Below are 72,089 nucleotides of genomic sequence, written 5' to 3'. Positions count from 1 at the left end.
AATTTGCATCTCCTTGATGACTAGTGAGGCTAAACATTTTTCATCTATGTCTTCTTTATGTATGTTTTCTTTTTTTCCAAGTATGTCTTCTTCTATTCCTACCTTTTGTCTACTTTGTAATGGGGCTGTTTGTTTTTTTCTTTTCAGCACATTTGAGTTCCTTGTAGATCCTTGATGTTAGGCCTTTGTCAGACATGGAGTTGGCATATATTTTTTCCGAGTCTGTGGACTGTCTCTCTGCTCTCTTGATGGTTTCTTTGGCTTTGCAGAAACTTTTGAGTTTAATGAGGTCCCACTTGTCTATCTTATCTCTTATGGCCTGGGCATTTTGGGTTTTGATCAGGAATTGGTTGCCAGTTCCAACTTCCATAAGAGTGTCTCCTGCATTTTCTAAGGTTCTTATAGTTTGAGGTTTTACGTTTAGGTCTGTGATCCATTTAGAGTTAATTTTGTGTATGGGGATAGGTAGTGGTTCTGTTTCAATCTTCTGCATGTGGTCAGCCAGTTTTCCCAGCACCATTTACTGAATAGATTCTCCTCTCTCCAGTAGTGGGTGGTGAAGGCTTTGTCAAAGATGAGTTGGTTGAGAAATTGAGGTTTTGCTTCTGGAATCTCAATTTTATTCCTTTGGTCTATATGTCTGTTCTTCTACTAATACCAGGCTGTTTTAATTTTTGTAACCTTATAATACAGTTTAAAGTCTGGGAGTGTGATACCTCCTGCTTTGTTTTTTGTTTGTTTGTTTGTTGAGGATTGTTTTGGCTATTCTTAGTCATTTATGTTTCCATATGAATTCCTGGTAATTTGATGGGTATTGCATTAAATCTGTAGATTGCCTTAGGTAAAATGGACATCTTAAAAATGTTGATTCTTCTAATCCATGAGCATGGAATATTTTTCCACTTGTTTGTGTCATCTTTGATTTCTTTGAGCAATGTTTTGTAGTTTTCATTGTAAAGGTCTTTCACATCTCTGGTTAGGAAGATGCTAAGGTATTTCTTTTTTTGTGTGTGGCTATTGTGAATGGAATTGTGCTTTTTATTTGGTTTCTGTTTGTTTATTATTGGTGTATAGAAATATGATTGTCTCTTGCACATTTATTTTATACCCCGAGACTCTGCCAAAGTCCTTTATCAGTGCAAGGAGGTTTTTAACAGATTCTCTTGGGTTTTAAGGTATACAATCATGCCATCTACAAGGAGAGATAGATAACTTGACTTCCTCTTTTCTTATTTGGATACCCCTGATCGCTTTCTCTTCTCTGATTGCTCTAGATAGGACTTCCAAAACTATGTTGAACAGGAGGGGTGAGAGTGAACATCCTTGTCTTGTTTCAGTTTTCAGGGGAAATGGTTCCAATCTTTGTTTAGGAATATGCTGACTGTGGGTTTCTTGTATATAGCTCTTACTATTTTGAGGTATGTTCCACCTATGCCTAGATGTTTGAGGGTTTTTTATCAAGAAGGGTGCTGGATTATATCAAAAGCTTTTTCTGCATCTAATGATATAATCATGTGGTTTTTGTTTTTATGTCTGTTTATGTATTTAATTACTTTTATGGTCTTACGAATGTTGAACCAGCCTTGCATCCCGGGGATGAAGTCTACTTGGTCATGATGGATGATTTTTGAGATGTGTTGTTGAATTCTGTTTGCTAGGATCTTGTTGAGAATTTTAGCATCTATAATCATTAAAGATATTGGCCTGTAGTTCTCTTTCTTTGTTGGATCTTTACCTGGCTTGGGTATCAATGTGATGTTAGCTTCATAAAATGATTTGGGGCGGGTTCCATCTTTCTCAATCACCTGGAATACTTTCAATAGGATTGGTATCAGTTCCTCCTTGTAGGTTTTGTAGAATTCTGATGGAAACCCATCAGGTTCAGGGCTTTTTTTTAAAGGTAGTTTTCTTGTGACATAGTCAATTTCCTTGATTGCTATTGGTCTATTTAGGGTCTCAATTTCTTCTTGTTTCAACCTAGGGAGGTTGTATGATGTCAGAAAGTTCTCCATTTCCTTTAGGTTTTCAAGTTTGTTTCCATATCATTGTACATAGTAGTCTCTGATAATCTTTTGTATTTCTTCAGGGTCAGTTGTGAATTCATCTTTTGTGTTTCTGATTGAGTTTATTTGGGCCTTTTCTTTGTCTTGGTCAGTCTGGCCTGGTGGACCTTTGCCCTTGTTTACCCTTTCAAGGAACCAGCTTTTTGTTTTGTTGATTTTTTTGTATTATCTTTTTGTTGTCTATGTCCTGGATTTGGGCTTTTATTTTGGTGATCTGGATTCTTCTTCTGAAGTTAGGATTTTGGTGGTCTTGCTTTTCCAGATTTCTTAGGTGACTTGTTAGACTGTTAACTTGGGATCTTTCCATTTGCTTCATGTGTGTTTGTAAAGATATGAATTCCTCTCTTACTATTGCTTTCATGGCATCCCAGAGGTTTTGGTAAAATGTTTCTTTGTTCTCATTTGTTTCCAGGTACCTTTTAATTTCTGTTTTGAATTCCATATTGACCCAGGGGTTGCTTTGCATCATACTGTTTAGTGTCCATGTCTTTGTGGGTTTTGGGGGAATTTTGTTGGTGTTGACATTTATTTTTATTTCACTGTTTTCTGAGAAGTTACATGGCAAAATTTCAATCTTATGAAATTTGTTTATGTTTGATTTATGACCAATGATGTGGTCAATCTTGGGGTATGTTCCATGTGGTGATAAGTAGAATATATAGTCTGTGGTCATTGGGTGGAGTGTTCTGTAGGTGTCAATTAAGTACATTTGTACAAGAGTGTCATTGAGGTTCCGGATCTTCTTGCTAATTTTTTGTCTTGATGTTCTGTCCAGGGTTGTGTGTGGGGTATTAAATTCCCCAGCTATGACAGTGTTAAAAAAGAGTCAATCTCTTTTTTAAGTTTGCCTAGAAGTTGCTTTATGAACACTGGTGCTCCTATGTTGGGTGCATATCTGTTTAGGATGGATATTTTTTGATGATGGATTGAGCCTTTTATCATTATATAGTGACCTTCTTCATCTTTTTAAATTTTTGATAGCTTAAAGGGTATTTTGTCTGAGATAAGATTGCAACTCCAGTTTTCTTTGGTGTTCCATTTGCCTGAAATTTTGCTTCCCATCCTCTTACTTTGAGTCTGTGAGTGTCCTTTCTGGTGAGATGAGTCTCTTGGAGACAATATATTGTTGCCTCATGATATTTTATCCATTTTGCCATTCTTTGTCTTTTCAGTGGTGCATTTAGTCCATTCACATTCAGGCTAATTATTGAAATGTGAGAGTTTATCCCTGTCATGTTTGTTGTGTTTCTTTTGCTTTTGGGGTTTATTCATGTGTGTTTTCAATCTTTTTCCTGCACTCTTGTGAAGAATGCTGTTGTTCTTTTTTCCCTTTCTTCTGTGTTTAATACTTTCTTAAATGTTTCCTATAGAGATGGTCTAGATGCAATGTAGGTTCTTAGGGATTGAATATCTGGGAAAGATTCTAATTCTCCATCACTGATGAAGCTTAGTTTAGCTGGGTAGGTTATTCTTGGTTGAAACTGATTATCTTTGAGAACTTTGAAGATTGGGCTCCAAGCTCTCCTAGCCTGAAGTATTTTTGTAGATAAATCTGCAGCTATTCTAATTGGTCTTCCCAGGTAGGTAGCCTAACCTTTATCTCTTGCTGCCTTTAGGATTTTTTCTCTTATACCTACTTTGTTTAGGCAAATTATTATGTGTCTAGGAGTTGGTCTTCTCATTTGTTGTCTCATAGGGGTTCTCCAAATCTCTTGTGTTTGAATGGTCACATTACTAATGAGATGAGGGAAGTTTTCTTGAATAATTTCATGGAATGTTTGTTCCAAGGTGGCCTCTGTCTCTCTTTCTGACTCAGGAAGTCCAATTACTCTTAGGTTTGGCCTCTTGAAGTAATTGCTCATCTCTTGAAGGTTTTGTTCTGTCTTTTTAAGTTTTTGTTCTATGTTTTTGACAGTTTGGGTTATTTCTACATTTTGGTCCTCAAGCTCTGAGATTCTTTCTTCTGCTTTCCATTGCTTATCAGTTTGTTATTTATTTCATTCACAGTATTCTTTACTGATGTTATCTCAGTTATCAACTCCCTCCTATTTTCCTCTTGTCACTCCTCAATTCTTTTTAATCTCTCTGTTAATGTCTTGTTATCTGGGTTTGTAGTTTGAGACAAGCCATTCTGGTGGCTCTTCATTGTTTGTATTCCGAAATCTGTTTTCTCAGTGTCTGATCTTCCAGAGATCTGTGAGAGACCCATATTCTTCTTTTGGTTTTTCTACATTTGTGTAGATTCCCCCTCCCACACACACACTTTTCCCCCCTCGTCTTTAATTCTGTTTTTCAGGGATGATGGGTTGCTTTTACTTCTTTTTGCTCAGTCGCCTATTCTTCCTTATGTGGATCCTCTGGCTTTGTTCACTTCTGAAGTTGGACTGTGGGTTGGGGGCTGTACTTTTTGCAGTTTTGAGATTTGGTTGAAGGGTGAGCTGTGATTCAGAATCTATCTGCAGATCCCAGTATCCATCAACAGGTGTATGGGCACCCTGGAACCCACTTCCCACTGCCTTACAATCTGTCCATGCAGTGGGGGTTTAGGTTTGCTCCTTGGAACAAAATGAGGTAAGAAAAAGGAAAATAATGGAAGAAGGAGTGGGGGGTCAAGAGGAAGGTGGAGTGAGAGAAGAGTAAGGGAGAAAACAGAGAGACACACCAGCTAAGAAATGAAAAGAGTCACAAAGACAGAAAAGAGAAAGAAAAAAACCCTAGAGCATACAGGTAATCACACAAAACACAGTCCAACAAAATCCTGTCTATTGATATACTCTTCCCCTACACAAACAGGGAGTCTGAAGAATGAAAGAAGAAAGAAAAAATCAGTAAAATAACAAAAGCAAAGCAAGTATGAAAACATTATCAAAACCAGAATAAAAGAGAAAAAACACCCTAAAACAAAAAGCAAACAAAAGTAAGCAAAACAAACTGTCAAAAACTAAAAATAAAAAATAAAAACAAGGATTCAGGCTGCTTCTGAGGTCCTTCCTGTATGTCCAACATCCCTTCAGCTCTGATCTTTAACCTCCCCCCGCCATTGCAGGCAGATAGGGTTACTCATAGCTTGGGTCAGTTGCCACAGGCCTACTTTGGGAGGGGGGTGAGTCAGATCTGGGTTCACTCTGCTTGCTGCCTGTCAGGTCTGCCACACAGATCTGAGCTGTCTGTCTGATTCAGCCCAGGAGAGGGGCTTCTGTCTCTCTTGGTTTGATGAGATTACCTTAGGCAACAAGTTGGAGGTTGTGGAAAGCTGGGCGGGACAATGCAAATATCTGCCCAGTCCTAGGTCAAAGGAAATGGCTGTGGTGGGCGGCTCCTCCCCGGGCATGGACTCCTCTCCAGCTTTCCCAATCCTCTCTTTCCACTGATCAGATCTGGGGCTCCAACTGATCCCTTATGACAGGTGATGGTGTGGGCCCAGGGGCCAGGCAATGGGAATCAGCTGGATTTAGTAGACTTTTCTCAGGCATGTTCCCATGAGCAGCAGGTGATCCTGCCAGCGATCTTGCTAACTGCTCTCCAATTTCAGGGTGATGGGGGCTTGCAGTGCTCTCAGAGGATAAATTGATCCTATATTAAAACAATGCTGGTCATTTTTGTGAATTTGTGATGTCAGCAGGAGATGCCTTCCATTTTCTTCATCTTCCATGGACACTGCGATCAGAGTGGTGGCTACAGAGTCTCTAGAGTCAGCTGTAACCGCACCAGCACAGATGGTAGATGAGGACAAGCTAAATTTTTTAACTAAGAAGAGTGAATCTTCCAATTTGGTTCTTTTTCAAGATTCATTTGGTCATTATGGATCCCTCAAAGTACCATATAAATTTTAGGACTACTTTCTCAATTTCTGCAAAAAATGAAGTTGGAATTTTAACAGATTGCATTGAATCTGTAGATCAATTTGGAGAGTACTGCCATCTTAACAATATTAAACTACCTATCCAGGAACGTGGAGTTTTTTTTCCATTTATTTAATTTTTTTTCAGTGACAGTTTTCAGCGCACAGATCTTGCGCTTCTCTTATTAAATTTATTCTTAAGTATTGTATTCTTTTTGATGCTATTATATGAATTATTTTATAAATTCCATTTTCAAATTGTTCCTTGCTATTGACAGAAGTACAATGGATTTTTGTACATAGATCTTGCATTCTACACTTAGCTGAATTCATTTATTCATTATAAAATTTCTTATTGGATACCTTGGAGTTTTCTATATCATATCATCTGCAAATAGAAACAGTTTTACTTCTTTCATTTCTCTTGGGATGCTTTTTATTTCATTTTCTTATCTAATTGTTTTAGCTAAAACTTCTAGTACAGTGTTGAATAGAAGTGGGGAGATCAGAAATCCTAGTCTTGTTTTTGATCTCAGTGGGAAAATATTTACTTGTGAGGTTTTGTAGATGACCTTTATAAAGTTGAAGAGATATTATTTTATTACTAGTTTGTTGAGTGCTTTCTTTTTTTTGTCATGAAATGATGTTGGATTTTGCCAAGTGTTTTTTCTGCATCTGTTGATACAATTACATGGATTTGTCTTTTATCCTATGAATATGGTGTATTACATTGATTGATTTTTGTGTGTTAAATCAACCTTACATTCCTGGGATACATCTCAGTTGGTCATGACATACAATCCTTTTTATATGTTGCTGGCTTTGGTTTGCTAGTATTTTGTTGAGGATTTTTTGCATGTATAAGGTGCAAAATACCTTAGTATATTGGTCTGTAATTTTATTTTCTTATTCACTTGTATAGCAGCATTGTCTTTGTCTCATGCTCCGCTCCCAGTAAATCAGGGCTCACAGTTCTTTTCTCCTTGAAATTACCATTCTTTTGATCTCAGGATACTTCAACCTCAGTATCTGATGGGTTTTAAAAATCTGTCAGTTGTTGTGGCTCATGCCTGTAATCCCAGCACTTCGGGATTCCAAGACAGGATTGCTTCAGCCCAAGAGTTCAAGACCAGCCTGGGCAACATAGCATGACGTTGTTTCTAGAAAAACTCAAAAAATTAGTAGTGGTGCATGCCTGTAGTCCAAGTTACTAAGAATTCTGAGGCAGAAAGATCTCCTGAACCCAGAAGGTTGAGGCTGTGATGAATTGAGATCATGCCACTGTACTCCAGCCTGGATGACAGAGAGAGACCTAGACCCCTACTCCCCAAAAGAATGACAAGTTTGCATATTTCTCGACTTTTCTTGTTAGAGGAGCAACTCTTTTCAATTTTCTGTATCCTAAGCAGAAGCCAGAAGTCATAGCAGCAATAGTAATTTGCTTAGCCTTTAAAAATTTCTTACAGTATTTGGAATATTTTATATACAGAAAATTTTCCAATTCATCATGAGAGAAGAAGGGAGGAGGAATGAACTCAAAAAAGAATTGTCTTGTAATCTGACATAACAAGCACACTGTCATACTTTCCAATGAATGGTTCCATGATTTTCATTATGCTGACTCTTGCCAAGCTCTAATTCTTTCTGTTTCTGGCTGGTGTCTCTGAAGTCAGATATTGTTCTGAGAAGCTCTATTGTGGACCACTTGTTGAGTAACTAGGTCTGAAATAATTAACGAGGGACAAAAAAGGCATTAGACTTTATCTTCAGAAATATGAAAATTTTCCAGAGTCTGAGCTATAGATCTCAGCTTTGTAGAGAAGGAAAATAGGTCAGAGTGCTCCTAGTAATAACTAAGAAACCCATTCTTTGTTATTTATCATGCATTGCTCTTAGGTTAAAATAAAATTAATGGATATTGATAATATTGGAAAAGAGTGTGTCACTCTGAAGAAGCAACTTTTACAACCTGTGCAAATTGATAGCTTCCTTTTCATTGTGATCTGCTGTCTTCTCCCTTTTTATCTTTTGCTTCTTACTGTTCATTTCCTTTTTTCAGATATTTTTCTGAAATTCACATCTTTCCTTAATAATCCTGTTTGCAGGCATCTTTTTCTAAGCATAGTGCTTTCCTTCCCACCTCCCATCTCTTCTTTTCATTTGACCCTATGAGCAATAAAGTAAGATTTGTAGATAACAAGATAGTATCTGGCTAAGGGGCCCCATGGTGCCCTAATTCATCTCCAAACCAAGCTATCCCTTTCCCTGATGTTTCTGGGAGATATAAACTTCAGGGATAGGGGACGGGGGAAGAGTATCACTTTGTTGACTGTTCTGGGGCTTCCAGAGAAGACTCCAGTGCGTGGTACCATGGCAGAAGCCCAGGCTCTCCCCAAGTCTAAGCCTGATGGACTGTGCCAGTCCTAGAACCAGAGCTCTCGTGTGAAATGACAGGGGCGAGTAAGCAAGATGTCAGGAAATTCAAGAGAGACACAATTATGTAAAGGTCCTCCTCACTAAGAGGGCCCTTATACAGACAAAACTGGTTCAGGAAGTGTCCTGGCATCTGCCCATACTTAGTAATTAGAAATTAGCCTCCTCCAAATGAGCAAGGAACAGCCTGAGAAAGGTGCAGTTTCACCACGCCTGGCTCATTTAAAAATGTGTTTTGTTACTCAAAAAGCATTGACGTTCCTGTGAAAATGGGTCTAGGGTATGGAATGCAGAATGGTGAGGTCATTTCATTCATACTAATGAACACAGATGGAACATGGACATGTGTAAGTCTTGACTGTGGTATCTCTGGGACCTGAGAGAAACACACAACTCCTCAATGGTTCAGGCTTCCAAATAATTTATCTTGAGTCTTATCACTTACAACTGCCTAAAACATGAAGCTATGTTAAAGTTTCTTACAACAGGATTGCTTGGGTTTAGATAATTCTTAAGTGGCCAGTTTGGATCTGAGATTTAAATCTACTCACAGATAAAAAGTATGAGTTACTTTCAGTGACTTGTGAGACAAGAAAACAATTTGTGGATTGCCTGAGATAGTTGTGACTATAGAGACCATGGAAAAGGTCAAATATGTATTTTTACAGTGGCAACGTTCTCAACATTTGTAGAAATTTGCCTTTGAGTAAGTTTGTTAGGTTAGTAATTGACTTTGATGATAGTAAATAATGTTGAGACTGTGTCCACTTCGTTTTCCTAAATAACTTAGAGAGAGATTCTTTCTGGTTTCATGGGTGAAAGTAAGTGATGTTACATATTCTAGGTACAATGCAGTTTAATGCTTAAATTTGCTGCTTTGTTAACTGGAAAAATATGACTTGGTTCCTAAAAACTTTAATCAAATGAAAAACATCTGCCAGGCGGTGATCCAAAAATCTTTCATAAATCATCTCAATAGATGCAGAAAAAACAGTTGATAAAATTCAGCATTCTTCCATGATAAAAAAAAAAAACCCTCCACAAACCAGGCATAGAAGGAACAAAACTCAAAATAATAAAGGCCATGGATAACAAACCCACAGCCAACATCTGAATGGGGAAAAGTTGAAAGCATTCCCTTTAAGAACTAGAACAAGACAAGAATGCCCACTTTTACCATTCTTATTCAACATAGTACTGGAAGTCATAGCTGGAGAAAACAAAGAAGAGAAAGAAAGAAAAGGCACTCAAAATTTTAAAAAAGAGTGTCAAATTATCTCTGTTCACTAACAATGTTATTTTATATCTAGTAAACTCTAAGAGGCGCTTTGAAAAAACTCTTGGATTTGATTAATAAATTCAATAAAACTTCAGGGTACAAAATCAATGTACAAGATTCAGTAGCATTTTTTTTTTTTTTGAGTTGGAGTCTCACTCTGTCACCCAGACTGGAGTGCAGTGGCTGCTCCCGGCCACCACAGCCTCCACCTGCTGGGCTCCGGCAATCCTTCCACCTCAGCCTTCCAAGTAGCTGGAATTACAGGCATGCGCTACCACACCCAGCTGAATTTTTGATTTATTGTAGAGATGAGGTCTCGCTGCCCAGGCGGGTCTCGAACCCGTGGGCTCAGGCAATCCACTCACCTCAGCCTCCCAAAGGCGCAGGATTACAGGCTGAGCCACCGAGCCTGGCTACATTTCTGTATACCAATAACAATCAGGCTGAAAACCAAATCAAGACGGCAATCCCATTTACAATAGCCACCAAAAACCAAAAACAAACAAACAAACAAAAAACCCATCTAGGAATAAGTTTAACCAAAAAGGTGAAAGATCTCTACAAGAAAAACTACAAAACTCTGAAGAAAAACTACAAAACTCTAAAGAAAAAAATTGTAGCTGTCACAAGTAGAAAAGCATCCCATGCTCATGGATTAGAATAATTAATATCGTTAAGATGATCATACAGCCCAAAGTAATCTGCCAATCCAAAGCAATTTGCATCAAACTACACACATAAGTATACACAGAATTGGAAAAAGCAATTCTAAAATTCATATGGAACAAAAAAAAAAAAAGAGTCTGAATAGCCAAAGCAATCCTAACCAGAAAGAACAAAGCTTGAGGCATCACATTACCTGACCTCAAATTATACTACAGGACCTATATAGCCAAAGCATCACGATATTGATATAAAAATAGACACACAGATCAACATGGAACAGAATGGAGAATCCATAAAAAAGGCCACATATCTACAGCACACTAATCTTTGACAAAGTCAATAAAAACATACACTTTTCAATAAATGATGCTGGGGAAATTGGGTTGCCATATGCAAAAGAATAAAACTGAACACTGATCTCTCACCATATTAAAAAAAAACCTCAAGAAGAATTAAAACTTAAATGTAAGACCAGAAGCTACAAAAAAAGAAAGAAAGAAAGAAAGAAAGAAAGAAAGAAAGAAAGAAAGAAAGAAAGAAAGAAAGAAAGAAAGAAAAAAAAAATAGAAGAAAACCTAGGGAAAATTCTTTTGGACACTAGTCTAGGTAAAGAATTTATGATTAAGACCTCAAAAGCACAAGCAACAAAAACAAAAATATATAGAATCAGGACTTAATTAGACCAAAAAGCTTCTGTACAGCAAAATAATTAATAAAACGAGCAGACAATCTGCAGAATGGGAGAAAGTATTTGTAAATTATCCATCTGACAAGAGACTGACATCCAGAAGAAACTCAACAACAAATAACAACCCCATTAAAAAGTGAGTAAAGGAATAGACATTTTTTTCTTTTCCTTTCTTTCCTTCCTTCCCTCCCTCCCTCTGCCTTCTTGTCTCCTCCCCTCCCCTCTCCTGTCCCCCCTCCTCCTTCCTCTCTCTCTTTCTCTCTCTCAACTGGAATCTCACTCTTGTCACCTAGGCTGGAGTGCAATGGTATGATCACAGCTTACCACAGCCTCAATCTCCTGGCTCAGGTGATCCTCTTGCCTCAACCTCCCCAGTAGCTGGGACTACAGGTATGCATGATGCCTGGCTAATTTCTGTGTGTGTGTGTGTGTGTGTGTGTGTGTGTGTGTGTGTGTGTAGATAAGGTCTCATCACAATGTTGCCCAGGCTGGTCTCAAACTTCTGGGCTCAAGCAATTCTCCTGCCTCAGCCTCCCAAAGTATGAACAGATGTTTTTCAAAGGAAGATATACAGGCCAGGATTGGTGGCTCAGCCTGTAATCCCAGCACTTTGGGAGGCTGAGGGGAGTGAATTGCCTGAGCCTGCGTGGTAGCCTGCACCTGTATTCCGGCTTCTTGGAAGTCTAAGGTGGAAGGATCACTGGAGCCGATCAGTCTGGGTGACAGAGTGAGACTCCAACTAAAAAAAAAAAAAAAAAATTTGACCAACACGCATACGAAAAAATGCTCAACATCACTAATCACCAGAGAAATGCAAATTAAAAATCGCAATGACATATCATGTTACACTAGTCAGAATGACTATTATTAAAAAGTTAAAAAAAAAAACAGATGTTGGCAAAGATGTGGAGAAAAGGGAATGCTTACATGATTTGTGGGAATGTAAATTAGGACATCTCTATGAAAAACAGTATGTATGGAGATTTCTCGAAGAAGTAAAAATAGAACTACCATTTGATCCAGCAATCTCACTAATGGATACCAACCCAAAGAAAAAACTTATACCAAACAGATACAAAGTCTGACAATTAAGTTCCCATCTAAGAAGAAAGAGGCAGCTCTTACCTCAGTCTGAAACTCCATCTAAGTGCCAGTAATCCAATCTAAGTGCCTGAAATATGTGAACAAATACTGATACAATGAATGGTAGAGTGTGAAAAGGGATAATACCATTGCAGACAAGGGAGTACAATAGGAAGGCTCTTGGTATCTATGAGTGTATGTCTGTCTGTTTGGTAAGAGGGATCGGTACATTAGATTGGGAAGTCAGGGAAGCCTCACTGAGCAAAGAGATGCCATGTGAAAACTTAGGGCAGGATCTTCCCAATCTGGACAGTTCACACTGTGATGGAGCAGAAATGCCTAAGTATCTAGGCAGGGTGGATATGAAGGAAAAAGAGGAGCGGTAGGTTAGGCCTTGGAGAAGCTGAGAAAGGCACAAGCAGAGGTGGGGCAGTAAAAAGAGAACAGGAAAGAACATTGTGAGTTGCAAGTTATCATTTTGGCAACACATTGAATTTTCTTGTTGCTTCCCTTTTTTCCTTTTTCTTGGCTAGATTAGCCAATATGTTTTATAGTAGCCTTTTCTTTCCGTTCTGTTATTGTGAAATCTTGCTGTTTATCTCTATTTAACAGCATTCTTGTAAAGAACACCACATTCGTCACAGTAGTCCAACTGTATTAACATCATGAGAAAAAATTATTTTCTCTTTGATTGAACTTTGGAAAGAGTCTGACAGAAGAAGTCAATGCTCCCAAATGTTTTCAGTTCTGCTGAGTCCTTAGGAATCCAGGTAGGCCTTCCTGGGTCATCTCTGCTTGAAGTTCAATTATGTGACTTGTCATAGCTTCCTCTAGACTGTAATCATGCCTAAGAAATCAGAGACCCTGAAATCCACATTTCCCAAGGGAAATAATCTGGAAAATAATCCATGCCGGGGTAAGTTTTTGGTTATATAAATATCTACCATCGCCTCAAAATATAGACTTTTCCTTCTCACTGTGTGAAGTATGATCTTGATCTGCGCAGTGATTTCTTGGATAGGACCCCAAAAGTACAAGCAACACAAGCAACAATAGACAAATACAATTGCATCAAACAAAGAAGCCACTGCACAGTAAAGAAAACAATTTGCAGAATGAAGAGAAAGTCCACAGATTGGGAGAAAATATTTGCAAATCATATGAAAATGGGCTAATATCCAAAATATACAAGGAACTCAAACTACTCAATAAGAAGAAACAAATAACTAGATTAAAAACTGGACAAAGGATATGAATAGACATTTCTAAAAAAAAAAAAAAGACTTACAAATGGTCAACAGATATATGAAAAAATACTAAACATCGCTAATCAGAGAAATGCAAATTATAGCTATAATGAGATATCACCTTACACCTGTCAGATTGGCTATTATCAAAAAGATGAAGACAACACATGTTTGTGAGGATGCAAAGAAAAGGAAGCCCTTGCACATTGTTGGTGGTACTGTAAATTAGTAGAGCCATTTTGGAAAGTAGTATAGAGGTTCTTCCAAAAACTAAAAGTAGAATTACCATGTGATTCAGCAGTTCCACCTCTGGGTATATATCTAAAGGAATTGAAGTCAATATGTTGGAGACATGTCTACACTCCTTTTCTCTGCAACATTATTCGCAACAGCCAAGACGCAGGAACAATTGGAGTGCCCATCAACAGATAAATGGCTTTTAAAATGTGGTATATATACACAATGGAATACAAAGAAGGAAATTCTGTCATTTGTCATTTACATTATGCTAAGTAAAATAAACTAGGCACAGAAAGACAAATTCCGCATGATATCAGTTATATGTGGAATCCCAAAATGTCATTCTCATCAAGACATAAAATGGTGGTTACCAGAGGCTGGGGGTTGAGGGGTTGATTGTGGAGGGGCCAAGTTGGTCAAAGTACAAAGGTTCAGTTAGGAAGAATAAGTTCTGGTGATCTATTGTATAACGTGGTGACTACAGTTAATAATAATGTATTTCATATTTTAATATAACTAAAAGAGCATATTTTAAATGTTTTCACCACAAAAATGATAAGTATTTGAGTTAATGAATATAATAATTAGCCTGATTTGATCACTCAACAATGTAATCATATACTGAAACATCACAATGTACCCCATAAATATATACAATTATTTGTCTATTAAAAAATAAAACAAAACTTTAAAAAGTATGAACTTGAATAGATATGGTTTATCACACAAAAGAACCAGTTATCGTCATTAGATACAATGTAGAGAAATGTGCTTGATAGTTTTAAAATACAAGACCTGGTTTTTGCTGATACAGTGTGGTGAAATTAACTTCTGTTTCTCAGACTAGGCCTTAGAAGACATTGTATGCTTTCTCCCTCTGTCTTTCTGAGACTGTGTCATCCAGTCAAGACCCTCCCACAAACTGGCTAGAAACTAGATTATCTACTGACTCACAGACCTGCAAACAAAATAAAAGTCTATCATGTGGCAAAACAAGAATCTCATCTAACAAAAACATATTCTAAGCTAACTTGTAGTCGAAGAATGTCAGAGAATCAAAAATCAGCTAATCAGAAAACGTTTTGGAAAATGTTATTGCAAACTGATGAAAAATGTCCTCAAAGGGAAACGTTTTGCCGATGTGGAAAAGGTGAAACAAACAAACTAAAAAAGCAGAAACGCTAATAGGCATCAATATTGGTGAGTTTAAAAACTGTTTTGAGCAGTGGAAAAATTGTCTTGATAGATTTATTCTATCAAATGAAGAGTACTTTGAAGGTTACTGAAATTTAAACATGTAAGAATAAATACGTAATTTTTATAAATTCCAGGTTTGGGTTTTTTTTTTGCCCACCTTGTATGTATTAGTTATATTTCAGTGTGTTTTGTAACTCTTTTTCAATCAAAAAGGACCTAACTAATTCAACACCTGCTATGTGGTTGTCATCTGGCATGCTCCTTGGTGCTGGGAATACAATGATAGAAAAGTTTTATATTTTCAGTCTTCAAAGAGGTCAAAGTGTAATGCCTTAGGTATAATGCATGAATCAGTACATCTACTGTGGAATCTTTTAGTAAGTGTATTATGTTTCATGGATATTTTAACCCTGCTCACTAGTATTAGAAAAATCTACATCAAATGGTATAACTTTTGCTGATAAAGTGGACTTTCATTAAGATTCAAAACAAGGGGGACTTCTGGGAAGATGGTGGTGGAGCCAGTCAGACTCTGCAAGTCCCGGTGTGAGTGAGTGAGTGAGTGCATGGAAAATTTTGTGTATGTGTCTGTGAGTAGGTGGACATGTGAGTGGCTGACTGAGTGGGGACTCAGGAGCAAGTGGCCAGGGCTCTCCTGGTGAAGTGGCTGGTGCTGCAGCTGCTCTGCTTGGAACCTAGCACTTTCCAGGGTGCAGAAGCTGAGCACCATTTTTAAAAAAATCAGCAAAGCCCTTCCTGGGAAGAAACTGCTAGGAGTGACTGCTGGCTCCAGGTTCTGCCTCACCACTGCAGCACCTGGCTGGACTCTGGCAGTAAGAGCTGTGGAGGGAGCACAGTGAGGGAGCCCAGAGGAAGAGCCCTATTAGAGAAGATGAAAGAAGCACCCTGCTACCATCTTGGAAACTGGGCAGGAAAGTACTCTGGCTTGGTCACCATGGAGTGACAAACCTGATCTCTGTGACTGGTTGATTAACTATGCAGCGGTTGATCAAAACTCAGAGGGAGTATCCTGAAAGCACAAACTCTGGAGTGATAGGATGAGTGCTGAGTCTCAGGTGCCCCTACCCTGATTCAGCCCTGGGAAAAAGGGTGTAACCAGAGAAAGATGAGGAAGACCTCAGAAGAGATCAGCGGAGTCTGAGGCTGACTCAACTCCCTCCTCCCCAGCAATCCTCTGAACGTCAGATCCACATGACTGAGAAACAGCTGAGAGGAACAAGCCCAGGTGGAGCCTGGACGTCAGTCATGATAGGAAGACTCTACTTCAGGATAAACCTGGTGGGGTGCCCCCCCACCAGTACCTGAGGAAGAGACAATCACTCACCTCCCCACTGGAAAGAATCCCCCTCACCACATAAGAGTGGAAGGGGAGTACTGAAGCCCTACCCACTCCCACTGCCTCTTCTTCCTTCCCTGACCAGACATTGGGAAGATTGTGAATAAGGCCACAGCTCCACAGGAGACAGCAGAAGAGCTTACTTGTGAGCAGCTGAGAGGAACAATTACAGAACCTGCCACAAGAGGGCAGGTTATTTTTTTGTTTTTTGCTTGTTTGTTTTAAAAATGTTTTTCTTTTCCTTTGTGCAAGAATGTGTATGTGAGGGTTCTATCAGTATCCCCCCACCTTCTTTTTCTTTTTTTCTTTCTTCCATGAATGATTGAGTGTTCATCTTTTAGTTTTTTCGATTTATTTGGTTTTTTTGTTCTTCTCTTTTTTAGTTTAATGTATGTGTGAATGTATGTATGAGGGTTCAACTTGAATTCCTATTTTTTTCTCTTTCTCTCTTCTCTTTTTTCCTTCTCCTTTCATTTTGTGGTGTGTGTGTGTGTGTGTGTGTGTGTGTGTGTGTGTGTGTGTGTATGTGTTCAGTTTTCCTGTTTTTTCTTTGACTTTTGCTTGTTTGTTTTGTTTTTTTCCCCCCAGTTTGTTCTGGGTTTTGTTTGTGTGTGTGTGATTAGTTGTTTTTCATTTTGGTTTCTGCTTTTGTTTTTCTGTATTTATTTTTGTCCATCTTATTTCATTCTACTTTTCTCTGTTCTCCTCATTACTGTTGCTATATCTTGGACTCAGGGGATACACAAACATACCCATTGCATCGTCAAATAGAGGATGGTGGGGATTGGCTCTCAGGGAACCCAGACCACAATCAGTGAACATTGTGATTTGCAAGTAGTTTCTGAAGCCTAGCTCCCCATCCTCCACCCTATTCAACTCTCAAAACTTCAAGAGACAGTAAAGCTTCCCACCCACAGCCCTGTTTAAAAATAGAACAAATTCAGAATATTGGCCAGGGAAGAACCCAGAGCTAAGCTAATATCAGAAGTGAAAACCCTCTCCCACTACCACTAAGTAATGAAACTAAAGAGAAAAGAAAGAGATCTGTCACAAATGAAGAAACACAAGTAATTCCCAGTGTAACAAAAAGAAAATGCTTGAAAAATCGGACCTCAGAGCCCAAACAATGGAAGTCACCAATGACTGAACCCAGAATACAACAGGGATTAGGTAATGGTTAGAAAGAGTGAATAAAACTCAAGAAAGACAAGATGCAGCACTGAGAGTATTTGTAACAGAGATTTTGGCCATAAAAAATTTCATCCAGGAAATAAATAAGATGACAAGCATGGAAAGCAAAATTAAACAAGCAGAAGAAAGACTCTCAGAATTTGAAGACCAAAACACGGAATTAACCTGATCTGTAAAAAACATAGAAAAAAAACTCAGAAAGAAAAAACAAAGCCTCCAAGATATGTGCAATTACATCAAGAGTCCAAACCTACATCTGATTGGTATCCAAAAAGAAGAAAGGGAAAGAGAGAACACCTTGGAGCAAGTATTCCAGGAGGTAATCCAAGAAAACTTTTCCCATCTCACCAAAGATGTGACCATCCAAACACAAGAGACACAGAGAACCCCTGCAAGACATCAGATGAAATGACCAACCCATGGACACATAAGAATATACTTGCAGAAAGTAGCTACAAAGGAAAAAATCCTGAAAGCAGCAAGAGAGAAAGATCAGACTACTTGCTGGGAAAACCAAACAGAGTAGCAGCAGACCTATTGGCAGAAACACTACGAGCAAGAAGGGACTGGAGCCCTATATTCAAAGTCCTCAAAGAAAAACAATTTCAACCAAGAATTTCCTATCCAACCAAACTTAACTTCATCAGTGATGGAGAGTTAAAAGCCTTCCCAGACACCCAATCTCTAAGAGATTATGTAGCTTCCAGAGCAGTTCTACAGGGGATGCTTAAAAAAGTATTAAGCACAGAAGAAAGAAAAAAAAGAATGACCACATACTTCCCAAGAGAACAGGAGAACACAGAATTTACAGAGAATACATCGTGACTGCAAATTTGAAAACATACACATACATCAACCCAAAAGTTAAAACAAACAAACAAACAAAAAACTTTATTGCATCATGGTTTTATTCACTCTTTCTAATCATTCCCTAATCCCTGTTGTATTCTGGGGTCAGTCATTGGTGACTTCCATTGTTGGGGCTCTGAGATCCGATTTTTCAAGCATTTTCTTTTTGCTACACTGGGAATTACCTGTGTTCTTCTGGTGATTTTTTTTCATTTGTGACAGATCTCTTTCTTTTCTCTTTAGTTCCATTTATCCCTCATGATTAGAATAAATAATCACATTTCAATAATCAGCCTGAAGGTGAATAGACTAAATGCACCCATGAGAAGACACAGAATGACACACTGGCTTGAAAAAACCATGATATAATAATTTGCTGCATCCAGGAAACTCATCTCACCACAAGGGACACATACAGACTCAAAGTTAAAGGATGGAAAAACGAATTTCCAGATGAATGGATCACAAAAGAAGGCAGGAGTTGCAATCTTAATATCAGGCAAACAACCTTTAAGCTATCAAAAATTTTAAAAGATGGGGGTGGGGAGGGAGCTGAACAGAAAAAAAAATTAAAAAGACACAGAAGGACCCTACATCAACAAGAAATATCCATCCTAAATATATATACACCCAACACAGGAGCACCAGCATTTATAAAGAAACTACTAAGTGAACTAAAAAAAGACATAGACTCTAACAGTATTATAGCTGGGGACTTAAATACACCACTAACAACCCTAGATAGATCATTGAGGCAAAAAAAATCAACAAAGAGATCCGGAACCTCAACTTGACACTTGACCAAATGGACTTACTAGATACCTACAGAACACTTCACCCAACAACCACAGAATGTACATTCTACTCATAACCACATGAAACATACTCCAAGAGCATTCACATACTTGGTCATACATCAAGCATGAACAAATTTCATAAGATTGAAATACTGCCATGCACCTTCTCAGACCACAGTGGAATAAAAATAAATATCAATTCCAACAAAATTCCCCCCAAATCCACAAACACATGGACACTAAACAGCATGATACTGAACAATTGCTGGGTCAACACGGAAATCAAAACAGAAATTAAAAGATTCCTGAAAACAAATGAAAACGGAGAAAAATCTTACTAAAACCTCTGGGATGCCATGAAATCAGTTCTAAGAACGGAATATATATCTCTATGAACACACATCAAGAAAAGGGAAAGAGCCGGGCTCGGTGGCTCAGCCTGTAATCCCAAGCCTTTGGGAGACTGAGGTGAGTGGATTGCCTGAGCCCGCGGGTTCGAGACCCGCCTGGGCAACGAGACCTCATCTCTACAATAAATCAAAAAATCAGCTGGGCGTGGTAGCGTGTGCCTGTAATTCTGGCTACTTGGAAGGCTGAGGCGGAAGGATCACCAGAGCCCAGCAGGTCGAGGCTGCGGTGGCTGGGACCAGCCACTGCACTCCAGTCTGGGCGACAGAGTGAGACTCCAACTCAAAAAAAAAAAAAAAAAGAAAAGGGAAAGATCACAAGTTAATAGCCTAACAAATCACCCAAGAGAGCTGGAAAGACAAGATCACCAAAACCCTAACTTTAGCAGAAGAATACAAATCACCAAAGTAAAAGCCCAAATACAGGACATAAAATATAAAAATATAGAAAAAATCAACAAAACAAAAAAACTGATTCTTTGAAAGAGTAAGCAAATTTGATGAACCTTTAGCCAGATTGACCAAGAAATAGAGAGAAAAAGTCCAAATAAACACAATCAGAAATACAAAAGATCAAATCACACTGACCCCCCAAAAATATAAAAAATTATCAGAGACTACTGCGTACACCTGTCTGGAAACAAACTTGATGACCCAAATGAAATGGAGGACTTTCTGACATCACACAACTTTCCAAGGTTGAAACAAGAAGGCATCGAGACACTAAATAGACCAATAACAACCCAGGACATTGACACAGTCATAAGAAAACTACCTACAAAAAAAAAAAAAAGGACCTGGACCAGATGGCCTTACAGTGGAATTCTACAAAACATACAAGGAGGAGCTTATACCAATCCTATTGAAATTATTCCAGGCAATTGAGAAAGATGGAATTCTCCTCAAATCATTTTACAAAGCTAACATCACACTGATACCCAACCCAGGTAAAGATTCAACCAAAAAAAGATAACTACAGGCCAATATCCCTGATGAATATAGATGCAAAAATTCTCAACAAGATTCTAGCAAATCAGATCCAACAACACATCTCAAAAACCATCCACTATGACCAAGTAGGCTTCATCCCCAGGATGCAGGGCTGATTCAACATCCACAAGACCATAATGTAATTAAATACATCAACAGATGTAAAAACAAGAACCACATGATTATATCATTAGATGTAAAAAAAACCTTTTGATAAAATCCAACATCTCTTCTTGATTAAAAACCCTTAAACATCTAGGTATAGAAGGGACATACCACAAAATAGTAAATGCCATTTATGATAAACCCACAGTCAACATATTGCTAAATGAACAGAAACTGGAAGCATTTCCCCTGGAACCTGGAACAAGACAAGACTGTCCACTCTTACGCCTGCTGTTCAACCTAGTGTTAGAAGTTCTAGCTAGAGCAATTAGACAAAAGAAGGAAACGAGGCATATACAAATAGGAAAAGAAGAAGTTAAGTTGTCCCTCTTTGCTGACGATATGTTCCTATACCTCTAAAACCCAAGAGAATCTGTCAAAAACCTGCTCTCATTGATAAAAGACTTTGGCAAAATCTCGGGGTATAAAATAAATGTGCAAAAAACAGTTGCTTTCTTATACACTAACAACAAAAGTCGGGGAACCAAATAAAAACACGATCCCATTCACAGAGAGCCACAAAAAAACGAAATACCTTGGCATCATCCTAACCAGAGAAGTGAAAAACCTTTACAACAAAAACTACAAAACACTGCTCCAAGAAATCCAAGAAGACACAAATTAATGGAAAAATATTACATGCTCATGGGTAGGAAGAATCAACATTGTTAAGATGTCCATCCTACCAACGGCAATCTACAGATTCAACGCAATATCCATTAAATTACCAACATCACTCTTCTCAGGCCTGGAAATGACAATACAGAAATTCATATGGAAATGCAAATGACCATGAATAGCTGTTGGGAGCCGGCCACGGAGGCCCACTGAGCGTTAAGGATCAGGGAGGGCCGTGGACCTCGAGACCGCTAGGACGTGTTCGGGAGCCGTAGACCCCATTTTCCTCCCCCTTTTGCCAAGAAGCACAAATAACCTAAAGGAACTCTGCTGGCCTAAGCTGAAGGCTCTGTGACTGTGACAGGCATGGCTCACTCTAGAAACCCATTGTTCCTGTTTCCCGTAAACTGCGGTTTCGGCTTAGGTATCAGATATAATTCAAACTCAGGTCACATTTGGGAGCCTCTTACACGGTACAAGCCTCTTTATAAGATTTGAAAGTATATTTGTAGAATTAGTATATACTTATGGAGAGCTGTTTTCAGCTTTTCAATGGTATAGATGATTATCAAGAGTGGCCCAGCACAGAGTTTGGGCTGGGCCACATTCCTGAGAGCCCAGCACGTACTTTGGACTGGGCTGCATTCTTTTAGGCCGGCTTTAGCCACAGTTAGTGTAAGGTCTTTTTTCTACCTGTTATAGAAATTGAATTTATTTTATTCATAGAAGGTATTGTAGAATAGGTCATGCTACTAATCATGTTAGTTCAAACATAATCAATCATAATATTTTTAGGTTTAATAAGAATATAGTTAACTTTAGAAATTTCATTGTCTCCACTTTCTACTGTCGAAGTTTTGGCCTTAGTACATTTACAGTTTACATTTAGGTTTTAGAAGCTTTGCTACTGCTAATCAGCTTTATATATTAGAATTAAGAATTGGAAAACTTTCATAGAAATTAGGATAGATATATGGGACTTTGGAATAGCCATTTTGTTAAGAGATTGTAGTCTATTGTTCCAAAAGGTGGCCCACCGTGGACCTTGGACTGGGCCACATCCTGTAGGGCCCAGTGTGATCTTTGGACTGGGCCACATTCTTTAGGAAATTGGCTTAAGCTATAATTAAAAGCTTCCGTAGCATTGTGTAAGTAGTAAAGTTTAAGATAGTCATCATGGGTTTTGTGTGAGCTCTAGAAGTTATTGATTATCAGAGCATCATTAGGCTAGTAAGGATTGTTACACTGCTTTTAAAGAACATTAACTAGCAAAGGAACAATAAGACAATCTTGGGGTTTGTTCCTCCTCACACCTAAGCATCTAGTGGGTGGGGGATGCGCCCCCCTGCACCTGGCTTTGTGTTCACGTGAAAGACTTGTGAGACTGCCTGTGTAAAATTTGGGGATAAATACCTGCTGTAACTTTCAATAAACGGCTTCTGCTCATTTCACTGAACAGTTGTCCACTTTCTTTCTTTCTCTTTCTTCCTCTTTATATCTGTCCTTCCATCTTTCTTTCTTTTAATATCTATCCCTACAGATTTGCCAACACCACCACATCTTCCAAGGGACTCCCCAAAACTTGCAGGGGCTGGCCCCCTGCAAATAGCCAAAACAATCCTTAGCAAAAGAAACAAAGCAAGAGGTATCACACTTCCAGACTTAAAACTCTACTATAATCAAAACAGCCTAGTATCAGTATAATCACAGGCATATGGAAAAGAATAGAGATTCCAGAAGCAAAACCTCAATTTTGCAATGAGCTTATCTTTGACAAAGCCTCCAACAACAACTACTGTGGAGAGGAAAACCTATTCAGTAAATGGTGCTAGGAAAACAGGTTGATCACATTCAGAAGATTGAAACAGGACCCCTACCTATCACCATACACAAAAGCCAACTTTAAATGGATCAAATACCTAAATGTAAAACCTCAAACTATAAGAATCTTAGAAAATGCAGGAGACACCCTACAGAAATTGGAGTAGGCAACTGATTTCTGATCAAAATCCCAGATATCCATGCCATAAGAGATAAGATAGACAAGTGGGACCTCAATAAACTGACAAGCTTCTGCCATGCAAAATAAATCATCAAGAGAGTGGGGAGACAGTCCATAGAATGGGAAAAAATATTTTCTAACTATATATCTGACAAAGGCCTAACATCCAGTATCTACAAGGAGCTCAAATGTGCTGAAAGGAAAAAAATAAACAGCTTCATTAAAAAGTGGGTAAAATACATGAATAGGCACTTCTCAAGAGAAGATATATGGGCAGCCAACAGACACATGAACAAATGGTCAGCCTCATTAATCATCAGAGAAGTGCAAATCAAAACCACATTGAGGTACCACCTAACCCCAGTAAGAATGGCCATTATTAATAAAACAACAACAGATGCTGGCAAGGATGCAGAGAAAAAGGAACAGTTCTACACTGCTTGTGGAAATGCAAACTAGTTCAGCCTCTGTGGAAAACAGTGGGACGGTTTCCAAAAGAACTAGAAATTGACCTTCCATATGACCCAGCAATCCTCCTGCTGGGAATATACCTGGAGAAACTCAAATCATTCTACAAAAAAGACATCTGCATACACATGCTTATTGCAGCACTATTAACAATAGCAAAAAGCATGGAACCAACCCTGCTGCCCATTGAAACTGGACTGGATAAAAACAATATGGTACATATACATGATGGAATAGTATGCAGCCATAAAGAAGGACAAACATATGGGCTTTGCAGCATCTTGGATAGATTTGGAGTCTATAAAACTCAGTGGTCTATCACAGAAACAAAGAACTGAGTACCACATGTTCTCGTTCACAAGCAGACCCTGAACATTTACCATAATACCATAAGAAAGAGATTGGCAGTAGTTGGATACTGATGGGGAAGGGAGGGAGCACATAACATCAAACCAGTGCACCTGACCTCAAATCAGGCAGAGTGGGGACCAAATGGAGGCCCAAACTTTACCTGTACAGTGTCTACTTGTATACCTAATCCTGAATTATGCCCCACATCTTTAAAAATACACACACATACACACACACACACACACACACACACAAAACCTGTCCACAAGAAAACAAGATTTTTTAAATGTCCCTCCAAAGGTGTATAAAGACAGCCTAAAATATTTTCAAATCATTTACCCTAGAACTATACATGCTACCATTGTTAGCTAAATAAGTTATGTATAAAAGTTTAAGATTCTGTTAAAGATGTCAAAAATGAATTTAGATCACACAATATCCCTTTTCCACTATCATAAAACTGGCAAAAGCTAAGACCTTTACAATGAGAACTACAAAACACTGCTCTAAGAAATCCAAGAAGACACAAATAAATGGAAGAATATTCCATGCTCATGGATAGGAAGAATTAACATTGTTAAAATGTCCATCCTACCAAAGGCAATGTACAGATTCAACGCAATACCCTTTAAGTTACCAACATCATTCTTCTCAGACCTGGAAATGACAATACAGAAATTCATATGGAAACATAAATGACTATGAATAGCCAAAACAATCCTTAGCAAACGAAAACAAACCCAAAAAACAAAAACAGGAAGCATCACACTTCTAGACTTCAAACTTTACTATAAGGCTACAATAATCAAAACAGCCTGGTATTGGTACAAGAACAGGTACATAGACCAATGGAACAGGATAGAGATTCTGGAACCAAAGTCTCAATTTCTCAACTAACCCATCTTTGACAAAGCCTCCAACAACCACCACTGGGGAGAGGAGAACCTATTCAGTAAATGGTGCTGGGAAAACTGGCTGACCACATGCAGAAGACTTAAACAGGACCCCTACCTATCACCATACACAAAAATTAACTCTAAATGGATCAAAGACCTAAACGTAAAACCTCAAACTATAAGAATCTTAGAAAATGCAGGAGACACCCTCATGGAAATTGGAACTGGTAACCAATTCCTATTCAGAACCCTAAATGCCCATACCTTAAGAAATAAGATAGACAATGGGACCTCATCAAACTGACGAGCTTCTGCAAAGCAAAAGAAACCGTCAAGAGAGCAGGGAGATGGCCCATAGAATGGGAAAAAATATTTTCCAACTGTATAACTGACAAAGACCTAACATCTAGGATCTACAAGGAACTCAAACACACTGAAATGAAAAAACAAATGCCCCATTAAAAAGTGAGCAAAAGACATGAACAGACACATCCCAAAAGAAGATATACGGGCAGCCAACAGACACATGAAAAAGTGCTCAAACTCACCCATCATCAGAGAAATGCAAATCAAAACAATACTGAGATACCACCTAACTCCAGTAAGAATGGCCATCATTAATGAAACAAACAACAACAGATGCTGGCAAGGATTCAGAGAAAAGGGAATGCTTCTAACTGCTGGTGGGAATGCAAACTAGTGCAATCTCTTTGGAAGACAGTGTGATGAGTTCTGAAAGAACTAGAAATTGACCTTCCATATGACCCAGCAATTCCCCTATTGGGAATAGACCTGGAGGCACTCAAATCATTCTACAAAAAAGACACCTGCACATGTATGTTTTTTGAGCTCTATTCACAATAGCAAAAACATGGATCCAACCATGTTGCCTATTGAAGCTGGACTGGATTAAAAAAATGTGGTACATATTCACAATGGAATATTATGCAGCCATAAAGAAGGACAAACATATGGACTTCACAGCAACTCGGATGGATTTAGAGTCGATCATACTCAGTGATCTATCACAGAAACAAAGAACAGAGTACCATATGTTCTCACTCATAAGTGGACCTTGAACAATTATAATACTATAAGAAAGGATTGGCAGTAGTGGGAAACTGTCAGGGAAGGTGGGTAGGATTGGTAGTTGAGAGAAACTTCTAGGGGAGGGAGGGGCATACCTCATCAACAAGGGGACCTGCATAATCAATGTTTGTATACCTAACCCTGAATTGTACTCCATATCTTTATCATAAAAAATGAAAAAAAATTGACAAAAGCTGCAAGCAATGCAACCAGGAATGAACAGCAATGATGAGTAGCAGAGAAATAAGGAAAGTGGCGCAACCTAATGCGGAAAGCATCAAAAAGAAGTATCCAAGAAAAGAAAGAGAGAAGTGTGATCTGAATAACTCCTGTTTCCATCCCATCCTCAGAAGCAGTACTGGAAGAAAAGAGTGAATTGACATAATATGTGGAATTCTCATGGATACATGAATGTAAAGAGAAGCAGCTAAGAGGCTACAGAAATATCAATCTTTTTTCAACAGTAATGGCTCCTGTCATCAACCTGGCTGGTCCTGCCACAGAGTTCCCATCTCCAGGAACAGGCTAACAAAGAGTTAGCTTCTTCTCCCCTGAAAGGGTAGAGGTAGCTTTGCCACCTTGTGGCTAAACAAGCCCTGCCAAGCATTGGTCACTCCCTCCTGTCCTTCCTGGAGGATGTGCTTGGAGACACTGGGGCCTTCCCTGGGGGTGAGGTGGAAGAACTACCGCACAGACCCTTCTCTCAACGTATTTCCCTTCCACTCCATTTTGCAGAGCCTCCTGCCTGATACCCAAGAGATTTCTCTTTTGGTTTCCACACCTACAATAGGAAGAAGAATCCTTCTTTAAAAAAAAAAATGGACCAACCAATGGGGACTGAACTCCCAGGAAGTTTAGTTTAGGTGTTCCAGGGAACACAGGGCTTGTGGGCTAACCAAAGGGGTGCTTTTCCATCCTCTCCAGAGCTGCTACTGAGTGAAGCCTAAAGTTCCAAGCCAAGGGCATGGGGCCATGATCTGGAATATGGCTGTGCTTGTGTCCTGGATGACAACTTCTTGCCTTCATATTGAACTTGGAGCCTTGAAACAGCTGATTTTTTCCTCTGAAAATATTCATGCTTGTGAATGGGAAAATACCATCAGACTTGGGAAAGGATTTAGGTCGTATCAGTATATGATCTTGGGGCAGATCAGGATGGACATCCCACCTGCATGGGATGCCAGGAAGGGCATTATGAGCCAGAGTTGGTTTTCAGGGGAATTGGAGGCAGGAACTGTGCAGAGATTCCATCCAAAATGCTGTCTGAGGAAGTTCTCGGGTTTGGAGTTGGTCTGTCAGGACTGTGTCCTAAATTCCCAAAGGTTCTCTGAAGTTCTGGACTCTAGGATTCCTGCAGAAGCATGGATCACCATGGTGTGTGTTCTGGTTGTAGGAGTCAAAGACAATTAAACTTAATTTCTGGGGAAAGGGATAGCATGAGAAGACATCCCCCAAATACAGCAAGATTCATGATACTACAGAGTGACAGGACCCCAGATCTCTTCTGTGGGGTTCCTATGCATCTGCCATTCCCACAGTAATCTGAGGACCCTCAAGTATCCATCTTTTCCCCCAAGATCACACAAGGACATTCCAAAGAAGAAGGTTAAGTGCTCAGGATTAAGTGGCCTAGCTCCTTGACTCAGCTCCCCAAAGCTCCAGCTTCTCCCTACCTTCCAGGGTCTAGTTGGTTCCGATTTTCCAAGGTGTGAGGAGAGTGGGAGATGGGGAGAGCATCCTCACCAGGTCTGTGCACTTCCAGAGCTTTTCTCTCTAGCTGGGGATTCTGGATTTATTAGCTATGGGCTCACTAGCAGATTCTACTGACACTACAGGCTATAGGGGTCTGGAAAACAATCGGGGCAGAGGGAAGCAGGAGAAGACAGCCCTGATGTATTGGTGTAAGTGTAACAAGTGGTATTAGCTGTTGCACAGACAACCCCTTGTTTTGCCAGGAGGAAATCTAATGTGGTTTCATTATCCAGAACTGCTGGGACCAGAGAGTTTAAAGACCTCTGTTGAGTTTCCATGTTCTTTGTGGCTTCTTCGGCAATTTGTCCTAGCATGGTAGATAGGTTTTTTTAAAAATCATATCTCTATTTGCATAGACCCTATAACTAGAAACCTTTATGCCCAGGAGGCTTTTCTTTTTGGTTCAGTATGTCAACATGCCTCATTTCGGGAGATGGCATTGGCAGATGGGCTTTCAAATAAAAGAAAAACAAGGATTAATGTTTGAAACAATCTATAAGGCAGTTCTTAGAGTCTGGAGGGCAGTCAGCTGAGGTGTTCAGAGGTTAGACTCAAAGCATCTTCAGTTAAAGAAGACATCGGCAGTGGCAGCCTGACTAGTTTTCCTTGACTTTATCTCAAGGTATGAGCTTTAGCTTTCAGTGAAATCCTCGGGAAAATGTAGTATTAATTTCATTGACTCCAAGTCATAAAAATGAAAGAAACATTTGAAAGCATTGGTTTGGTGGAAAAAATTCAGGATTCAGTCCTAATTGTAGGAAAATAATAGACTAAAAAATAATGAACAAGGCTAGAATCTAGTAACAGGGGTACTATAGTTTTCTTTTGAAACACAATTTTTCTCTCCAGTTTTCCAGTTTTGCAAAAGGATAAATCATAGTAGGACCAATTTATTTGCAAAATAATGAGTAAGTATTATTCAAAAGTAAAAGTGTTCAATGCTTTGCAGGACTCTTTGCCACATGGTCCACCAACCTTGTGTAGGCTGTCCAGTCCTATCTCGGGGTCCTATCCACAGCTGCTAAGTGTACAAGCTCACCTCCAGCCTCTGGCCCTGGGATTCCTGCTGGGTCTGCTGTGATGACCAGGATGCTGCTGCCCTCTCCCCAAGAAGGAGCACAGGTGGTTGTTCGAGGAGGGGCAGAAAATGAAGCCTCGGCTCAGCATGTAGCCACTCTGAATAAAGTAAAAGTCAATTCAGGGGAGACAGGATCCCAACTAAACCTAACCAAGAGGGTGGATTCCACTTGAGGGGAGCCTAGAAGTGAGCAGGCACTGGGGTTGGAGTTTGGAGAAAAGGAAACGTGCCTTCAGGTCTTCTCTTTTATGCTTCCCTCCTTCTCTCCTCATATCTTCTTCCTCCTTCTCACCAAGACTTTGGGCTCAGCTCATCTTAAGGACCCAGTTAGATTTTTCTCCAGGTCTCACTGCCCCCAGAGCCATTGAGGGTACAGATGATCCAGCTGTGCACAGAGGCTCCTTTTAGGTCCTCCTGGACTTGCCTGAGCTACCTGGCTGGCCCCCTCAAAAAGCCAGGTTGGTTAGGGGGGAACTGATAGTATCAGCTTCAATTTCTCTTTTCCACACTGTTTCTCAGCCACCCTAGAAATTCTGGAGCATTTGTCACTGTCTGACTACGTTCTTATGCCCACTGCACAGAGAGGAAATTCACTGAGGCAGCAGTAGTTACAGTAATGAAAGAATTTCATTATCACAAGACAGCTAGGTGGGAGACAGGGAATATTCTCAAATCCACCTCCTCAAGAATGTTTAGGCTTCACTTTTAAAGATAATTTGGCAGGCAGGGAGCTAGGGAATGGTAACTGCTGATTGGTTGGGGATGGTGTCATAGAGGTGTCGAAACTGTCTCCATGGGCAGAGCTGTGGGGGCAAGACTGGTGGATTTAGCCTCCTGGCATAGGTCATGGATCCAGATGGGGCTATTTTGTCCACCAAAATGCAAAGTCTGAAAAATATCTCAATGACCAATCTTAGACTTTACAATTGCAATTGGGAAGTTACATATCTTGTGACACTCCCCCTCATGACCCAACTCCTGGTCAGTAAGTAAACTAGAGGACAGTAGCTGGTTATCTTCTACCTCTATCTACAGTTTTACAGAGAGGTGTACAGGAGGCCAGTCAAACTCCTGCATATCATCACAGAGGTCTGAAGGACCTAAAGCTCATTGTTACAGGAAAATAAGTTCCATTTCATGGGCAGCTATCCCTAGGAGTCAGGACATGAAAATAATTATTAGTGACTACTCTCTATTGAAATGACTACGTGTGAGCAGCTATGCAAGGAAGAAGGTGAACTTTGAAATGGAACTTAGAAACCACAGATTTAAAAAAATTTTAACATATGCCTGCAACTTTGAAAAGCTCAGATCTTCTCTACAGCTTTTTACCCTCTATTTATATAAGTGGCTTCACATTACTTTTTCACCACACTTTATCACATCCAATCCAGACGTCCCACAAACTACCCAGAAAAAATCAAAGAAATCAAAGTGATTTCCCTAAAAGAGTTATTAGATGTAATCAAAGAAAGTCCTCTCAATCCACTTCCACCCCCTGGTTCTCAGACTGGTATGTTTTGGCATATATTACCTCCTGGAGAAGAAAACCCCAACTTTGTCGTTGTTGTCTCCCGGCTGTGGTTAAAGCTAATCTTGCAGCAGGCTATGACTTTATACTGTAAGGCTAGCTGATTTTGAGTGAGGGAACACGTGGTAAAAACCATGAACTCTATTGGCTTGAGCCCATTGTTACACCATTTTGGTATACCATTGAAGTAAGATGAGCTCCTTTGCTTACCATTGTGGCAAGAAGAGTTTTGTGTTTGGAGATAATGCTTTATGGCAATAAATAAGGTAATCTGATGACACTCATAGAAGCCTTGTGGGCAGAATACACTTACAACTGGAATGTATTTATTCCTGTGAGCCACCCTGTCTCAGCTAGTTACTCTGAGGAATGCTGCTACCTTGAGGACTCTGCATTGGCTTCTGTTGTCAGCAGGGTGAACACTCACTGGTGATGGTAGCCAGATCAATCTTGGTAAGGGGAAGTCCATGTTCATTAGTAATGCATACCCTCTATTTCAGAAATGGCAAGGTCTAACAGGATTTCAGAGGAAATCACTTTGACTTTGTATAAATTCCAATGTAAAAACAACTACATGATTAAAATGAAAGTTTAAAATATTCAAATTTTCTAATGGGAATGTTTTCTCTTCTAAAAATACTGAGGTCGAAAAAAAGACACATCAAATTTTTCTGGAATAACTTAGAAGTAGTAGTGATGTGCTTAAACCGGTTCATACCAGTTCCGAAGGATCGACTGCTAATTTTTTGGGTATGTTGTGAACCTGTTGATGTCATGTAGTTAGCTTGAAATTAATTGACCATGATGGGAATAGTTCCCATGAATTCAGCACTCAGATTAATGGTCCATTTCATATTCCCTTGTTAAATTTAAATCACCACAGATTCTTAAACTTTTCACAAAAAGAAATGCAGTATAGTTTTATGTTTTATTGCCTTTCCAAGTGTGGACAAAGAAGGAAGCATCAACAATTTTCTTCTGACTTAGCAAAAAAAAAGTTACCTGTAAATTTTTTAAAATGGAATTTCAATATAAATATGAATAACAAGGCAAAAAGATTAGTGATTTTATTTCTACTTTCTTTTTGAGGAGAAGTCTCACTCTGTTGCCCAAGCTGGAGTGCAGTGACACACTCGTGGCCACTGCAGCTTCAACCTGCTAGGCTCAGACAATCCTTCCACCTCAGCCTTCCAAGTAGCCAGAACCACAGGTATGCACCACCGTGCCTGGCTAATTTTTTGCTTTATTGTAGAGACAAGGTCTTGCCAAGTTGCCCAGGCTGGTTGCGAATCCCTGGATTCAGGCAATCCTCTCGCCTCTGCCTCCCAAAATGCAGAGATTAAGGGTATGAGTCACCATGCTTGGCCAGTTAAAAAATAATTATTTTGAGTTGGAATCTCACTCTGTCATCCAGGCTGGAGTACAGTGGCATGATCATGGCTCATCACAGCCTCAACCTTCTGGGCTCAGGAAATCCTTCCACCTCAGTCTCCCAAGTAGCTGAGACAACAGGCACAGTCCCCCACATCTGGTGAATTTTTTAATTTTTTGTAGAGAGGAGGTTTCACTGTGCTGCCTAGGCTGGCCCTGAACTCCTGAGCTACAGCAATTCTCCTGCCTTGACTTACCAAAGTGCTATGATTACAGGTGTGAGCCACCACATCTGACCTAATTTTTTTTTAAATTAAAAGGCTAAATGTACAGGTTTGTTGCATAGATGTATTGTGTAATTATGAGACTTGGGTTTCTATTGAGCTTGTCACTCAAGTGGTGGACATGGTACCTAGTGAGGAGTTTTCAGTCCTTACCTCCCTCCTTCCAATAAGAGTGCCCTAGTGTCTGTTGTTCCCATCCTTGTGCCCATGTGCATACAGTATTTAGCTTCTGCTTATTAGGGAAAGCATATGATATTCAGTTTAACATTAATAATTAATACAGCCAGTCAGAATCCGACTTTTAAGAGGTTCCATATAGCAAAAACTCTGAAGCCAGTTTTCTTAAAAAGCTTTATTGTTAATAACGATAATTTTCTGATGCAAAACAGCCCTTTCTTCTCTGAAATAGAAGGGACAGAGAGGATATTTTTCCTTTATTACTTCTTCTTAGACTGAAGTTTTCCTATTAGTTAATATTCAGAATATACAGATATTTCTGCGCCCTGGAAGCCAGACAGAGCAGGAGATTATATGCTGATTTGGGATTGATCCCAAACACTGCTTCTTTCCAGACCTGAAAATTGACAGACACTGTCCAACATGTCATTGGCAAAAATGAATCCATCATTGTTCTGACAGACTTTTCTCGTCTTCATTTCTTTCAAAAAATATATCTTTATATTCTTTCATATCACTTCCTATGCTAAAAAGCACAACAATGTCTTTGGGAGAATAACCATCCCTCAAGAGATACCGTCACTCATTTGCTACAAAGTTCACCATCCTCTTTAAGTTCATGTCTACATGAATTTCTACATTGCCTGCAACACCTAGAACCCATTCATCCTCAGGGAACTTCTCCAGATAACCCAGGGGAATGTCAGGTAGGGGGTTTTCTCTGATGTCCCACATTGTTCTTCCCAGGAATCTGGCTATTGAATATGCATTGTGGACAACTCTGGTGAGCTATTCTCTTGGATGCTGAGCTGAGATCAGGGGAGGCCACTAAAATCCAAGGGGCTGGTCTGATAGTAGTCCAGGAAAATCTAGAGAATTCCTGGGCAATCGTTTTCTCCTTGAGTGATGGTTTTTGCCTTCTGATACCATCTTTGGTGTGGAAATTCTGAGCTTCATCAATGATGATGTGCTGAATATATTCAAAGTTACCTCTCATGAAAGTTTTCTGGGTCACTGCTTGGCAGATCCCTTTATTCCTGCAATAATTAAAGTGACACAACTGGTTATCTCTAACTGAAAATACGGAGAAAATGACTCTATCGTGCTTCTCTGAAGACAGTCTGTTGTCACACATCATTTTATCACTTAATTCTCAAGTAACAATATGACTTAGCAGAGAAATTAGGCCCAGATTAGATAACATTTATGGGTTAGGCCCAGTGGCTCATACTTATAATCCCAGCACTTTGGGAGGCCAAGATGGGAAGATCACTTGAGACCAATAGAGTTCAAGGCTGCAGTGAGTTGTGACTGCATCACTGCACTGCAGCCTGGGCAACAGAGTGAGAACCTGTCTCTAAAATAAATAAATATAAAATGAATAACACTTGTAAGACTCAACTGCTTACCTGATAAAGTGCATCAGAAGCTGTTTTTCACAAATGTAGAGAATTCTGTTTTCCTCACAGTGAAACACATTCCTGATCTACTCCACGATCTTCATGGCCATGATTATCTTCCCTGAGCCTGGGAAGCCATGGGCAAACAACTCTCTGTTCTTGTGGAGATTTTTGGAGAATAGCTCATGCTATTCCTCTGTGAGCAGATTCAGGACCTCATAGCCGAACTGGTCACTCAAGAAAGACCTGAAGCTGAGCAAGACAATCACAAGAGACAGCAGAAAGGCTTCCATCTGCTGGGTATCTGCAAGGTTGTAAGATGTGGGGTAATATATCAGAGAGACTGCACCCTCCAAGGACTCCATGTTGCTGTCAGGACTCAGGCAGAGGACCTGGGCCATGACATACACCTTCCTGGTGTAGCCCCGCCATGTTCACCAGCTTCTGCTTCAAGGTAAGGGCAATGCGAGTACAGTAGTCCTGGCCCTCTGCATTCTGCTCCCTGAGAATGATATAGAGAATGGGGGGGGTGCTGCTCTGTGCTATCAGCAGAACATCACAGATGACCTCCTCCTTCTCTTGCGAGTTCAGATTCACAGTCCGGCTTCTAGAGAGAATTTCTGTGGAGTTGGGTTGCATTTGCTTGCTTATTAACCCCTCCACTCCTTCATGTTGTGAGGACAGGTCCTTCCAGAGGGATTCAAGAGTATATTGTAAATGTTCTGGTGGCACTACATGTGGAAAAGATAGATAAGATTTTGAAAGTATGTTTTATTGTTTTGTATGAATCACATATCACACTTAAAAGGAACAGTAATGCCCCAGAATAATTCTACCACTTTAAAAGAAATTTGTTCTGGTGTACCTCTCCTGAACCCACATCTTACAAATCTGGTAAACTGTATAATGGGCATCCATGCATGTATCTCATATAGAGTGTGACAACTAAAAACTAAAATGGAATTTATTGAGCCTGAGAAAAAGAAAACCATATATTCAATAATTCTTGCATCTCAGATTCTTTTATGCAACATTCAAAAACTTTTTTGCTAAGCCAGTATCTATAAAGAACTCAGGTAAGTAAAGAAACGATTTAGTTGAAAATGTACCCAAGGCAGGCCTAATATATCGATGACCTGACCCTCTATAAAAATTTAGACATACATAGGACATATGCATGTCATATTCTACTGTTGGATCTCACATTTAATATATTCAATGCATGAAGTTTAATAAGCCATTTCCTCCTCTAGAAATCTAGATTTTTTTTCTAAGTAGTATTATAACTTCTAGATAAAACCTTGCTTAAAAATGTTTGGGCAGAAGGGAGAGGGGTTACCTAATATTGTCTATGGTCTTGAATTTATTTTGTGCTTCCTCTGGGACACTGGTGATTTGTTCCCTCTAGCCTCTTCCAAGAGAAATTACTCACGGTTTCTCTGTTTTGTATTCTATCAGGCGAACATTTTAATTCTATTTAGCGATATAATTCCTCCACCCCTAAAAAGCTGACTAAAAGTAGTCAATTATCCTATCATGTTCCCCTTGGTCTAATGTTTTGCCTAGGTTAGTGTTCTCCAAACTCAGCAGAAATCAGAATAAATTAGGAAGACTGTTCAAATACACATGCCCAGGTGTCATCCCTGGAAATTACATGTTTACTAATTCTTGATGGGTGGTAGGACATCTGCATGTTTAGCTACCTCCTATGGTGTTTCTGATAATCAACCAGATTTGGCAACCACTCAGCTAGATGACTTCTAAGGGTACCTGAAATATCACCAAGAGGCCTGTGGCATTGTCATGTAAACACCTAAAGTCTCAGCTCAGCATGTAGCCACTCTGAATAAAGTAAAAGTCAATTCGATGGAGACAGGATCCCAACTAAACTTAACTAAGAGGATAGATTCTGGGGGAAGCCCAGAAGTAAGCAGATACTGGGGTTGGAGTTTGGAGAAAAGGAAACATACCTTCAGGGCTTCTCTTTTATGCTTCCCTCCTCCTCTCCTCGTATCCTCTTTCTACTCCCCACCAAGACCGTGGGCTCAGATCATCTTCAGGACCCAGTTTGATGCTTTACGAGGTTTCACTGGCCCCCAGAGCCCTTGAGGGCACAGATGTGCTAGCTGTGCACAGGGATTCCTCCTGGGACCTTCTGGACCTACCTGTGCTGCCTTGTTGACCCCCTCAAAAAGCTGGGTTGGTTAGAGGGGAACTGAAGGACTATAGCAGTTGATAAGGTAGAGGCATCAATGCCCACCTAGTATCAGCTTCAACTTCTCTTTTCCATACTGTTCCTCAGTCACCCTAGAAATTCTGGAGCAATTGTTACCGTCTAGTTATGTTCTTCTGTCTACTGCACAGACAGCAAATTCGCTAAGACAGCAGAAGTTATAGTAAAGAAAGTTTAATTATCATAGGACAGCTAGGTAAGAGACGGGATATTCTCAAATCCGCCTCCTCGAGAATTTTTAGACTTGGCTTTTTAAAAATAATTTCATAGGCAGGTGGCTAGGGAATGGGTACTGCTGATTGGTTAGGGATGAAATCATTGAGGTATCCAAACTGTCTTCATGAACAGAGCTGTGGGGATAGAACTGGTGGAGTTAGCTCCCTGGCATAGGTCATGGATCCGGATGGGGCTACTTTGTCCACCAAAATGCAAGTCTGAAAAATATCTCAATGATCAATCTTAGATTTTACAATTGCAGTTGGGGAAGTTACAAGTCTTGTGACCCCTCAATGACCTGATTCCTGGGCAGCAAGCCATTATAGAGAAGCAAACTAGAAAACAGTGGCTGGTTCCCATCTACCTCTGCCTATAGCTTTGCAGAGAGGTGTACAGGAGGCCAATCAAACTCCTGGATACCATCAAGAATGTCTGCAGGACCTAAGGTTCATTGTTACAGGAAAATAAGTTCAATCTCATGGGCAGCTTTCCCTGGAAATCAGGACATGAAGATAATCCATTATTAGTTGCTCTATTGAAGCAACTATGTGTGAGCAACCATGGAAGAAAGAAGGCGAACTTTGAAACAGAACTTAGAAATCACAGGTTTTTAAAACTTTTAACATATGTTTGCAACTTTGTAGAACTCAGGTCTTTTCTACAGCTTTTTACCCTGTGGCCCTCTATTAAATTTATATAGGGGATTTCATATTACTTTTTCTCTATATGTTACCACATCCAAAACCAGAGTTCCCACAAACTACCCAGAAAAAGTCAAAGAAATCAGAGTGATTTCCCTAAAAGCATTATTAGATGTAATCACCAGAAAGTCCACACAACCCACTTCCAGTTCTTGGTTCGGAGACTGGTATATTTTGGCATATAAGATCTTCTGGAGAAAAGAACTCCAACTTTGCAGGTGCTGTTGTGGCTAAAACTAATCTTGCAGCAGGCTATGGCTTTATACTGTAACACCAGCTGATTCTGAGTGAAGGAACACATGGTAAAAACTGAAAGTCTATTGGCTTGAGCCCATTGCTACACCATTGTGGTATACCATTGAAGTAAGACGAGTTCTTTTGGTTACCACTGTGGCAAGATGAGTTTCGTGTTTAGAGGTAATATTTTATGGCAAGAAATACGGCAATCTGTAAGTCCATGGATGATGATACCAGTAAAAGCATTGTGAATAGGATACGCTTATATATAGAATGTGTATTTATTCCTGCGAGCCACCCTGTTTCAGCCGGTTATTCTGAGGAATGCTACTACCTTGAGGACTCTGCATTGGCCTCTGTTGTCGGCAGGGTGAACACTCACCGGTGATGGTAGCCAGATCAATCTTGGTAAGGGGAAGTCCATGTTCGTTAGTAATGCATAGCCTCTATTTCAGAAATGGTGATGTCTATCAGGATTTCAGAGGAAATAACTTTGACTTTGTATAAATACCAATGTAAAAACAACTACACGATTAAAATGAAAGTTTAAAGATCCAGATTTTCTTATAGGAATGTTTTCTCTTTCTAAAATACTGAAGTTGAGAAAAAGGCACATTAAATTTTGCTAGAATGGCTTAGAAGTAGTAGTGATGTGCTGAAACAGGTTCATATCAGTTCCCAAGGGCCGACTGCTAATTTTTCAAGGATGTTGTGGGCCTATTTATGTCATGTAGTTAGCTTGAAATTAATTGACCATGGTGGGGATACTCCCCATGAAATAAGCACTCAGATTAATGGTCCATTTCTTTTCTTTTTTTTTTTTTTTTAGCTTAGAAAATATACTTAAAAGTAAATGGGGGAGAGAGAGAGAATTCACCTCCCCAAGGTGGGGAAGGGGGCCAAAGCCAGGAAACATGGCCTGGCCATAGCTCAAAGAGCACATGGCCACACCATAGCTTAGCAAGGCAATGGCCTAATGGTCCATTTCATATTACTCTGCCAATTTTAAAAAACCAGATTCTTGAACTTTGCATAAAAAAGAAATATAGTGTACTCCTATGTTTTATTGCCTTTGGAGATGTAGACAAAAAGAGAAAGCATCAACAATGTTCTTCTGGCTTAGCAAAAAAAAAAAACAAACCCAAAAATTTACTTGGTCGTTTTTAAAATACGGAATTTCAATATAAATATGAATAGCAAGGCAAAAAGATCTGTCACCCAGACTGCAGTGCAATGGTATGATTATGGCCCATTACAGGCTCAACCTCCTAGGCTGAAGCAATAACCTTCTACCTCAGTTTCTGGAGTAGCTGGGACTACAGGCACACGCCACCACATCCAACTAATTTGTTGATTTTTTGTAGAAATGAGGTTTCACTATGCTGCCTAGGCTGGTCTTGAATTCCCAGGCTAAAGCAATCCTCCCACCTGGACCTTTCTAAGTGCTGGGAAGACAGGTGTGAGCCACCATGTACGGCCTAAATTTTTTTTCAGACTCAAAGGGTACATGTGAAGGTTTGTTACATAGATGTATTGAGCTTGTCACCCAAGTGGTGGACATGGTACACAGTGGGTAGTTTTCAGTCCTTATGCCCCTCACCCATAAGAGTGCCTGTCCCACTTACATTTTTTTAAAAAGTCGACTAAAAAAAAAAAGAGTGCCCTAGTGTCTGTTGTTCCCATCCTTGTGCCCATGTGCATACAGTGTTTACCTCCTGCTTATTAGAGAGAACATATGATATTCAGTTTAAGATTAGTAATTAATACAGTCAGAATCAGACTTTTAAGAAGTTCCATATAGCAAAAGCTCTGAAGCCAGGCCTCTTAAAGAGCTTTATTGTTAGTAACAATAATTTTTTGATGCAGAACAGTCCTTCCTTTTCTGAAACAGCAGGGACAGAGAGAATAGTCTACTTTTATAACTTCTTCTGAAACTAAGGTCTTCCTATTATTTAAGCCTCAGAATATACAGATGTTTCTGTGCCCTGGAAGCCAGACAGAGCAGAAGATTATAGGAAATAGCTGGCTCAGTTGCCCTGGGATCAATCCCAAATACAATGCTTCTTTCCAGGCCTGAAAATCGACGGACACTGTCCAACATGTCATCGGCAAAAATGAATTCATCATTAATCTGAGATACCTTTCTCTTCTTCGTTTCTTTCAAAAACTTATCTTTATATTTTTCCACATCACTTGCTTTGCTGAAAAGCACAACAATGTCTTTGGGAGAATAACCATTCCTCAAGAGACATCGACACTTCTCTACTACAAAGATCACCATGTCCTCCAAGTTCAAGTCTTCAATAATTTCTAAGTTGCCTGCAACACCTGGAACCAATTTAGCCTCATGAAACATCTCTAGATACCCCAGGGGGATGTTAAATGGGGGTTTTTTTCTGACGTCCTGCATTACTCCTTGTAGGTATTTGGCTATTGGATCTGCATTTCGGACAACTCTGGTGAGTTCTTCTCTTGGATACTGAGCTGAGAGAGAAGGGAGGCCACTAGATTTCAAGTGGCTGGTCTGAAAGTAGTCCAGAAAGATCCAGAGAATTCCCGGGCAATCTTTGTCTCCTTGCGTGATGGTTTCTGCCTTCTGATACCAGTATCCATCTTCAGTGCGGAAATTCTGAGCTTCATCAATGATGATGTGCTGAATATGTTCAAAGTTACCTCTCATGAAAGTTTTCCGGGTCACTGCTTGACAGATCCCTTTATTCCTGTAATAATTAAAATGACACATAGATTATCTCAAGCTGAAAAAAAAATGGAGAAAATGACTCTATCATGCTTCTCTGAAGACAGTCTGTTGTCACACATCATTTTTACCACTTAATTCTCAAGTAACAATGTGACTTAGCAGAGAAATTAAGCCCAGATTAGAGGATGTTTATAGGTTGGGTCCAGTGGCTCATGCTTGTAATCTCAGCACCTTGGAAGGTTAGGATGGGAAGATCACTTGAGGCCAAAAGATTTCAAGGCTGCAGTGAGTTGTGACTGCATCACTGCACTGCAGCCTGGGCAACAGAGTGAGACCCTGTCTCTAATAAATAAATATAAAAATGAATAACATAAGATTCAACTGCTTACCTGATAAAGTCCATCAGACGCTGGTTTTCACAAACATAGAGAATTCTCTTTTCCTCACAGTGAAACACATTCTTGATCTTCTCCATGATCTTCATGGCCATGATTGTCTTCCCTGAGCCTGGGAAGCCATGGACAAACAACTTTCTGTTCTTGTGGAGGTTTTTGGAGAATATTTCATACTGTTCGGCTGTGAGCAGATTCAGAACCTCACAGCCGAGCTGATCACTCAAGAAAGACCTGAAACCGAGCAAGACAATCACAAGGGACTGCAACAAGGCTTCCATCTGCTGGGTGTCTGCGAGGTTGTAGGATATGGGGTAATCTATCAGAGGGACTGCACCCTTCAAGGACTCTGCACTGCTCTCAGAACTCAGGCAGAGGGCCTTGGCTATGACACACACCTTCCCGGTGTAGCCCCCCGTGTTCACCAGCTTGTGCTTCAAAATAAAGGCAATATGAGTGCAGTAGTCCTGGCCCTCTGCATTCTGCTCCCTGAGAATGGTGTAGAGAATGGGGGGGCTGTTCTGTGCTATCAGCAGAGCATCACAGATGACCTCCTCTTTCTCTTGCAAGTTCAGATCCACGGCCCAGCTTCTAGAGAGGATCAGAATTCCCCGGGAGAAAGGTTGCATTTGCTTGTTTATTAACTCCTCCAGTCCTTCATGCTGTGAGAACAGCTCTTTACAGAGGGATTTGGGAGTATACTGCAAATGTTCTGGTGGCACTACATGTGGAAAAAGATAGACAAGATTTTAAGTTTGTGTTGTTTTGTATGAATCACATGTTACACTTAACAGGGATAGTAAAGTCCCCGAATAATTTTGCAACTTAAGAGAAATTCTTTCTGGTGCACCTCTCCTGAACCCACACCTTACAAATCTGGTAAACTGCATAATGAGGTCTATGTATCTCATGGAGAGTAGAGCGTGACAACTAAAAACTAAAATGGAATTTATTAAGCCTGAGAAAGAGAAAATCTTGAATTCAATTATTCTTACATCTCAGATTCTCATGTGGAACATTAAAAAACTTTTATGATAAGTTAATGACTACAAAGAACTCAGGTAAGTAAAGAAACTATTTGGTTGAAAATGTACCTAAGGCAAGCCTAATGTTTTTGTTTTGTTTTGTTTTGTTTTGTTTTTCAGTTGGAATCTCACTCTGTCGCACAAACTAAAGTGCAGTGGCCACTCCCTACCTGCTGGGCTCCGGCGATCCTTCCGCCTCAGCCTTCCAAGTAGCTGGAACTACAGGCGAGCACTACCACGCCCGCTAATTTTTGATTTATTGTAGAGATGAGGTCTCACCAAGTTGCCCAGGCGGGTCTCGAACCCGCAGGCTCAGGCAATCCACTCACCTCAGCCTCCCAAAGGCGCGGGATTACAGGCTGAGCCACCGAGCCTTTCAAGCCTAATGTATTAATGACTTGGCCCTTGATAAAAGTTTAGATATACATATATATTTGCATATCATATTCTACTGTTAGATCTCACATTTAATTTATTCAATGTGTGAAGTTAAACAAGCCATTTCCTCCTCTAGAAATCTAGATTTTTTTCTAAGTAGTAACTTTTAGATAAAACCTTGCTTAAGAACATTTAGGCGTGGTGGGGGGAGGAATTACCTAACATTGTCCATGGTCTTAAATTTTATTTTGTGCTCCTTCTGAGACACTGGTGACTCATCCCCTCTAGCCTCTTCCAAGAGAAATTACTCATAGTTTCTCTGTTTTATATTCTTTTTTATTCTTCTTTTTTACTTTAAAGATGTGGGGTACAGCCACGTGTGGTGGCTCATGCCTATAAATCCCAGTACTTTGGGAGGCAGAGGTGAGAGGATTGCCTGAGTCCAGAGGTTTGAGACCAGCCCGAGCAACTTGGCGAGACCCTGTATCTACAAGAAATCAAAAAATTAGCTGGGTGTGGAGGTACATTCCTGTAGTTCTAGCTAGTTGGAAGGCTGAAACTAAAGGATCACCTGAGCCCAGTAGGTCAAGGCCGCAGTGGCCATGAGTGTGCCAGCACTCCAGCATGGATGACAGAGTGAGACCTACTCAAAAAAAAAAATGATGAATACAATTCAGGATTAGGTACATAAGTGGTCTACGTAGAGGTGAAGTTTGGGCCTCTCACTGGTTTAGGATCAGGTATCCTTAGTGATGTTATGTGCCTCCCCCAGCAGTGTCCTGCTACTGTCGATCTCTTTCTTATAATATTGTGATAAATGTTCAGGACCCATTTTTGAATGAGAACATGTGGCATTCAGTTCTTTGTCTCTATGATAGATCACTGAATAGGACAGACTCTAAATCCATCCATGTTGCTGCCAAGTCCATACTTGCTTTTTTTCATTATAAAGGTGTGGGGTACAATTCAGGGTTAGGTATACACACATTGATTATGCAGTTACCATTGTTGATGAGGTATGCCCCTCCCTCCCCCAGCAGTTTCCCTCAACTGCCAATCCCACCCCACACACACAGTTTTCCATTGTTGCCAAACACTTTCTTATAGTATTATAATTGTTCAAGGTCTGCTTATGAGTGAGAACATCTGTTCTTTGTTTCTGTGATAGATCGCTGAGTATGATCGACTCCAAATTCTGTGGTTGTTGGGTGGAATAATCTCTAGGTAACTATTAAGTCCATTTGGTTGAGTGTCAAGTTTAGGTTCTGGATCACCTTGCTGATTTTTTGCCTCAATGATCTATCTAGGGCTGTCAGTGGGGTATTCAAGTCCCCTGCTATAATAGTGTTAGAGTCAATATCTTTTTTTAGTTTACTTAGTAGTTGCTTCATAAATGCTGGTACTCCTGTGTTGGGTGCGTATATGTTTAGGATGGATATTTCTTGTTCGTGGATTGAACCTTTTATCATTATGTAGTGTCCTTTTGTATCTTTTTAAATTTTTGATAGCTTAAAGGTTGTTTGTCTGATATTAAGATTGCAACTCCTGCCTTCTTTTGTGATCCATTTGCCTGGAAACTTGTTTTCCAACCTCTAACTTTGAGTCTGTGTGCATCCCTTGAAGTGAGATGAATCTCCTGGATGCAGCATATAATTGGATCATGGTTTCTTACCAGTTCACGATTCTGTGTCTTTTCAGTGGTGCATTTAGTCCATTCACATTCAGGCTGATTATTGAAATATAATTGCTTATCCCTGTCATGAGGTTCTTATAAAGTTTTTCCTTTGTTTGCTTGTTCTCTTTTGGCTTTGGGGTTAGTGTATGTGTGTGTTTTCAAGTTTCTTGTTGTACTGTATTCTCTGCTGATTCTGTGCTCTGCTGTTTTCTTGGGAAGTGTGTTGTCAATCTTTTTCTTCTTTCTTCTGTGCTTACTACCTTTTTAAGTGTCTCCTGTAGAGCTGGTCTGGAAGCTGCATAATCTCTTAGGGATTGGATGTCTGGGAAGGATTTTCATTCTCTGTCACTGATGAAGCTGAGCTTGGCTGGATAGGAAATTCTTGGTTTAAGTTGTTTATCTTTGAGGACTGTGATATAGGGTTCCAGTCCCTTCTTGCTTGTAGTGTTTCTGCTGATAGGTCTGCTGCTATTCTGATTGGTTTTCCCCAGTAGGTTATCTGACTTTTTTCTGTTGCTGCTTTTAGGATTTTTTTCCTTTGTACCTACTTTGTGTAGGCGAATTACTACATGTCTAGGGGTTGGTCTTCTCATTTGATGTCTCGTGGGGGTTTTCTGTATCTCTTGTGCTTGGCTGGTCACATCTCTGGTGAAATGGGGAAAGTTTTCTTGGATTACTTCCTGGAATACTTGCTCTAAGTCGTTCTCCATTTCCCTTTCTTCTTCTGGGATACCAATCAGGCATAGGTTCGGCCTCTTCATATAATCGCACATCTCTTGTACGCTTTGTTCTTTCTTTCTGAGTCTTCTTTCTATGTTTTTTACAGATAGGGTTAATTCTATGTTCTGGTCTTCAAGTTCTAAAATTCTTTCTTCAGCTAGATTAATTCTGCTTTCCATGCTTGTCATCTTGTTATTTATTTCCTGGATGAAATTTTTTATTGCCAAAATCTCTGTTACAAATTCTTTCAGTGTTGCATCTTGTCTTTCTTGAGTCCTATTCACTCTTTCCATCCATTCTCTAATCCTTGTCATATTCTGGTGACAGTCTTTGGTGACTTCCATTGTTTGGGTGCCAAGGTCTTATTTTTCAGGAGTTTTGTCTTTGGTACACTTGAAATTGCCTGAGGTTTTCCTTTGGCTTTTCGTCATTTGTGACAGATCTCTTGTTTTTCCCTTTAGTTCTGCTATTTAGTGTCAGTGGGAGAGGCTTTCCCTTCTGATTTGCTCAGACCTCTATTCTTCCCTGATCCAGGCTCTGGACTTATTCTATTTTGAAATAGGATGGTGGATAGAAAGCTTTGCTGTCACTTGTAGTTTTCGAAATTTGAATAAAGTGGGGATGGGGCGCTAGGAATCAGTTACTACTTGCAAATTAAAATGTTCACTTATTGTAGTATGTGTTTCCCGAGACCCACTCTCCACTACCACTCTATATGACAATGCAAAACAGAAACCAATGCAAAAGCAGTTGAACACATACTCACACACACTCCAAAACAAACTGGAATAACAACAAAGCTAAACAAAACAATCAGCAACAAAAAGACCCCCAAGAAAACTAAACACACACACATGCCTAGCACAAAGTGAATAGAGAAGAAAAACAGAAAGACCAAAAGGAAAAAAAAGAGGGGAGATTCAGGTCAAACCCTCACACATCTATTGACACACCCCTTAAACTATAAACAATGAATATAAAAAAGACCCAGACGAACAAAAACTAGCAACCACAACAAAATCAAAAGATGAACACTCAATCATTCACATAAACAGAAAACGACAAATAAAAGAAGAAACAGAAAAAGTAAAGAAAAAAATTTTGGAGGGTGATGCAGATCAAACTCTCACATACACATTCATTCACAAAGGAAAAATATTTCAAAAATAGATGAACTTTTTAAAAAGCAAACAGTCAAAAAAAATTTTTTTTAATTAAAAAGTAACTTAAAAAACAAAAACAAACAAATCTGGCCTCTTGTGGCAGGCTCTGTAATTGCTCCTCCAATCAGGTCTCTCCTGCAGAGCCACCTCTTTCACTCTCTTCAGGAAAGGAAGCAGGGAAAGAGGAGGGGCAGTGGAGGTGGGTGGGGCTGCAGGCCTCCCCTCCCACTCTCGTATAGTCAAGGAGATCTCTGGTGGGGAGGTACTGGGATGGTCTCTTCCCCAGGTTTATACTCTCACTGGGGTGCCAAAGCAAGGCCTATCCTGAAATGGAGCTCTCCTATTGCGACTGATGTCCAGGCTCTGCCTGGGTTCTTCCCTCTCAGTTGTGGCCCAGCTGCTTGGGTCTGATGTTCAGAGGATTGGTGGGAAGGAGGGGGTTGGCGTCGCCCCAGACTCACCACTGATCTCTTTAGAGTTCTTCCTCCTCCTTTGTGACCATACCCTTTGTCCTACAGCTGGATCAGGGTAGGGGATGGGGCGCATGGAACTCAGAACTTGTCTGGTGCCTCTGAAGTTTGTTTTCTCAGGATATTCCCTTTGGGCCACGATCAAGCCCTGAGTAGTTGATTCACCAGTCACAGAGATCGGATCTATTGGTCCATGGTGAGCAAGTTGGAGCACTTTCCTGTCCCGCCTTCAATATGGTGGTGGGGTGCCTCTCTTGTCCTCTTCCATAGGAACTTGCCTCTGGACTCCGTCTGCAGTCCCTTGAAGGTGCACCCTGCAAGGTGCTGAAGTGGTAAGGCAAAGCCTGGAGCAGTCTCTCTCCTGCTTCAATGGTGAGAGAGCGCCTGGGGCAATAGTGTCTCCCAACTGCTTTTCCAAAGGAAAACTTCTGTCTGTTTTTAAAAAAACAATGGTGCTCCACTTCTGCAACCCGGGAAGAGCCAGGGACAAGTAGAGAAGCCGCAGCACCTGCTGTTGCACCAAGGGCCTGGCCACACGCTCAGGAACCCCACCTAGACAATCTCTCCCAGTGTTTTCTTGCCAGGTGGGGGTTGTTGATTTAAAAAAGAAAAAAAGAGAAAATGGTGCTTGGCTTCTGTGTCCCGCGAATCGCTAGGGTACAAGCCCAGACCCTGTGGCACCAGGCGCTGCACCAGGAGAACCCTGGCCGCTAGTTCCCTAGTCCTCACCCAGTCAGCCACTCACATGCCCACTAGCTCACCAGCACATACACAAAATTTTCCATACACTCACTCACTCACATGGGGATTTGCATAGTCTGACTGGCTCGGCCGCCATCTTCCCCACCTCTAGAAGTCCATAATTTCATCCTCCTTTACAGCTGCATAATATTCCATCATGTACATGTACCACATTATTTTTTATCCAGTCCACTTTTGATGGTTGGTCCCATGTTTTTGCTATTGTGAATAGTGCTGCAATAAACATGCATGCACAGATATCTTTTTGGTAGAATGATTTGAGGCAATTTTATATTTTCCAGGTGAACATTTTAATTCTATTTGGAGATATAATTCCTCCATCCCTGAAAAACTGAGTAGAAGTGGTCAATTGTCCTATCATGCTCCCCTTGATCTAATGTTTTGCCTACAGTTGTACTAGATCAGTGTTTTTCAAACCCAGCAGGGCATCAGAATAATTAAGGAAGATTATTCAGATATACATGCCCAGGCCCTACTCCTGGAAATGAATTCTTGATGGGGGACTGGACACCTGCATGTTTAACTGCCTCCTGTGGTGCTTCCGATAATCAGCCAGATTTGGCAACCACTCAGCTAGATGACTTCTAAGGGTACCTGGAACATTGCCAAGAGGCTTGTGGCATGTCATGTAAACACCTGGGTATGCAGAACACAATCTTCCATATCTTTGCTTTTAACAAAATATGTTAAATCATCTCCCTTTCTCCTAATAAAAAACTGGCCATTAGTACCTGAAAATAAACGTTGTTGGAGCTCTTCTTTATGTTCCAGACCTTTCTTTGCATACACTGGTCTACAAAGTGGAGGGCTGTGGGACAGACTCAGCTGAGATTCAAAATCCTCGGTCAACTCTGAAACAAACTCTGAAAGAAAGACCATTTTATCCTATGTCATTGCATTCTCCTCCACTGGAATAGGCTGAACAAGGCTATGTCCAAACTTCACCTAACATAGTACAATTCAGGCCACAAAAGCCCTTGTTTTGACTCTTGAATGGTGTTTCCCCATTCAGTATAATGCTCCCTCTTCCATGTTTAAATAGCTCTATGCTTGAATTATACATTTTCTTTTAAAAGTGATATCACCACGTGTTTTAAGTCCTTGCACACTCAACTCCACTAACACCAACAAAAACAAACCTCATCCAATACCAGCTCCTGTCTCCCAGAATTTAACTCATGCTAAACTGAGGTATAAGGCAATTCTTATTATGAGGCTCCAGTAAATTCCAATGAGAGGATTTAATAAAGGAATCAATGTCCAAGTGTTGTCCTCACTGTTTCTTTTGTGGGAAATCACCATTCACAAAGTATGTGATTTTGGATTTTTCTCACCCAAAAAATCCATCCCGAATAAGAAACTCATGGAGATTTAAAGAAATTTCAGTAAGTATTTAGAGCTCAGCATTACAGAGAATGGAGTAGGACATGGAGTTGCCGAAAAGGTGGAAAGACAAAGAGGGAGAAGCTTGCTTTCTCTTACCTGGATCTGCATCCATCATTTTGCCTACCCACTCCTTAGCTGTCAGGCTGCAGACGTTGTTCTCCCTCACTATCCAGGAACTGGGAGCTTTTGCGAACACTGCACAGCAGAATGGCTCCACTTTAATCACACAAAGATAACCATAGAACACTTGCTCCTTAAACACATCTATGGTTTTAGTGCTATACTTCACTGATGGTTTGGAAGAGCAAAAATGGACAACAGGCAACTTGGAAATTGTTCTTGCTATTACACTTTTCAAAGAGTCCCGGTCAACATTTTCTTTTGCACATCCCAGGACTTGCCTATGCTTATCATCCACTCCAATAAAAAGATAGCCTCCCTGAGTGTTTGCAAATGCGGAGATGTACTCTGGAATCATGTTTTTTACATATTCTTGGATGTGGTGTGTAGAGAACTGTTTAAATTCTATGGAATAAGACTCAGGAAAAGGCAGGATTTCACCATATTCAAGGCGGTATTTTTGAAAAATGAGGTCTGCAGGATTTGAGTTATCAAGGACTTTAGGCATGACTTTGAGAATTTTACGAGAAGGTTCTTGCCCCAAGATTTCTGCATTATTTTTCAGAAAGTCGAATGCCTCTCTTGAATTCAAAGAAAAAACAGAGGTCCCAGATCTACAGTATAGTGAAGAACTCAGGCTGCAAATGCGTGGCTTGACAGAACTGTCTTTAGAGAAAGGGCCATTGTTCCAAGATTTAACAAAAATTTCAAAACACTTCCCTTGTTGCTTGGTCTCAAAGAAAGCCAGCAAATCTTTAGACTGAATAAGCTCTCTCAAAGACCGTTCTATATCCAGTCCCATCTCCGTAGGACGCACATCTTCATTTTCCATTTCCATTCGAATCACTCCTCCTCCTGAGTTTAATAAAGCACACGCAATCCGTGTAATTCTCATCCTCTGTTTGTCTCTCTTCGTTTTCTCCATTTTTTTTCTGTTTTCTTCTCCAAGAGTCACTTTTCCTATACTAATGACTGAGTCTGGGTAAGATGGTTCCAACATCAGGGAGGTTTCATCATCTCTCTCCATGCTGGTACAACAGCTGAAACTGTTAGAACATTAGCTTTATTTTGACTAAAAAAATTAATTATTCCATACATGTAATTCATTTGTCAGAAAGTATTTAATTCCTGTCTAATATGTGCTGGGAGAAGACAACAAACTAGTAAAGAATACAGGAATAGTCCCTTCTCTTTAGGACCTGACTGTCTGGCAGGAAAGGAAACTAATGGAGTTAGTACTTACCATCATGTGTGATGTGGGCTATAAAAAAGAAAACACAGTAAAGGGGTATCTGAATTAATACGCAGACCACAGTTCAATAAGACTTCCAGGAGGAGATGGCATTTAAGTTAAGACTTAAAGGATACACTGGTATTGGCCAGGTGAAGTCATCTGCACTGAAGCATGACAGTAGTGGATCCCTGGAGGGGTGTATGACCCATGACATGAGAATACCTCAGTTTAGAACAGTTTTCCAATTAATATCAATTTTAGAGGATAAGTAAAAGAAGAACACACTGTGACTGTAGAGAGGACTGAGTATCAAAATCCCAAATAGTAGGAGCAAAACCAAGGGAATATGATATTAAGCAGGCTCAGAACAAGGTTAACTGCTGAGGGTTTAAGGAGTCTACTGCTGACAGTTGCAGCTATGTGACAACTGGAAAGCGTTATTAGGTTTGGCAAAGTTGAGGTAATTAGTAACTTCAAAATTGCTGTTCAGACAACTGGAGAGTGAGCATCAGGAAGCAATATACCAGGGGTTAAGGTTTTAGAGACTACAGTCAGTGAAGATGACTTGAATTCCAATTTTGTCATTTAATAGCATTATGATATTAGTCCAGATAGTTCATCTTTATAACTCTGCTTTTCTACTTATAGAACATGGGGAAGCCATCTAAATATGACTATTATTACGAGGATTAATTGAAATCACTCATAACATGCATTTAACACTGTGTGCTGGTTCACAGGTGCTCAGTAAGTGAGCTCAGATTAATTAATTGTAATCATTTTGCAATAGTTTGAGAAATATATGGGAGGTAAGGAAATCACATCATCAAGTATATAAAACGTGTCCACTATATCAAGCTATGAAAGGAGAGAGGTCCAGTGATATGTAGCTGGAGAAAGAGAAGAAGTAGTTGTTTTTAAGTTGGAAAATACCTGAAAATATTTAACATGGGGGGGAAAGATCCAGTAGGGAAATTAAAATGTAAAGATGTAGAAAAAAGTATGGGATGATTAAGCCAGTGAAGGCCTTGAAAAGAGAGGTAGAAAAATAATGTGATCCAGAATGTAATAGGTCAGGAAGACGGGAAGAGGAAATAATTGGCATGGGCAAAGGTAAGTTTATAACTTTTGTGGGAGGAAGCTGAGAGAGGGCCCTTCTGACACCTTCTCTTTTCCCTTTAATGTAGGAAATGAAATCATTCCCTGCGATACAGCAGGACAAAACATTTTAACAGAGTGGAGAAAGTTTGACATAGACACTGTAAAGGGCAAGGTAGATTTCTGATATGGGAAACAAAGGTTTACATACAATGAAAGTTTAATACAGCAGATCAAATGAGTAAGCTATATCTTAATATATAAACATAGATAAATTTACAAAGCATGACGATGAGCAACCAAAGCAAGTTTCCAGGGATGTCACCAAGATGGCAGAATGGACAGTAACCTGCTCATATCCCCCCACAATAAGAGCTCTGCAACCACCCACAGTGAAAGATTTCTCTGCAGGAGCCTCAGAATTCAGGTAAGGGCTTATAAAACTCCACTGGGGTCCAAGACTTTGGAAGTTTGCTTGGAGAATACAGACCAACACCCAGTTGGCTAATCTGCCCTGCTGAGCTTGCTTCTGGGTTCACGCCCAGTCCCCCAAGGGGCTTGGCCACATCCCTGTTTGGCTTTGAACCTGAAACCAAAATCATCTGACAAGGGGTCCAAAAGGAACTGCGCACAGTAGTACCTTGGCAGAAAGTCTCGTCTGCTGATAACGGCTTTGGCAATGAACCTGAAAGTTGCCCTGTGGTGCTGCCCCAGCCTTACCACGCCTAAAGTCCTAGCTCAGAGCTGCTCACACAAAAACCCAGAGGGAGACTTGCCCATATCTCACAGCTGGGGATTTTGAGCCTCCCTGAAAGAATCAGCAATCTTTGTCCTACAGCAGATCTTGAGGGAACCTAGTCCCAATTCCAACCCCTTTTGATGTTATTTGGGGAATTATCCCATTTGTGCTGACATCTGCTGGAGGACGCATACCTGTCTGGACCAATGACATGAGCTCTCCAGTCTCCATCCCACAGCAGATCCTGAAGAGACCCAGCATCAGGTTCAGCCCCTTCCACTGCAGTTGGGAACTATCCCATCTTTGCTGAGACCATTTGGGAAACGTGTACTTGGCAGGGTCAATGAGACAGGTTCTCTAGCCTCTGTCCCACAGTAGATCCAGAGGGAGCCTCATCTCAGTTCTAGCCTCTCCTGCTGTAAACAGGATACAATCCTGTCTGTGCAGAGTCCCCCTCGGAGATACATACCTTCTAAGGTAACAACACCAGGCTCTTCAGCCTCTATCCCACAGCAGATCCTGAGGAAATCCAGTCTCAACTTTGCCAGAACTTATTCTATCTGTGTAGGAGTTTGCTGGGAAGCACCTTTCTTGCTGCAATTGGGGACCCATCCTGTCTGTACATAGACCTGCTGGGAGATACACCCACCAAGGCTCTGGACAGTCTTCAGGAAACAGCTTCCTGATCAGCATTCCCAGTATCCTCCGTGGGTCTTCTCCAGGTCCATTTGAACCAGAAACCTTTGTCAACCTCAGAGCTTCCACAAGACTCATGGCAAGCTTGGGCTTAGAGCTGACTCTAGTTCTGGGATGGCTGCAGTGGTCACAGGCTTAGGGGATACAGCAGACAGTTGGTTTAGGATCCCTAGAAGGTCTTATAAAGGACAGACAGAAACAAAGTCAGACTGTGAAAACTAAAATAAGTACCCAATCCCTCCATGTGCAGACATTGTCACACTTCAGCATCAACAACATTCAGGGAAATATGACCTCACCAAATAAGGTGCCGGAGATTGATCCTAAAGAGATAGAGATGTGTGATCTCTCAAACAAATAATTCAAAATATTTATTTCAAGTAAGCTCAATAAACTTAAAGAAAATATGGAGAATTGATTCAGAAATATAACAGAGAAATTTCATAACTATATTGAACTAATAAAAGAAATTAAATAGAAATTCTGGAGCTGAAAAATACAATGAATAGAATTTTAAAATGCAATTGCCGGGCTCAGTGGCTCAGCCTGTAATCCCGCGCCTTTGGGAGGCTGAGGCGAGTAGATTGCCTGAGCCCACGGGTTCGAGAACCGCCTGGGCAACTTGGCGAGACCTCATCTCTACAATAAATCAAAAAATTAGCCGGGTGTGGTAGCGAGCGCCTGTAGTTCCAGCTACTTGGAAGGCTGAGGCGGAAGGATCACCGGAGTCCAGCAGGTCGATGCTACGGTGGCCGGGAGCGGCCACTGGACTCCATCCAGTCTGGGCGACAGAGTGAGACTCCAATTCAAATAAATAAATAAATAAATAAATAGATAGATAGATAAATAAATAAATAATAAAATAAAAATGCAATCAACAGCAGAATTGATCAAACAGAAGAAAGAATCAGTTAGTTCAAAGACAGACCATTTGAAAATACACAGAGGAGAAAAAGATGAGAAGAACAAAAATCATGAACAAAGCTTATGAGATTTATGGGACATCAAGAGAACAAATATTTGGTTATTGGAGTAAGAGAGGGAACTGAGAAAGACAAAAGGGAAGAAAGCTTATTTTAAAAAATATCAGAAACCTTTTCAAACCTGGAGAAAGACATAAATATTCAGGCATAGGAAGATAAGGTCACCAATCAGATTCAACACAACTATAAGTACCCTAAGACATATTAAAATCAAACTCACGAATGTCAAAGACAAAGAGAGGATTCTGAAAACAACAAGAGGAAGGAAGCAAATAATATATAAGGAAAATCCAATATGCCTGGCAGCAAACATCTCAGCAGAAACTTTACAGACCAGGAGGTAGTAGGAGGATATATATTCAGAGTGCAAAAGAAAAAGAAAACCTGCCAGTCAAGAATACTGTGCCTAGCAAAATTATTCTTCAAAAATGAAGGAAAGATAAAGATTTCCCAGACAAGTAAAAGCAGCAAGAATTGTTTGCTACCAGATCTGTCTTACAAGAAATGTTAAAGGGAGATTTTCAAGCCAAAAGAAAAAGGATGTTAATGCAATTGTTATATTTATATTGTAACCACGATCTTTAAACCATTTACATCTTTAGTAAAAAGACTGAATGACAAAACTATTAAAAATAATAACCAGCCGGGCTCGGTGGCTCAGCCTGTAATCCCAGCATTTTGGGAGGCTGAGGTGAGTGGATTGCATGAGCCCAGGGGTTCGAGACCTGCCTGGGCAACTTGGCAAGACCTCATCTCTACAATAAATCAAAAAAATGAGGCGGGCATGGTGGCGCGTGCCTGTAGTTCCAGCTCCTTGGGAAGCCAAGGGGGTAGGATTGCTTGATCCCAGGAGTTCAAGATAAGTCTGGGCAACATACTGAGACCTCTTCTCTACAAAAAGTCAAAAACTTAGCCAGGCATGATGATGTGTGCTTATAGTCCCAGTTACTCAAGAGCCTGAGCTGGAAGGAGGATCACCTGAGCTTAGGAGATCAAGACTATGATGAGCCATGATCATGCCACTGCACCCCAGCCTGGGTAAAAATGTAAAACCATGAGTAAAAAAATAATAACTACAAAAATTTCTTCAGAGATAGGCAATTTTTTTTAATGTAAATTGTGTATCAGGCATGGTGTCTGATGCCTGTATTCCCAGCACTTTGTGAGGCCAAGGTGAGAAAATTACTTAAGCCCAGGAGTTCGAGACCAACCTGGGCAACACAGCAAGTTCCTCTCACTACACAAAGTCAAAAAATTAGCCAGCACTGTGACACATGCCTGTAGTCCCAGATTATTGCCTGATCCCAGGAGGTCAAGTCTGTGGTTAGCTGTGATTGTCACTGCACTCCAACCCAAATGACAGAAAGAGACCTTGGCTCAAAAAAATAAAATGTCAATTTTGACATAAAAAATCCAAAACGTGAAGGGAGTTAATGTATATAACTTTTGCTTATTTGTTTTCTTCTTTTTTGTAATCAGAGTTAAGTTGATATCAGTTTCAGATAGTTGTTACAACTACAGGATGTTTTTGTAAGCCTCATGGTAATCTCAAAGCAAAAACCTATATAGTAGATACACTAAAAATAAAAGCAACAAATTAAAACATAGTACCAGAGAAAATAATTTACACAAAAAAAGACAATAACAAAGAAAGAACGAGTTACATAATAACTAGGAAACAAGTAAGAAAATGACAGCAGTAAGGCGTACCTATAAATAATATTACATGTAAATGTTCTAAAGTCTCCAACTAAAAGATTTAGAGTAGCTTAATAGAATTTTTTTTTTTAAAAAAAAACGACACAACTATGCTGCCTATAAGAAACTGACTTCACCTATAAAAACATAGACAGACTGAAAGTGAAGGGATGGAAAAAGATATTCTATGCAAATAGAAACCAAAGAAAAAGCAGGAGTACTTATACATATAGCGGATAAAATAGACTTTAAATCAAAACCTGTAAAAAGAGACAAATACGGTTATTAAAAAATGATAAAGAGGTCATTCAGCAAGAGAATATAACAAGAGTAAATATATGTACCCAACGTTGGAGTACCCAACTATATAAAGAAAATATCAATAGATCTAAAGGGAGAGATAGACTCCAATACAATAATAGTAGAAGACTTCAGCACCCTACTTTTGACAATGAAAAGATTATTCAGGTAAAAATTTAACAAAGAGGCCAGGCGTGGTGGCTCAAACCTGTAATCCCAGCACTATGGAAGGCCAAGGTGAGGGGATTGCCTCTGAGCCCACGGGTTTGAGAACAGCCCAGACAACTTAGTGAGACCTTGTCTCTACAATATATAAAAAAATCAGCCAGGCGTGGTAATGCATGCCTGTAGTTCTAGCTACTTAAAAGGCTGAGGCGGAAGGATCACCTGAGCCCAGCAGGTCGACGCTAGGGTAACCATGAGTATGCCATTGCACTCCAGCCTGAGTGACAGAGTGAGACTCCAACTAAAAAAAAAAATTAACAAAGAAACAATGGAGTTAAACTATACCCTAGACCAAATGGACCTAATAGACACTTACAGAACATTTCACCTAATTGCTGTAAAATATACATTCTTTTCAACTGCACTTGGAACATTCTTCAAAATAGACTATATTTAGGTCACAAAATGCATGCCAACAAATTCAAAAAGATCAAAATCATATTAAGTATCTTATCTGACCACAGTGTAATAAGACTAGAAATTAATAACAAGAGGTTTGCTCTACACACTTGCCAGATAAAAAAAGGAAGTAACACAAGAAATAGAAACTGCACAAATGCAAGGAAATTAAGCAATATGTTCATAAACAACCAATGGGTCAATGAAGAAATTAAGAAGGAAACTTAAACACTAAGTTTCCACAAAGATCTGGAACAAAATAAAGATGCCTGTTTTCATCACTTCTACTCAACATAGCAACGAAATCTCTAGCCAGAGCAATTAGGCAAGAGAAAGAAATGTAGGGCATTTACATTGGAAAGGAAGAAGTCAAATTATCCTTGTTTGTGGATGACATGATCTTTTCATTAGAAAAACCTAAAGACTCCACTAAAGAACTCTGAGAAGTGATAAACAAATTCAGAAAATTTGCAGAATACAAAATTGACATTAAAAAATCACTCCAGTCTGGGCAACAGAGTGAGACTCCAACTCAAAAACAAAAAACAGTAACATTTCTATACACTAAAAACAATCATTCTGAAAAAGAATTCAGAAACTCACATTTAAAATAGCTACAAAAATACTTAGGGATAAATTTAACCACAGAAGTGAAATCTCTACAATGAAATCTCACTGATGAAAAAATTGAGGATACCAAAAAATGAAAAGCTATGCTCATGGGTTGTAAGAATGAATATTGTTAAAATATCTATATTACTTACAGCAATATAGATTCATTGCAATTCGTATTAAAATACCAATGACATTATTCACATCCAAGACTGATCATATAATAGGCCACAAATCAAGTCTCAAAAAATTTTTTAAAATTGTAATCATATCAAACACCTTCTCACACTACAGTAGAATAAACTAGAAATTAAATCCACGAAGAACTCACAAAGCCAATCAAAGTCATGGAGTTAAATAATTGACTCCTGAATGATCCGTGGGCCAATGATGATATCAAGATGAAAATTTTAAAATTCCTTGAAATGAATGACAATAGCAAAACAAATTATCAAAACTTCTGGGAAACACCCAAAACTCTGCTCAGAGAAAATTTTACAGCACCTAGGGCCTACATTAATCAGATTGAAATAAGACTAGAAATTAATAACAAGAGGTTTGCTCTGCACACTTGCCAGATAAAAAAAGGAAGTAACACAAGAAATAGAAACTGCACAAATGCAAGGAAATTAAGCAACATGCTCATAAACAACCAATGGGTCAATGAAGAAATTAAGAAGGAAACTTAAACACTAAACATATATTGACAACCTAAGGAACTAGAAAAACATGAGCAAACCAAACCCAAAGCTAGCAGAAGATAAGTAATGAAGATCAGAGCAGGGCTAAATGTATTTGAAATTTTAAAAAATACAAAAGATCAATGAAACATAAAGTTGATTCTTAAGCAAAAATGATAGACCACTATCTAGATAAATTAAGAATGAAGACAGAAGATTCAAATTACTTCAATCAAAAATGAAAATGGAGACATTACAACTTATACAACAGAAATACAAAATCATCCGAGATTACTATAACACCTCTATGCAAACAATATAGACAATCTAGAGGAAATATATAAATTCTTGGAAGCATACAACCTGCAAACGTTGAATCAGGAAGAAATAAAAAACCCAAGCAAACCAATAATGAGCAAAGATTGAAATGGAATTTAAAAGTTTTTCAGTAAAATAAAGTTCAGGACCTGACAGACTCAAAGCCAAATTCGACCAGACTTTCGAAGAATAACTGGTACCAGTTTTACTGAAACTATTCCATAAGACTGAAGAGGAGAGAATTATCCCTAGCTCATTCTATAAAGCCAGTATCACCCTTATACTAAAGTCAGGAAAGGACACAATAAGAAAAGTACACTGCAGATCTATATCCCTGATAAAAATAGACATAAAAATCCTCAACAAATATTAGCAAACCGAATTCAACAGCACACAAACAAATAATCATCCACCATGATCAAGTGGATTTTATTCCAGGAAAGCAAGGATGGTTCAACTTATAAAAGTCAGTAAACACAATCCATCCCATAAACAGAATTAAAAACAAAAATCATACGATCATTTCAAAAGATGCAGAAAAGCACTTCATAAAATCCAATATCTCTTATGATAAAAACCCTCTGCAAAATAAGCATAGAGAGAACATTCCTCAAAATAATAAAAGCCATATATGACAAACCCACAGCCAATGTCATCCTGCATGAAGGAAAGTTGGATGCATTCTCCCTCAGAACTGGAACAAGGTGAAGATGCCCACTTTCACCACGCCTATTCAACATAGTACTAGAAGTCCTAGACAGAGCAATCAGGCAAGAGAGTGAAATAAAGGATATCAAAATTGGAAGAGAAGAAATCAAACTGTCTCTGTATGCCAATGATATAATCTTATACCTAGAGAATTCTAAAGACTCCTCCAAAAGACTCCTGGAATTGATAAATGAATTTGATAAAGTTTCAGGGTACAAAATCAACACATATAAATCAATAACACTGCTATACATCAACAGTGATCAAGCTGAGAATCAAACCAAAAACTCAATTCCATTTACAATGACAGCCAAAAAGCTAAAATAGCTAAAAATATGTTTAACCAAGAAGATAAATGATCTCTACAAAGAGAACTACAAGACACTGATTAAAGAAATTTGTAGAGGACACAAACAAATGGAAAAACATCTCACACTCATGGATTGGAAGAACCAACACTGTTCAAATGACTATATTACACAAAGTAATCTACAGATTCAACACAATTCCTATAAACTACCAATATCATTTTTCACAGAATTAGAAAAAAAAATCCTAAAATTCAAATGGAACCAAAAAGAGCCAGAATAGCCAAAGCAATCCTAAGCCAAAAACAAAGCTGGAGGTATCGCATTACCTGACTACAAATTATACTGCAAGACAGTAGTAACCAAAACATCATGGTACTGGTACAAGAGCAGACATATGGACTAATGGAACAGAATACTGTACTCAGAAATAGACCCAAACACCTACAACCAAGTAATCTTTGACAAAGCAGACAAAAACATACACTGGGGAAAGGACACCCTATTCAACAAATGGTGCTGAAAAAAGTAAATAGTTACATGTAGAAAAATGAAAATTGCTACCTATCTCTCACCACATACAAAAATTAACTCAAGATGGATTCAAGAATTAAATGTCAGGCATGAAACCATAAACATCCCAGAAAATCTAAGAAAAACTCTTCTGGACATTGGCCTAGGCAAATAATTTAAGGCTAAAGTTCCAAAAGCAAATGCAACAAAAACAAAAGCAAAGAAGTGGGATGTAATTAAACTAAAAAACTTCTGCACAGCAAAAGAAACAATCAACAGAGTAAATAGGCAACTTACAGAATGGGAGACAATATTCGCAAACTATACATGTGTCAAAGGACTAATATCCAGAATCTACAAAGAACCCAAACAAATCAGCAAGAAAAAAAAAGCAAAATGGCCCCATTCAAAAGTGGGCAAATGACATGAACAGATATTTGTCAAAAGAAGATATACAGACGTCCAAAAAACATATGGAAAAATTTACATCATTAATCATCAGAGAAATGCAAATTAAAGCCACAATGAGATATGATCTTACACCAGTCAGAATGAACATTATTAAGAAATCAAAAAACGCCAGGCTTGGTGGCTCAAACCTGTAATCCCAGCACTTTTGGAGGCTGAGGCGAGAGGATGGCCTGAGCCCAGGGGTTCAAGACCAGTCTGGGCAACTTGGGGAGACTTCGTCTCTATAGTAAGTCAAAAAATTAGCCAGGCGCCTATAGTTCCAGCTACTTGGAAGGCTGAGGCACAAGGATCGCCTGAGCCCAGCAGGTTGAGGCTGCTGTAGCCGTGAGCACGCCACTGCACTTCAGCTGGGCAATAGAGTGAGACTCCAACTCAAAAATAAATAAATAAAAGTTGACTTTTCTTTGGCCAAACATGGTGGTTCAGCCTGTATTCCCTGCACTTTGGGAGGCTGAGGCGAGAGGATTGCCTGAGCCTGGGGGTTCGAAACCAGCCTGGGTAACTTGGAGAGAACTCGTCTCTACAATAAATCACAAAAAAACTAGCCGGGCATGGTGGTGTGCATCTGTAGTTCAAGCTAGTTGGAAGGCTGAGGTAGAAGGATTGCCTAAATCCAGCAGGTTGGGTCTGTGATGGCCGTGAGCGTGCCACTGCACTCCAGCCTGGACAACAAGAGTGAGACAGCTGGGTGCAGTGACTCAAGCCCATAATCCCAGCACTTTTGTAGGCCGAGGCAAGAGGACTGCCTGAGCCTATGGGTTTGAGACCAGTCTGAGCAACATGGTAAGACCTTGTCTCTACAATAAATTTAAAAATTAGCTGGGCGTGGTAACACGCGCCTGTAGTTCCGGCTACTTGGAAGGCTGAGGCAGAAGGATCGCCTGAGCCCAGCAGGTCGAGGCTGCAGTGGCCAGGAGTGTCCAGTCTGAGCGACAGAGTGAGACTTCCAACTCAAAAAAAAAAAACCAAAAAAAAACACTAGATATTGTGAAAAAGGAACACTTATACACTGTTGGTGGGAGTGCAAATTAGTACAAACTAACCTCTATGGAAATTGGTTTGGAGATTTCTCAAAGGACTAAAAGTAGATCTAGCATTTGATCCAGTATTCCCACTACTAGGTATCTACCCAAAGAAACACAGGTCATTATACAAAAAAAGACACCTGCACTTGTATGTTCGTTGCAATACAATTCATAATTGCAAAGACGTAGAATCAACCTAACTGCCCATAAACTGATCAGTGGATAATGAAAATATGATATATAAATATACCATGGAATACTATTCAGCCATCAAAACTAATGATATCATGTCTTTCGCAGCAACCTGGATGAAATGGGAGAACATTGTTTTAAGTAAACTAATGCAGGAACAGAAAAATCAAACACCGCATTTTGTCACCTATAAATGGGAGCTAAATTAAGGATTTGCAATGGCGAGAAGAATGGTATAATGGATACTGGAGACTCAGAAGAGGGAGGGGGAAGAAGTGAGGGGACAGTAAAATCACTTATCGGATACAATGTGCACAATTGTGGGTGGCAGACACACTTAAAGCCCAGACTTCTTCACCACTATACAATACATCCATGTAATCAAAAATTTTTTGTACCCTGTAAAGCTATTGAAATGAAGAAAAAAAGAAAAAGAAAAAGAAGACATACAAATGCGCAATAGGTATATGAAAAAATGCTCAGCAACACTAATCATCAGAGAAATACAAATTAAAACAACGAGATAATGTCTCACCCAGTTAGAATGACTACTGACAAAAAGAAAAAATAACAAATGCTAATGAGGATACAGAGAAAGGGTAACATACATACTGTTGGTGGGAATGCAAAGCATTATGGAAAACAGCATGGCGGCTCCTCAAAAAATTAAAAATAGAACTTCCATATGATCTAGCAAACCCACTGCTGGGTATATATCCAAAAGAAAGGAAATCAGTATATCAAAGATATCTGCACTCCCATGTCTATTGCAGCACTGTTCACAACAGGCAAGACAGAGAATCAACGTTAAGTATAGATCAATGGATGAATGGGTAAAGAAAATGTGGTATAGATACGCAGTGGAACGTTATTCAGTCATGAAAAAGAATGAAATCTTGTTACTTGCAGAAACACGGATGGAATTGGAAGTGATTATGTTAAGTGAAATAAGCCAGGCGCAAAGAGATAAATATTGCATGCTCTCACTCATATGGGGAAGCTAAAAAAGCGGATCTCATGGAGGGAGGGAATAGAATGGTGGTTACCAGGGTCTGGGAAGGGAAGGGGGAGGAGAGGATGAAGAGTAGTTGGTGAAGGTTAAAAATAAAGTTAGATAGGAAGAATAAGTTCTAGCACGGAATATTACAGTACAGAAATTATCGTTGCACCTCTGAACACACGAGAAGTACTGGAGAGAGCGTTTTTCCAGGGTGTAGACTGAGGCTAGCGGCGCATAAATCAGGACCGAGAAAACTCACCATAGCTAAGAATAGCTTACACGACCATTTCAGAGAAAACTGCATTAAGAAGACAGAAAAGCTCCCACAGTGGGAGGGGACCTGAAAGAGGTCAGCCCCACCCCAGTGCCTTCCACCCGCGATTCACCACCCCTCACGCCCCGCCACCCAGTCCTCCACAGTCCGCCTTTCCGGGCATTTTTGCTAAGCAAGCTACCTGGGCTTCGCAGGCGGGAGAAAAACGCACAGATGTCCTCACCTCACCTCGCGTCCCCACCCCCACCACCGGCTACAAGGGGAGGGGAGGGAGAGGCAGGTCTCACCTCATGCCTCCGATCAGTGTCACGGCAGCGTCAGTGTCACGGCAGCGTCCGGGGTCCTGCAGGTTTAGACCCCTGGGGCCTGGGGAGAAGCGGAAGCTCCGCAGTCCTGGGCTAGGAGCAGGGACCCTCTTAGCCTTTCCAGCTCCACCTGTTCGAAGCCCCCTTCGCGTTTCCTGGAGACGCCAGAATTTGTTTATTTATATACCAGCGGTTGCACCACCACACCCCCCCACCGCCGCCCCCGTATGTCCCGCCCAGGAGCTAGACCCGCCAATAAGGATGTCTACTAAGCCCGGGGGGGGGGGGGGGGCTTTACATGTTTAGACGCCCCAAACATTCTGATTGCTTCTGGGTGGTCCTAGCTCTTTCTTGCTGCCCGCCCTCAACTCCCTCTCCAACGCCCTTCCCCCAGCTCTTCGCTCCTTCTCGATCACTTATCTATCTAAATTACAGTAAAACAGAGAATAAAGATCATCCAGAAGGACGCAGGAGCTTCCCGAGGCCCACGCAGGCGTCCGACTCCCGAGCTACAAGCGGGGAGGGCCCGGGTCCTTCCCCGCGCCCCCTTCCCGGGTCTCCTCCGAGGGTCCCGCCGAGCTCTCACCCCGAGCTTTCCCCTCCCAACCCTCTCGAGTCGCCCCGATTCCAAGCTGGGGTTCTCTTCCCAGCCCCCCCGCCGGCCACCCACCACCGCCCCAGGAGGTGGGTCTTGGAGCCTGCGGGCGAGGTTTTGGGCTTCGCTGTTGTTTCCCGCCAGAAAGCAGCAGGTGCGCGGGGCGGGCCGCCCCGGTGCGTGGCTGGGAGTGCGGAGCTGGGCGTCCGCGCCGGGGATCGGCGGGCCCGGCTCCGTAGCGGGACTGGGCGGCGGCTGGGGGACTGTGCTGGGTCAGCCCTGGCCACCGTCCGGCTGCGTGTGTTGGGAGAAAGTCAACTTGCTTTCGGATCTTCTGCCACGCTGCAGACTTGGAGCACGTTGCTAGGTTTCCGTCCGGTTACTTGGATTTCGCATCCTCCTTTCTCTGGCTAACTCGCGCCTCTTGGCCGCGCGCTCGCAGTGGGCCGGGCTCGGTGCTGCAGGCTTTGTCCCGACCCTCGCGGGTGCCGGGGCGGCCCTGCTGCCCCTTCCCCTAAGGCCCAGGTCTTCCTTGTGAAGCAGCCTAAGGACCGGGGCGGCGGCGAACACGGGGTTAACGCGGGCTCTGGTGGAAACGAAAGTGAAAAATACAATGTGTTGCAATACCCGCCCTCGGGGACTTCCGCTGACCTCAGTGGATACCTTATTGTATGCATCTTTCCAGATCATATGTATGTGTTTCCATATATATATGCCTATTATATAAGTATTGCCTATTATATATAATACATACTATATTGCACATATGTAACACATTTTTGTTAAAATGTGCTTTCAATGTACATACTGATTTGTAATCTGCTTTTTTTTTTTTTTTTGGTCACTAACCTCCACCTTTCCATTTCTGTAAATCCTCATTACATCATATTCCAGTTTCTCCATGTTAAAAAAAAAAAAGTTGTTTACAGATTGTACAAACCTGTACCTAATCCAGGACCATGCATCTTTAAATCTTTGCAAGAAAAGACTGTGAACCTAGAATTCTATTAAAAATTGTATAACCACCACATGGAGATAAAATAATGTATTCAGTCAAAAAGAAAATCCGAGGGAATTTGTCACCAGCAGATGCTTCTTTCTTCTTCTTCTTCTTTTTTACTGTATAATTCTATGTATATTAAATTCTAGAACAGGCAAACTGATCTGCGGTTTTTTGGTCAGCAGATGTTTCTTACCACAAATGTTAAAGGAAGTTCTTAATTTGAAGAAAAATGATACCAGAATGAAACTCAGATCTGCACTCAAAAAAAGAGCTCTGAAGATGGTAAATATGTAGGTGAATATAAAAGATCTTTCTCACTGTTAAAAATATTTTTAATTGTTTTTTAAAGAAAAAGCTATACATTGCAGAGCTTATAACAAATGTACAAATAAAAATGACAATTACAGCACATGGAAGGATGGAAGGGGGAAAAGGTGTCTATTGTATATTATTCATTATGCATAAAGTCATATGTGCGATTTAACTGATCAGTTAAAGATGCATAATGTAAGCACTAGAACTACCACTAAAAAATTGGAACAATATGTGTAGATAATGAGCCAGCAATTTTCCTTGTAACTCCTATTTTCTTTCTGTTTTTATAAAGATTTTATTTTTTTTCACCAGTTTTTGCTGTGTAAACATGCAATTACCTATTTTTCACCAATTTTGCTAAACTTTGTCGTTCATTTTCATGATTGGCACATATTTTTTTAGGCCATCTAAGAACACAATAATATCCAATGCGCTTAATGATAGTTTTATTTCTTCCTTTCTAATCTACATACATTTTTCTTACTTCCTTTTTTTGTGTGTGATCGCATTGGCCAGAACTTCCAGTACAATGTTAAATAAAAGAACTAATACCCAAAGACACAACCTGACAGTAGTAAAATCCCATCTTTGGGGGGTCTATTTCACTCTAGAAAGCAACTTCTATGTTAGTCAAGGTCTTGTCAGAAGACCACTTATTTTGAACAGAGAGATTTTAAAATAAAGAACTTCACTAGGTATAAAGACTTTATAACTAGATAGTGGAAAAGGTAAAAAGATAACACCAAGGTGTTATGGATTCTGCATTCTCACAAGTGATGTATGAGTTCCAATCCTTGTCAGGACTTTATATTGTCAGTTGTTTTTGTTTGTTTATTTGTTTGTTTTTGTTTGTGTGTGTGTTTTATTTTAACCATTCTTAATATGTCATGCCATTCCTGTGGATTTGATTTGTATTTCACTAATGGCCAATAACTTTTCATGTGCTTATTTACCATCTATATCTTTTTTTGGTAAAGTACCTGTTAAAATCTTTTACCTCATTATTTTAGTGGATTGTTTTCTTACTCTTGAGTGTAGGGAGGTTGTTCTAGATTCTGGATACATTTCATTTGTCGTTTGTCAGATATGTGATTTACCAAAACCTGAGAAAGGCTGGGGGCCAGGGGCTCAGACTGCTCAGACCCCTAGGGAGTGAAGATCTGGGTCATCTTACCAGGATGCCAGCATAGCAGCACAATGCTAACCAGGGGAGTGGGGAAATCCAGAAGCAAGACAGAAGAGTGAAACCAAGTATCAGTTGACTTTGAGTATCGTGACCAGCTGCCCCAACAAGGGCTGTAGTTCATCTCATTAATCTTTTTATTTTAAGTTCCTCCCAGGAGAAGTGGCCCACCAGCATGCCAAAGAAGCTGCTCCAATGTACGTAAGTGGCTTGATCAGGTCCCTGAGACCTAAGGATTTTGTAAGAGCAGAGGCTCAGACTTCTTTGACACCTTCTTTTTACAGTGCCTCATTTGTCTTCATTTCTTTTATGGAAATTGATCTTTTTAAGCTTTCTATCTCTAACAGACTCTATTTTGGTCATGTACATTTCTCTAGGCAACTATCACTTCTAGGTTTAAAAATTAATGTGCTTAAAAATATGCAAAATAGCCTCATGGTTTTTTTTTTCTAATTTATAATTTTACTTTTTAAATTTTTTTTCATTAATCAGTATTTTTTATTATGGTTTTGTGGGGTACAGTTAAGGGTTAGGTGTACAATTACGTTTCATTCAGGCACCCTCATGGTTTTTAAAATCACCTCAGTTTCAGTTTCTATTTCCTCTTGCCAGTTCCTCTTTTGTATATTAGTACTTTCTTCCCTTTTCCTTGATCAAGGTAGCTAGTGGTTTCTCTAGTTAGTTAAATTCTGCAAAAATAGGATTTTGATTTATTAATCTGATCTACCATTTTTCTATTCTCGATCTCCTTAGGTTTTGCTTTTATCTTCTTTATTTTCTTCTTTGAATTTCTTTTTGGTTTAGTTTGTTCTCTTTTGTTTTTGTTTTAAATTGGGTATGTATTCTTCAGAGAAACAGAACCAATAGGATAGATAGATAAGTAGATAGACAGATACATAAGAGAGGATTTACTGCGGGAATCAGCTCACGTGATTACAGAAGCCAGTAGTTTGGGTCAGTCCAAATTCAAAGGCCTGAGCACTAGGGGAACTGACATTAATTCTCTGTCCAAGGCTGAAAGCCTGAGAACCTGGGGACCACAAGCGCAAGTCCCAGAGCCCAAAGGCTGGAGAAACTGGAGTTCTGGTATCCAGGGCAGGAGAAGATGGTGGTCCCAGTCCCAGAAGAAAGAGGGAGAGAATTTGCTTTTCCTCTTTCTGTTTGTTCTACTTGGGCCCTCAAGGAATTGAATGGTGCCTGCCCACATTGGGTGGGAGTAGATCTTCCTTACTCAGGCTGCTGATTCAAATTCCAATCTCTTCTGGAAACACCTTCACAGACAAACCCAGAAATAACACTTTAACAGCTCTCTGGGCATCCCTTAATTCAGTCAAGTTGACACCTAATTTTTTCTGTTTAAAAAATAATTTTTAGAGATGGAGTTTCATTCTCACCTAAGCTGGAGTGCCATGGCACAATCGTAGCTCATTGCAGCCGCCTACTTCTCAGCTCAAGAGATTCTCCCACCTTATCCTCCCAAGTAGCTGCGACTACAGGTATGTGCCACCACACCCGACTAATTTTTTTTTTATTCTTTAGAGACAACGTCTTTCTGTGTTGCTCAGATTGGTCTCAAACTCCTGGCCTCAAGCAATCCTCCCTTTCAACCACCAAAAGTGCTAGGATTGAAGATGTGAGCCACTGCACCTGGATGACACCTAAAATTAACCATCATGGGTTATTGAATTAATTTATTTCCATTCTCTTATACTGATCAAAGTGTTTATTTAGTGCTATAAAATAGATCACCTTAGTGTGATCTATTTGTTGCAACTGATTAAACCTCAAACTCTTGGTAACCACTGACCATTGCATTATCTCTAAAGTTCTGCCTTTCTATTTAAGCTTCCTCAATGTATTATGCCTTGAGGTTCATGCATTTTTATTTCACAGCAATATTCCATTGTATGGATATACCACAGTTTATCCATTTACTTAAGGAGAAACATCCTGATTACTTCTGGTTTTTGGCAATTATGAATAAAGCCGGTATAAATACTCGTGTGCAGGTTTTGGTTGGTTTCTTTGTTTGTTTGCTTGCTTGCTTTTGTCTTTTGTTTTGAGGAGGAGTCTTACTCTGTTGCCCAGGCTGGAGTACAGTGACATGCTCATGGCCTTCGCAGCCTTGACCTGCTGGGTTCAGGTGATCCTTCTGCCTCAGTCATCCAAGTAGCTGAAACCACAGGCATGCACCACCATGTCTGGCTATAACAATCAGTCTTCAAATTTTGGACCCATGAAAGGAGAAGACTTTGGAGGCAGAAGCTCTGGCCACTATAGTGGTGGAGGCCAATACTTTGCCAAATCATGAAACCATGGCTATAGTGGTTCCGGTAGTAGCAGTAGCTAGGGTAGTGGCAGAAGACTGATTATTGCCTGAAAACAAAACTTAGCAGGAGGAGAGAACCAGAGAAGTGACAGGCAAGCTATTGGTTACAAAAGATTTGTGAACTCAGCCAAGCACAGTGTGGCAGGGCCTAACTGCTACAAAGATGACATGTTTGAGACAACACTCACGTGTATGGGCACAAAACTCAAGGACTGAATTTGTGGCTAATTATGTAACAGGTTGATTTTAGTTTCTGTTCTTCGAAAAGTATAAAGCATTCCAACAAAGGATTTTAATATAATTTTTCTTTGCACCTATGCTGTTGACTGCTGAATGTAATAGTCTAACCATGATGCTAAATAAATATGTCATTAAACACAATCTTTATGTGTATATTTTTGTGGGGTATTGATCTGTGGTTTCCTTTTTTTGTCCTGTTTTTGTTTAGTTTGGTATCAGGTAATACTAGAAATGAATTCTATAAATGAATTCTACAAATGAATTGGAAAGCGTTCTTTCTTCTATTTTTTTTAAAAGAATGTGTAGAATTAATTTTTTAAGTGTTTGGTAGACTTCTCCAGTGAGATCATACTGAGCTGGGTACTTTGTTCTTGGGAGTTTTTAAATGACAAATTCAATTTCTTCAATAGATATGGGGCTATTCAAAATATCTATTTAATATTGGGTGATTTGTGAGAGTTTGTGTTTTCTGAGGAAGTGGTTCATTTCATGCAAATTTTCATATTTATTTATGCATTAAATATTGTAGTATTCCTTATTACCCACTGGATGCCTGCATACTCTGTATTGATATCCCCCATTTAATTCTTAATATGGTTCATTTATGTGCCCACTTTTCCTTCTTTGTCAATCTTGCAAGAGGCTTTGCCAACCTTTTGATCTGGTCAAAAAACCAGCTCTTTGTTTTACTGATGTTTCTATTGTTTTTCACATCATCAATTTTTGCTCTTATCTTTGTTCCCTTCTTTTCTCCTTGCTTTAGGTTTATTTTTGCTGAATTTTTTCTATGATCTTGAGATTGGAGCTTAGAGATTTTTCTTTTATTCTAATTGTTTTAGTTTGTTATGCTGCTATAACAAATTGCCAGAAATATGACAACCTAAACAACATGAATTTATTGTTGTACAGTTCTGGAAATGAGAAATCCAAAATCTGTTCCACTGGGCTAAAATCAAGGTGTCTGCAGGCTTGTATTCCCTTTGGAGGCTCTAGGGGAGAATCTATTCCCTTGCCTTTTCCACCTTCTAGAGGCTGACTGCATGCCTCAGTTTGCAGCCCCTTCCTCCATCTTCAAAGCTAGCATGTGCAACAACTTCTTTCCTCTCCAACCTGTGCTTTCATCCTTAATATGTATTTTCTTTCCTGGATTCTGATTCTCCCATCTTCCTCTTATAAGGATCCTTGTGATTGTATTGGACTGACCTCAGTAATCCAAGATAATCACTCATCACAAGAATCTTAATTTAATCACATCTACAAAGTCCCATGTAAGGCAACATACTCACAGGTACCAGAGATTAGGAAATGGACATCTGTGGGGGGAAAGCTATGATTCAGCCTACTACATTAATGTGTGCATTAATACTTAAGTTTCACTCTCATCACTGAGTCTCCTCACTCATGGCCTGTGTCCCACAAATTTCAATGTATTGTATTTTCATTTTTACTCATTTAAACGCCTTTTTACAATTTCAGTCAAGACCTCCCCTTTGACATATGACTTATTAGAAGTGTGTTTTTAGTTTCCAAGTGTTTGAAGATTTTCCTGTTGTTATTATTATCATTATTATTATTATTTGAATTGGGGGTCTCACTCTGTCATCCAGGCTGTGCAGTGGCACAATTGTGGCTCACCACAGTCTTGACCTCCTTGGCTCCAGCAGTCTTTCCACCTCAGCCTGCCAAGAAGCTGGGACTACAAGTGCATGCCACCACACCTGACTAATTTTTTAATTTATTGTAGAGATGAGGTCTCACTATGTTGCCTAGATTGGGCTCAAGCAGTCCTCTTCCCTCATTCTCCCAAAGTGTTGGGACTACAGGCATGAGCCACCATGCCTGGCCCTGTTATTTTCTGTTATTGCTTTCTAGTTTGATGCCATTTTGGTCATAGAACACACTCTGTGTAAAACTGTAATTATTTAAAATTCACTGAGGTTTATTTTATTGCTTGGGTTGTGGTCTATCTTGGTATATGTTCCATGAGCATTTAAAAAGAATGTGCATTCTGCTGCTGTTGGTGGAGTGTTCTATAAATGTCAATTCGATCCTATTGACTGGTAATGTTAAGCTCTTGTATATCCTTGCAGATTTTTGTCTATTTGTTCTAATAGTGATTGACAGCGGTATTGACATCCCCAGCTATAACTGTGGAGTCCATTTCTCTCTTCTGTTCCTTTTTGCTTCCCATATTTTGCAATTCTTTTGTTTGATACACATATATCTAGACTATGTCTTTTTGGAGTGCAGCAGCACAATCATGGCTGACCATAGCCTCTACCTCCTAGGCTCAAGAGATCCTTCTTTCCTAGTTCACCATTATATAATATCCCTCTCTGTCTCTTGTAATTTTCTTTACTTTATCTGATATTAGTATAGTGACTCCTGCTTTCCTTTGTTTGAATGATATATGTTTTTCAATCCTTTTACTTTCTTTCTTTCTTTCTTTTTTGAGTTGGAGTCTCTCACTCTGTTTTCCAAGCTGGAGTGTGATGGCATGCTCATGGCCACTGCAGACCCCACCTGCTGGGCCCAGAGGATCCTTCCACCTCAGCCTTCCAAGTAGCTGGAATCATAGGTGTGCACCTCCACACTAGGCTAATTTTTAAATTTTATTGTAGAGACAAGGTCTCGCCAAGTTGCCCAGACTGGTCTCGAACCCCTGGGCTCAGGCAAACCTCTCACCTCTGTCTTCCAAAGTGCCGGGATTACAGGCATGAGCCACCGTGCCTGGGTCCTTTTACTTTCTTTTGTTTTGTTTTGTTTTGTTTTTTGAGTTGGAGTCTCACTCTGTTGCCCAGACTGGAGTGCAGTGGCCGCTCCCGGCCACCGCAGCCTTGACCTGCTGGGCTTGGCGATCCTTCCACCTCAGCCTTCCGAGTAGCCGGAATTATAGGCGCGCGCTACCACACCCGGCTAATTTTTTATTTATTTTAGAGATGAGGTCTCTTCAAGTTGCCCATGCGGGTCTCGAACCCACAGGCTCAGGCAATCCACTCACCTCAGCCTCCCAAAGTGCTGGGATTACAGGCTGAGCCACCGGGCCCGGCTCCTTTTACTTTCAACATCCATGTATTTGAAGTGTTTCTCATAAATAGCATATATTTGGGTCATGTTTTTTAATTCACTCTGCCAATCTCTCTTATAATTTGGTATGTTTAGACTACTTACACTTAATGTAATTATTGATATGTTAGGGCTTAGGCATCCCATTTTATTTTTTATTTCTATTTGTTCTCTCTGTTTTTAATTTCTCTGTTTACTTTTTCCTGCCTTCCTGTGGGTGAGTAAATATTGTTTATTGTTTAATTATTAATTCCATTATAATTATCCATTATGTTTTTTAGTGTATCTCTGTATAACTTTTACAGTAGTTGCTCCAGTCATTACATTATATATACATAATTTCCCACTGTGTACTGGTGTTATCACTTAACTAATTATAGTGAAATATACAAACCTTACCTCTGGATATGACCCTTTAGCCACTCACCCCTTGTTTATAAAATAATTGCCTTATTTTTTCTAAAAATATGTAAAATCGCATCAGTGTTATAATTTTTGCTCCACTGTCAAACATAATTTAGAAGACTCAAGCAGAGAAGGAAAACCTATTATGTTTATTTATATTTTAACTTAGTGTGTTCTTTCTTAGTTCCAGATGTTCCAAGGCTCCTTTTTTTTCATTTTCTCCTTCAGTTATTCTGTTAAGTCAGGTCTCCCGGTAATAAATTCTCTTATTTTTCCTTCATCTGAGAATGTCTTGATTTCTCTTTCATTCCTGAAGAATATATTCTCTGTGTATAAGATACTGGGTTGAAAGCTCATTTCTTTCAGCATTGGAGAAATATTATGCCACTTCCTTCTGGTCTCCATGGTTTCACTGTCATTGAAATTGTTTTTCCTTGTAAAAGTGTCATTTTCTACTGGCTGCCTTAAGAACTTTTTGGGGGAGTCTTTAATTTTCAGAAATTTAATTATGCTGTGATTTGGTGTGGATTTCTTTGGGTTTACTTTATTTAGGATTTGCTTAGCTTCTTGAATTTGTGCTTACCTGCGGAATCAGATAAACATTCAAAGGAAAAGAAAAAATAATTAGGATAAAGGAGACCAAAAAGAGAGAGAGAAAAATTTTACTCTAGAGATTCAAACCATTCTAAAGGGACCAATAGGGGATGATCCAGGAAAAGGTTACCACCTAGAGGTGTCAGGCCCATTTCTCCTTCCCCCTATTCCTTTTATCAGCCAAAAACAAAACATGGTGGGGGTGTGTGAAGGGACTAAAGGGGGGGGGAATTTCTGTGTTGGGTAGTTTATAAAGAAGAAAAGTTTATTTAGCTCATGATTCTGTTGGCTGGAAAAGTTCAAGATTGGGCCTCTGTATGTAGTGAGGGCCTCAGGTTGCTTCCACTCGTCGCAGGAGGCAAAGGGGAACCATTTTGTGCAGAGATCTCATGGCAAGAGAGGAAGCAGGGCAGGGAGGTGAAAAGCTCTTTTTAACAATCAGCTCTTATGGAAACTAATAGAATGAGATTAATGCCTAAGGAGAGCATTAATCTGCAGAATCCTCCCTCTGTTGGATTGTACAAGGCACAAGATCCAAGAGACTGAAGAAAAGACCCAGAGACATTGGGCTAGATGTACGTTTATTGGAGGACTTACATACAGGAGAGTCCAGGAATGGCCAGTTAGACAGGATAAACACTCCTGTTTGCAAAAGGCATGCAGTTTATGCAGAATCTTCACTTATTGACCTCTACCAAATGACTTCCACCTAGCCCAGAACAAGGGTCTTGGTTCCCTGTATGTCCTTTCTCCAAGGAAAGGGCTAGAGTTCAGTTGTTCTTCAAAGACAAGGAGTAAACCTCTGGGTTAACTACTCCTGGATTCCTCAGCATGCACTATGAACAAACATTCTTTGACCATAGGGTCATTCTCAGGGTATGCTTGAGTTGTT

General features: G+C 39.9%; 1 protein-coding gene across 1 annotated transcript; it reads right to left on the bottom strand.

Annotated features, from left to right (window-relative positions):
• Positions 1 to 38,728: 38,728 nt before the first annotated feature.
• On the bottom strand, positions 38,729 to 48,716 carry LOC103276840 (schlafen family member 13-like). The gene is made up of 4 exons (XM_008074284.1): positions 47,666 to 48,716; positions 46,915 to 47,046; positions 39,988 to 40,711; positions 38,729 to 39,617 (listed from the first exon to the last, which is right to left on the bottom strand). The coding sequence occupies exons 1-4, from the start codon at positions 48,714 to 48,716 to the stop codon at positions 38,846 to 38,848; spliced, it is 2,679 nt and encodes an 892-aa protein (XP_008072475.1). The 3' UTR covers positions 38,729 to 38,845.
• Positions 48,717 to 72,089: the final 23,373 nt, after the last annotated feature.

Source organism: Carlito syrichta, unplaced genomic scaffold (genome assembly GCF_000164805.1).
Source record: "Carlito syrichta isolate Samal-C Ts95f unplaced genomic scaffold, Tarsius_syrichta-2.0.1 Scaffold316387, whole genome shotgun sequence".
Classification (NCBI taxonomy): domain Eukaryota; kingdom Metazoa; phylum Chordata; class Mammalia; order Primates; family Tarsiidae; genus Carlito; species Carlito syrichta.
The sequence above is the reverse complement of the archived record's forward strand: the minus strand, read 5'-3'. Positions and strand labels throughout refer to the sequence as shown.

Coding starts and splice junctions, on each gene's coding strand:
- LOC103276840 (XM_008074284.1), bottom strand. CDS start 48,716: ATGGAGAGAGATGATGAAACCTCCCTGATGTTGGAACCATCTTACCCA. Junction 47,047..47,665: donor AATGATGGATGCAGATCCAG/GTAAGAGAAAGC, acceptor TCTTTCTTTCAG/AGTTTGTTTCAGAGTTGACC. Junction 39,618..39,987: donor CGTCTGATGGACTTTATCAG/GTAAGCAGTTGA, acceptor TAATTATTACAG/GAATAAAGGGATCTGTCAAG.